General features: G+C 39.8%; 1 protein-coding gene across 4 annotated transcripts; it reads left to right on the forward strand.

Moving 5' to 3' along the window:
• Positions 1-1,724: 1,724 nt before the first annotated feature.
• LOC142401160 (vacuole membrane protein 1-like) lies at positions 1,725-56,601 on the forward strand. Of its 4 annotated transcripts, XM_075486447.1 has the most exons (13): positions 1,725-1,873; positions 2,396-2,422; positions 3,502-3,601; positions 3,912-4,050; positions 6,412-6,502; positions 7,602-7,712; positions 22,167-22,409; positions 26,045-26,176; positions 34,663-34,743; positions 35,126-35,242; positions 38,472-38,533; positions 52,415-52,517; positions 53,738-56,601. In XM_075486447.1, exons 3-13 carry the CDS (start codon positions 3,514-3,516, stop codon positions 53,879-53,881), a joined length of 1,311 nt encoding a protein of 436 aa, XP_075342562.1. In that variant the 5' UTR covers positions 1,725-1,873; positions 2,396-2,422; positions 3,502-3,513; the 3' UTR covers positions 53,882-56,601. The 4 variants fall into 4 exon arrangements, with proteins under 4 accessions (XP_075342562.1, XP_075342561.1, XP_075342564.1 ...); XM_075486446.1 differs by lacking the exon at positions 2,396-2,422; XM_075486449.1 differs by lacking the exons at positions 2,396-2,422; positions 3,502-3,601; positions 3,912-4,050; positions 6,412-6,502 and having other exon boundaries at positions 1,730-1,873.
• The last annotated feature ends 8,696 nt before the right edge of the window (positions 56,602-65,297 follow it).

The following is a 65,297-nucleotide window of genomic DNA, read 5'->3' on the forward strand; positions in this document are numbered from 1 at the left end:
ACCCTTTCACTCTTTTACAATCCATTCAACAGTGTTCAACATAAACAAAACATGTTTTCTCACAATTCCATTATAGATGAAATGCATCGTTTAGACGATGTGGTTGAGATGATGATTGAGTAAAAAAAAAAAAATTGCAACTATTCCCCCAGATAGGCAAAGTTTAAGATAATTTTGTGGTAAATTTTGAGTTTCGCACTGAAATAAAAATGTTTATGTAACATATAGTTTTTTTGATGCATCACAGTCACTAAAAGGACCTTTTTCATGAGTTGTGGGTTTCAGTTTTTCTTTGTTTGTTGAATTTACACATAAACAGAGACAAATCGGAGACACCTCTCTGCATGCCCTCTTCTCAAGCATCCAGGATGAATATGCTCAATGTTTAAATGACATAAATATCACCTGCCAAGAGGGAGCCTGCAGATACGGACACTGAATATGTGCAGACATGGTGCTGTAAACTGAGACAACTGCAAGATGTCAGCTGGTTGAGAACTAACAGAGCAAGGAGTTATTCTTGTTCTTGTACATGTGAAGTGTTATACATGATCATGTAACTAAGCTACTATTCCCAGCACCTCAGCCAGACCGTGATGGGTTTTCCAGCATAACCTCATGACTTAACTGCTGTACAGAAATCTGCTGTATTCAGTGAAATTTAATGGACACAGAGACTTATTTCTTCTGAAAGATTATTGCTTTCAAGACAAGGCTAACGCTCACTCGTAATTTTTTTAAAAGATGACTATTGGGTCTACATTAATTGTTCTTAAAACAAATTTATCTGTGGGAATGCATTAATTTCTGGTCTGTGGTCCCTCACCTTTTCTCTTTCAGAAAGAACTCTTCACCAGCCTGTTGCTTGTATAGTTTTTAAGAAAAATTGCACCATGACATTGAGAAACTGCTTCACCCACTAATTTCTAAGCACTGATTTGATGTTGTTACTGTCCATCTGTTTACGTTGTACACTCTTAAAGCTCATCATCTTTAGACCGACCGACTCGCTTTTAAATCTCATGCTTTTCTGACAGGAACATAACAGCCTCTCAGCAATTTCACTTCTCATCAATTTTACAGGTCAGCAGCCAGTGAGGCGTAACTGATCTGTCTTCAGTGATACAGCTTCAATGCAACCACCAGACGCTATGCTCGTAACAGATATCAGCTGCGTCATGTTTTTAAATGATTAAAAATATTTGGAACTACTTAAGTTAGTCATGCATGTTGTATAATAATTTGGCACAGGAGGTCTTGTCCTATCAATTTGCTCTTTCTGCAACAATTTTTTTACTGAAATCCCATGAAACTGTAATTCAGAAAATATTAATTTTGATCATGCTCAGTCAGACGCAGCAGCCACCACAGCGACCTGCTGGAGAACATTAAGTGCTCTGAAACACTTGCACGTGTCGATATAGATCTGAGATTCTCTGCAGTTCTGACCTGGAAAATGTGATGTGTTGTAGTGGTTTTGGGAATTAGCTGAGCTCTCTTTGCCCAAATGCCATTCACTTGCTGTCTGTGTGAAACCTACGGAGGACTGATGAGTGTTTGAAGTGCACTCCAGGAAAGTGATCCACTTATTTATAGACCTTTAATTAGACTGGCCCTCGTGGGGTTTTGCTGGGCAAATGACAAAAATCTCTCCTACTTTCTGTGTCTCTTTTCTGTAATACTCCCCTCCTTTCCCCCAGACACCCTGTATCAGTTCTCTATCCCTCACTGGCCCCCTTCATCCCCACATCCTGCACTCGAGTTATGATGCAGTTCATGGGTAGCGTACTATTGCCCTACATTGCCACTGGGGCTCCACCACAGGCTTTCACTTGAGTTCAGAGCTTCTTGTGGATAAAACGCCAACTGAACGGTGAGTTTGCTCTCTGCATGATGCATTGCTAAAACAAATAAAAACCCTGCTTTGTTTTACACTTTGTAAACTTAAACTCTCTCTTTATTGCTGTGTAATTACCTCTATTTGAAATGTGGGAACTGATTACAGCTTATTAAATTTCTCTGCCGTGTGTGGAGATTCACATTGTCCCTTGTGCTGGAGTTACTCAACAGGTCTGGGCTTTTTTGGAGGGGGAGATTGCGCAATCGAGTGCTGGAGCAGTACTGCGCTACTGTGTCTCACACAAGCAGAAGTGGTGTTATGAAACAGTTCAGGCATTTGTTGTATTGAAATGCACAGGAACTTAATTAATGATCAAATTAGCTGTCCTGTAATATAATTTAAATATTGTGCACTTGCAGCTGAGGTACTTATTTTGCACAAATTGTCCTGCTTGGCACCAGTTTCAATGAGTAAGGTTGCCAACAGGATATTTTACACAAACAAGCTTTACTGAATCCTTTTTTTTCTGTCTGTACAACGCTTTGTTCCCTGCAGGTTATATTAAGTACTTCTGTGGATGTGGTACGTGTGTGGCCTTGAGGTTCAAAATCTGGGTTGAAAAGCTTTTGTTTGCAGTTCATAGAGAAAGCCAAGAGTAGCTCCCCAAATGCCCTGCAATCTAGTTGTTTGTTTTCCTCTGCATGAGACTTGAATAAATATGACTGCAAAGTGCTTGTAGCCTCATTGTTTAGAGATCGTGTGTGTGTCCTCCAGGTTGGCTGTCGACACTTATACATGCTGGACCAACAGAGGAGTCTCAAATCTGCCTCAAATCTAAGATCGTGGAATAATCTCAGAATGCATCAATTTAAGTCCTGCAGCCAGAGGCCCGAACCTAGGGCACAGGAAGGAAGAATTAAGCTCAGTGTGTGCGCATTTCTGCACGAGGAACTGACAATTCCACCAGATGGTGAGCTGCATATCTCAGTGTCAGAATCCTCGTCTCACTGCACACTGTCAGATTCCCGAGAGACCAGAAGTTCCGTATTGAGACACTCACATGCCTAAGGGCACATCCTTTGAGTAAACGTAACAGGGAAACAAAGTGTTTCATCATGTCTTAACACTAAAATCCATTGTTTCGCTAAGGTGAAGTCACATGATTGGCTATGTTATTCTTTTTGTTGAGAAAATACCTCAGAAACCACCAAGCCATATTTCTTTAAACTTTATACAAAGGTGGAGCTTGGTTCCCTGCTAAATTTTGGTGCAAATCTGGTAATTGCAGTTCAGGGAATTGTTGTTGGTGGGTCTCTCCGACTATCCCACTAGTTGTATATTCCTTCAATATTCAGAGGATATCTACTTCTAAGACTAACCGACAAGATTACCGTGTTCTCACAGTCTCAATGCCATATACAACTTAAGGCTCTCATTAAGTCGTGCACAGGCCTGATCAGGTTCCCAGTCAAATGTAGGATGCAGGAGCAGGAAAACACAGGCTGCTCAGCTGGTGTGTGGGAGTGTATACACAGGAGTTTGAGAGTGTTTGGGGTTGCTGTGTGTTGTTAGATGTGAGTCTGTATTTGTTTTGGAGTCGTATCAGTTTGGCGAGCAGTGCGCGTGATGCTGTGCTGAAGGCCTGTTTCTTGTCTCAGCAGGACTCCCCACTGATGAAAAAAATGAGGACGTGTGAGGCCGAAAGTGAGCTACCTCAGAGGCGTCTCGGTGTCAAGGAGCAGAAAAATGGAGAGCTGACAGGTAGAACTAATGTACAGCTGAGTAATGAGTCAAACACATGTTGAAGACATCAAGAGTCGATACAACATTTGAGGGTGCAACGTTCACGATCATTTAGGGCAAGGGATCTCTGATCCAACTGATTCAGAGAAGGAAATATACAGGTTTTAGGTTTTAATATTCCTTTTAAAAGACAGCTCGGGTCTTAAAGAGTACATATTACTACTTGCCCATAAGTGCTAAAATGTCTTAAAATTATGAAAGCCTCTTGCTGTTTCTGTGAGACTTTTGTTTTAACATGTTAATCCTTCTACTTTGTGTGTGTGACAAGACTCAGAACATCTGGTGGATGACAGGAAGCAGAGAGACAGGGAAGAGCGTGAATCCTTGGTGTTATGGAAGAAACCTCTGCTAACACTCCACTACTTCTTATTGGAACTGCTCATTACCCTTAGAGGGTGGATTAGGAGGTGAGGATACAGCTGGGATGCAACTCCCCCACAAATGCTGCCCTGTTTCTGTAGAGCGGTACTCACACGCAGTTGTTTTCTTTATTGTCCTTTTAATTGGTGCTTAAAAAATCTTTTGCCGCAATTCAGATTTGACTAACACTCATTGGTAGTGATACACAAGCTGTTTGGAGAAATTTAGTATTGATGGATGTATTAAATCTCTAAAAAGATCATCAGAGATGAAGTGTATACACTCAGCACCTATATGCACTGATAAATGACTAGTGTCACAAATGAGCAGCTAAACAGGGTTTTTCAAATACCCATTCTGCATACATAGAAGGGTGTCAATGTGGCTGTTCTTTAAATGCAAACAGAGGAAATGAGGGCTGTGAAACCAAAAAAAAAAAAAATGTCATCATACACTCTTCACACTCTCCCTCACAGAGAAAGGCATAAACATGACCAGACAGGAGCTGACCTTGGTTGTCTCAGTGCTATCAAACCACCAGGCATTGACTCTGTTAGTTTAGTCTTCGGTCACATGCCTTTAATGCAGCACAGGAGACATAACAGAATTTCCTCATGATGTTTTTCTTCATGAACCCTCATCCTTACAGTACGCATAGATCATTAAAGGTCTCTCCACTTCATAAACAGATGTTCCCTCGGCTGCAAAGCAACAGCATCAGACCAGAGTACGTCAGAGTTCGCCTTGATAACACATTCCACGTGCAGTACAATATGTCTTCAACTCGCTAAATAATCTTTGTTGACACCAGGGCCCCAAAAGAAGGTCAGAGTGAACTCTCATGGGGGCCTTTGTGGTTACGTGTGTCAGGACAACGTGTTTACTCTTAAACTACAAGAGGATGTGGTGAGCCGCAAGCACCACGAGCAGTGTTCTTACTGAGAGAAGCTGCTATTCACCCAACACTCAAAACACATGGTATATCAACTGCTGCCCTGGCCTACATAGGAGCCCATTACGGCACACAAGCAAATAGACATTATTTTGAATGTCTTTAAAAGTGGTTTGTAATTTAGGGCATTCTGGAGAAATGCTGTGCATTGCTGTGGCTCTGCGTTTGTTATTCTTAAACAAGCTGTGAAACAAGTGACGGACTTGGATGGGAGGAATTGTCATTTTGTAAGAAATTCTTTTGGTCAAATCCATGCAAAGTCTGCACTTAAAAGCATCTAACATATGTGTGAAACTATTGCTGACCTTGTGACTCAAACTAGTGAACAGTGAAGATTCAAGTATGAGACATGCCTGTACTAGAATGATGTACAGTCAGTTTGATGAAGGTTTTGTCCACTAAAATTGTATTTTCTTTTGTAGACAAACAGCATGTAGCTTGTTGTTTTGCTCCATTGTACTAATTACATTACATTCTACTGGGTCCAGCCTGGACTGAACCTTCCTGTCCGACTGGTGACTTATTAACAGGGGGAAAAAAAGAAGTTGAACAAGATCCACTCTCTGGCCTGAAGCTATAATAGGTGCATGACACGAAATAAGCTAATTGAAACAGCCTCCTTCATATAAGCAACAGTTTCCACCTGAGCATCATGTTTTCATGTCATTCTTAAAATTTTAGCACCTCATCGAGTTAATTCCTGAAAGACCACAAACTTACTCAAACAAAAATTAATAACTAACAAATCATTGCTTTATAATTCTGCCCACACCTGAATACTGCGGACAAGAGAGACAACAGCTAAGTAAGGTTAGCTCAGGAAGCTAATGATAGTTAGCTTGTTAGTTTATGAAGTTCAAGTCCTCTCTTAATGTGTAATGTGTAAATATATTTATGTGTATTTCTGTTTTGATAACCCAGAATTATTTATCTCTAAAAATTAGGGGATGCAACATGACCTCAACTTAAGGAGTCAAGTAATTGCTCGTTTGTATGGTTTGTTAGCACCTATGGATCTGTTGACATTGTCTAAAAGAGGATAATCCAACTTTATGTTTGTAACTGATGCCGCTATGTGTAGTGGTGCTGTGTTACGGCGAATTATTTTGAAATGGTCCCCAACATTTGACCCCTCAATGTTTGTTGAATTGTGAATTTGTTGTATGAAATGTTGTATGGGATTGCATTAGATTGAGTGAGTGTTACCGTTAACCAACTAACAACTTGCTGTTCTTAAAAACTTGTTAGGACTTGTTGAGGCTTGATTTCTTCAGCAGATGTCTGTTTCTCCTAAAGATTAAATTCTTTTTATTCACTGATATTCAATCATACTCCAAGATTACTCATCTTTTTTTCTGCCTACACACTTCTCCAACCATCATTTTCTTTCTGTTCTTTTCTCATCTGCCCCTTTACATTATTGTCTATTTTAATAATTTTCCTCTCTTTTAACCAGACTCTGGCAGCAAAGACAGACTGTGTTTGGCTTGCTGATCCTCCTCATCCTCCTCTCTATTGCATATCATATTGAAGGAGCACACCAGAAGGTGACTGCACACTGTATGTAGTATATCAACCTACTTAAATACCACGACGGGTCCCATGACATAACTTGGTTTGCCCACCTTGTAAGGCTGACATTGCAGAGCTGATCTGTAGTTATAAATCAAAGAGTCTGGGTCTTTTAAAGGGGGGGGGGGGGGTACTTTGTTAGATTTTGTTTGTGTGGTGGTCATGATGTTACAACTGTATGTGAACTTAATGTGTTTTATGATGAAGTGGCATCTGTCCCTGAGTTATCCAATCCACAGATTGAGTTCAGCTGTAGCTCTGTTTTACCTGCTTACGTGTCATATCTTGAGGTTTAACTGCAATAGTTAATCCTATAAACTACAGCAGACTGTGGCATAGATCTGACTAGAACCCTGCCACTTTGTTTTTACCAACTTTCTGTGTTTTGGCTGTAGTATTTTGAAATCTGCTGCCAAAAAGCAAATAGAGACACTAAGGAGTTTTGTAATCACTTCTCAGTAACTACACGTAACAATTGCTTATGGCTGGCCCTGCACTTCCCAGCACTCTGCCAGCAAAGAGAGAAGGAGTGTGTGTTGTTTTTGTTTTACTGAGTTTCCTGGGAAATGGAGTCTTTCCACCATCACCCCTCACCCTTCCCAAATCCCCTCAATCCCCTCCCTTCTTCCCGTAATCTACACTCTAGATGCTTCCTCCAGAAAACAACCTGCCTTGGCTAGAGGGAGGTGTTAAAGGAGTGATGAAGTGATCGGAGCATAGCAACATAGAGAGAGATAGATAGATCTTGGCTTGCCTTACTCCACTAGTTGTGTAATAGCTGGTTGCCACCAATAAGAATAATGGAGCTGTTCTTCTCTGTGTGCTGAACACTCCTACCCTACAGCTCTGTCCTCAAAACTCAACAACAACCTCTGTCTCAAAAGGTTTCTCTTTCTCTCTTCCTCTTCCACCCTTTAAAGTGCCCTCTGTTTTGCACACTTTCACTCTCGTACCTTCTCTCACTCTGTATATGTCCCTCCCTTCCTCATACTGTTCCCCCCCCCATGCTTTCCTCACATTCGGTGCATGTGTCTCTGCCATGTGGTTGACCGTCCCTCTCTCTGGCCTCTGCAGTATGTACGCTACATGGAGAAGAAGACACTGTGGTGTGCCTATTGGGTTGGCCTGGGTATCCTCTCCTCTGTGGGTCTCGGCACCGGCCTGCACACCTTCCTCCTTTACCTGGTAAGACAGAATTTCTACAACTCTTCCGAACAGGTAGTCCACCACAGCCACACTCCAGTTATCCACTTGCCTGTGCATGTTTATGACCCAGCTCAAACTCATTACAGGGGAAGATGGTGGTGCAGTGACGCAGGTCTTTAAAGACTCTGTTGACGGTGTATTTAGGTTGTTGCTAAGGGTTTTAAAGAGATCAAAAGCTTGTTGGGGCTTCTTATGCAATTGAGCATACATATGTGAGTGTGTTCGTATGTGTTTGTGTGCACATGCATTTCAGAGTGGGGCGGAGATGAATAGGGACTGTGGTAGCCACACTGTTTTGACAGGCAGACCAGGAACAATCGCACTCAATGACCCCTCTGACTGAGTGCACATGAGGATAAAAACTTTCTCCCTCCCCCTGTCTGAGTTCTTTCTCTTTCCTTCCTCCCCACTCTCTTGCTCCCCACTGTTTCGCTCACTCTCCCTTTCTCTGACACTACCTCCCCTCTCTAGCTTCCTTTGAATGTTTTTCTGTTCTTATGTTCCCAGTTTTCCCCAGTTTTTCTTACGCCTTCCCTTCTTCCATCTTCTCTTTCTGTCCCCCCCCCCCTTTCTCTCTCTGTCTCTGAGTGTGTTTACTTCTTTTGGAGCACTGGGGGGATGTCGGATCTGTACTGCTGATTTGATCAGATCAGGGTCCCTAAACATCTGATTATCTTCATTGCTCAAACCCCATCTGTCATCAGGGAGTCCACTGCCACACTCGGATGGCCTTGCCCAGTGGAGCTGAACTGGAAACTTTGAAGTGCTTGCCCTCCATATTTTCTGTTTTTTTTCTAGTCTCCCTTAGTGATCCAGCTTACTTCTTCGGAAGCTTTTAAAGTGGGATGTCACCATCTAGTGAGAGTGGGTGCAACTGCAGGTTATGGTGTCAATGAGTTCATGACAGAACTTGGTGCTCCTTGCTGGTGCTGCGGCTGTGGATTTTCTGAAGAGATTTTGGGACAGATATTATAGGCTGTAATCTAACAATACATTGTGTTTTAACTGATTGCATTTCTTGGCAAGTATTTCAGCGTTGTGTCTTCTTCTACAAAAAGACAAACTGTAGGATGGAAGTTAATGGTTGAAGGATTGATTAGATGTTTAATCTGGTCAATTATGTGTATTTTTGTTGTAGTCAACATTGGTCACTTATTAGACTCACAAACTTCATAAACAAAATGTGGAGTGTGGTCACCCTTGTCAGTATGGCTGCTGTGAAACAGTGTTTGCATTCCCTCTTATTTTAGCCTCGCTTTTCTACAGGCAGTCATCAGTTAGTGTTGTGTAACATGACCTGAGTGGAAAACAGTGCAAATCAAGTTCTTAGCCATTCAAAGCTGAATGATTAAATCATCAATGGTAAGTACACTGTTTACTGTTTCTATAATTACATTATGGAGACAGTACATGATTAGTGATGTCCATTGAAAATCATAATTTAGTGAGCCTTCAACCAGCCACACGTGCTTACAGGACTCAAAAAACCTCTCTGGTTGGCGTCCCTCCTACTTCGAATCAGCCTGTGAAGTAAAACATTGGTCTGATTTGTCATTTGGGATGGTTGCAGAAAGCCTGAATGACTACAGTGTCTAACATGGCTCAAACATTTAGATGGATTTACCACCCCCTTAGCCCTACACATAAAAGCCTTAGATAACAGGGAAACTTCACTTAAGGATTTTGTTTCTTGCTAGTGTTACACCTAATAGCACAAGTTACTGCTGTTGCCACTGGAATTCCACTGATATGTAAACTGCCTCTTATCTGCTTATGGAGTCCTCAGTGAATTCTCTGTTATGATTAGAACAATCTTCAACTTATGCTGAAGTAGTTGAGGGGAGGCAGGGATTCAACTCTGAAAGGGCATAAATTGAGGTGCTTCTGGTGTTAAACTGTGCTAAATGAAACCCAAAAGCTGGTTCTGATCTTCAGCCTGAGCTCATTGATTGAGAAAGCATAAAAGCATGCTCAGTTACGCACAATACAGTCCAACAGCACCACAAACTGCACAAACACCCAGCTGAATAGAATAGACAGCTCTCCTTATTCAAGCAGAAACCCTATCTCGTAACCTTTGTGAATTCAAGATTAATGGAACACACATTATTTGTTGCTCAGTGCTCCTTGCAAACATTCAACTTGAGTGCATGTCTTAGGGTTAAGTTAGTCCTCATGGCCACAGTGTGTGTAAAAATATAACATCAAGAAATAAACAGTATGATAGTTTTATGTCTGTATACCTTTAATTGTTCATGAGCCTGTGGTCTTGTGTTGTTTAGCACATTATACAACATGTTTCATTTTGAAAGCCTGTTGGAATTTATCTTGTCGATTCAGTTTTTGATTTACTTAAGAAAAGAGAGACAGTGAAGATAAAATAATATTAACTAAGTTAAGGTTGATAAATGTTGTACCTTTTTATTTAGCTGTGTTGTATCAGATGCATAAAAAGTAGTATTGTATCCGTCAGCAATTGTCACCAATCATTAAATATATTTTATTAAATTTGATCAATTTAATAGAAATACCTCTGAAATGGCATTTCTGCAGGTTCATAAAACTTGAACCTCTTTATATATGTGTGTCATGCTTTTGGTTACACATCTTGATCAAATTAAACTGAACGTTAACAGTAAGGATTGTTCATTACTTCAATGATTAAAGGTTTTGGTTTTTGGTCATGCTGTATTTTTGTAAGAAACTACCTTCTCCTTGGGAACCTAAACCTAATTCTTATGGGATTTTGCACATTTCTGGGTCCTGTCAAGATATATTTTTTAATCACTGAAGGTAAAGTAGTTTGAGAATTTATGTGGTAAGTTAACACTGGAGAATGCCAGCAGGCGTGTTGCTCTGTTTTTAGTAACTGGGACTGGGTCAGTGCTTGCAATTAGGTCAAACAAGTTTGGATGTTTTCACAAACTTATTGGCTTAATACTTGCAGCTTGAGCTTTTTTGTCAATATTCTATCCATTAAACATAACACTGAGGGTAGAAATGAAAGACTGAATCATGCCTAGCTTCTCAGAATCTTGACTCTGATTTCCATGAAGAGTTCCAAGTGTAGATATACACCAACTAAGGGGAGCTATATTGAATTGTTATTGCACAGCATCTAATCAGTTCTAAAACTAATTTTAACTTCTTTTTTTTTTTTAGATACAGTACATACATTTATTTTTCTCAATGACCAAATATGTCTTTAACTGACCAGATTAATTTTTACCCAGTCAGTAGAGGGTGCCAGCGGTCTGAAGACCACAATAAACTTTAAGTATCTCTGCTTCATAACCAGCGTTTGATTGTTATATTGATACCAAATATCAATATTTTATTAGCACAAAGGCTTTAGCTGAAAAGTCATATTTTTCTGGAAAACATACGTTTGACCCTGCGCTGCATATTTCAGCTTTCTGCAGATAAACTGATATGAAAGCAGAAGACGCATAGTGACTTTTCAAACTTTTTAGGAGCCATTAAAAGGGACATATATTGAAACATTCACTTTTTTTCATCTGGGGTTTCTGAAGTCACCACCAACTGAAAAACACTAGAAAAACCCAAATTTGTCACTTTGTTTGGAGGACCCTAGGTTTGAAATGATATTATTCAGCATGCCGTTCAGATTTCTCCCAGATCAGAGTATTATTGTCCACCCTCCTTGTTTTTAACATCTCTCAATTTCAAGTTCACATCAAACTGGATTCACTGTACTTGGGATTTGGGAATTTCAAACTTTTTACTTTTGCTTCGTATTAACAACAAATTCTCATCAGAGGAAAATAGTTCACTCAACTAAGGAACGAAACTGGCTTATATTGCACAACCAATGGCTTGTTTCATTTTTTACATCTAGACTTGGAAATCTGAATTCTTAGTGAAATTGGAAATTCAGATTTATCATTTGTCATTGAATACACCACCTTCTGCCCTAATAAACTTCAGTTAAAAGCAGCCCATATGAGCAACGATTCTTGACAGTGGCTGCTAAAAACTTCAACAAAACACAGAGGAATGGACTGACACTGAAGCCCAGGGTTTATGGAGTTGATATGTGACGGAGGAATTTGTACATAAGCTTCAAAAGGAGTATTAACCAACCTGTCAGCCCATACCTTACTTTAGCTCTAACTCTATCAGTGGGCCTTTTTTTAAACGACCTGAACCATTTCACAACATTTGACATTGTGCCTAAAAGAGGAATAAGCACCAGCAAACTGAACTGCGGATGAGGGAAATATAAATATTTGAGAGTAAAACAGCCAGTCGAGTATTTTTCTATCATCATGGTGGTTTGAAGTGTGAGCTCAGTATGCTGTATAAGCTCTCAGGCTAGGTACCGTGTGCACTCTAAAATGATAATAGCGCGCTTCAATTTGTATCCAAATTGCGTTAGCATTGTTCGGTATGATAAAAACTGACAAAAAAGCAGTGTCAGCAGTCAACTATGTGAATGCTTAATTAATAAGCTGATCATTATCACTGCTACTGCTGCCGATTGTGTGTTTCATTAAATTAATGTATAATACAGACATATTCTTAAAGTTTTTGAGAAAGTTTCAGTCCTACTCTTTCAGGTTTAATACTGGCTGTTCTAAATGCTCTCTGCGCCAAATAGGACAAACATAAAAGCAATTCAAGGCAGTCAGTGGCCTATTTGTAAATGTTTTATTATATTCACAACAACAAGGTCTTTAGTTGTCAAGTGATTTTGATTAAATATCAAAACGCTTTGTAAAAATATATGGTCTATTGTAATATGATGGAATGCTCACTCATTTAATAAATACAGAAAACACAAGGAAATCTTTCATATTTCAGTGATGATTTTGATTAATAGAGTCATAAATATTAGTTTCAGACCTTCAGAAATCAGCAGAAACAAGCTTTAGGGTGATTCAATTCCTGTTTCAGGCTACATTAACTCATTGGCTGCCATTGACGTCTATAGACGTCAATTGCGTTTTTTAACGGAGCGGGCTGGGGAACAATCTAGTGGAGTTTGTCACTAAATCTTAGGCTTGTAAACACTAAACAGAGAATATACTGGCAAAATTACCCGCAAGGTGGCAGCAGTGCCACTTTGCACAAAAAAAAGCTTGTTTTCTCAATTTTTTGGTCAAAAACAGCTGTTTTTGGTGAAACCAACCTATGTTCTACTGTCTATTACTAAAGGACTGAAAATGGTAGAAACAAACTTTTTTTTCCTGATGAAAGAAGAGAGTCTACTCTTTCTTTTGGTAATTTCGGTGTGTACATAGTCATAAGACACACTTTTCTGTGGGTCTTGGAAAATCAGTCAAAATACTATAAAACACTTGGCAGTATGGGTCTCTCTGCACTGAAAATGGCTGGCAGCCAATGAGTTAATATTTACTTTGGCAGACAGATCAAAAAAAAGATGCTTCTGAGTCTTCATTTTGTCTGATTCCAGTAGGAATTGGACTGAGACACTCTCACTGTTAACAACACTGCTTTCATGTATATTGATCTCTGATCTGGAAACCCAACCTGCTCAGGGACAGGTAAGGTTTCCAGAGTAAATTACCATGGTGATACAACCTGATAAAAGGTGAACCAGTTTCGTGATACTGAAAATTCATAGCTGAATCTGAAGTTACCTCACTAAGCCACTAAATCCTGCTTCCTAGCACAGGCCCCAGATCTCAATTAGGACACACCCAGGGGATGAGAGGGGGGTAGTGGAGTCGAATTGCTTACCCAGCGATCTGTAAAATGAAAGCTGTGAAATAACAGTTTTAAAAGGAAGACTTTAATGTCTCACTCTGTGGTATTTTGACCAAAGCTTGTCACCGACAATTCATTGAGACCTCAAGAAAGTATTTTAACTTATGAAAAAGGGTGTAATGTGTCTTCTTTGTGTCATTTTGGTCACATGACTTTTCCTACCACACCAACTGTCATCTTGTCACCTTTTCTGTTTTTTAAAGGACTTAATTCCAAGGTTAAAACAATTCCTTTAAGTACAGCAAATATTTTGGTTGCTTTTTTTCGCAGATGTAGGGCTGACGTCATTTAACTTGGCTCACTTAAATACAATGTTTCTGTTGAACTTGTAGACTTAAGTAAATGAACACAAGTCACATGTTTATAAGGGTAGCCCACTGCAGAACCACCAGCAGAGGGGGGTACAGCGCTAGAAACATGCAAACCATCACAGTATGTGAAACCAGAATAAAAGTGGCAGCTCTCCTGTTCCCTGACATGAGCAATTGCTGCCCTGTGTCCTCTCTCTGTGTTTTCATCCTGCTGAGACTACGGGAGAGCATTGTACATGGTCAGGGCTGGTTAATGGAGAAAGATAAAACGCTGCTGCTCAGGCGTAGAGAAGAAAAAAGGCACACTTGGCATATAAAGAAGTGTGTTTTAACCAGCTGCTCTGAGAGAGGACTTGGCGCATAGATGCTCATAATACAGACCATGAAAACAATATAAATGCACTGGAAAATAGGAGAGATCTAGTTTCAGCGTGGATAGCGGAGGGAAGGATCATTACACGGATGCACATGCGGGCGCTTAAGGTCCTGCACCTGTGTCGGACTGTTAGAATCACAGTTCTGAGCGGCATCAGCTTTCATCCCCTCTTTGGTTTTGAAGTATTTGTTTCCGAGTGACAACTACTGTCAAGGCTTTCCATAAAACCTTTAACTCAGATGGAGTTAGCGATGTGTGTGACTCTTGAAAGTTTGCGAAATGCTGTAAATATTTTAGAAGAGAGCTCATCTGAGTCATCCACCGTTAAATTACTTCAGTAATGGCCGTTGCTATTAAGTCATTATGGGCAGCATAAAAATTGTTGTGCTCGACGTTAAATCAACAGAAACAAAGAATTAAAGTCATTATAATTGAAAGCGTGCATGGTGCTGTTTACGTAATAGCAACTCGGGTAGTCTTTTATTCCTCTGCTTGTGGGCTCTGAGTGACGTTATGAGTGAGAGGTGTGCATGTTGTCTTCACTTGAACATAAGTGTCAGCAGTCACTGGGAAATGTGGGAATAAAAAGTTTTAACCATATGTGCATACGACTTATGATTTACAGTCTTTTCCTTTAAAAACTAAACCACTGGCTTATCTAAATAAAGGAACATTCTGTAGTTTTCTGCATTTTGTTTCTTTTAGGATTGCTAAATTATAGGTTGCTGGGGAGGCTTGTGTAGAGTACACAGATTTTCCCCAGCAACCCCCCTAAAATTAAGTTTTGACTCTTGGCAATTACCAAAAGCACAGCCTTAATTACAGTTAACTATCACTGTAAGCAATGAGCAGGTCTGAAAATGTGGCTTCCACACATTATCCCTTCATTGTTGTTACTCTCACAGTGACACACCTCTGCCCGAGTCCTCACAGCTCTGTGGCTCAGGTGCTGATATTTAGTGAAGTGCAGTGAGCTCAAACATTCAGTGTCTGACAAGAACATGTGGGTGAAGGAAATTCACTCACGTCATTTCAGAGTATTGAACAAAGGATTGGTATGTGTGTGTGTGTGTGTGTGTGTGTGTGTGTGAGATGCCATATGCCTCACTCTTGATCACTGTGTGGCATTTGCAGTGACAAGCTTCACTTTTATTCCAGAGCAAATAGGTCACCGACATTCATATCGATAGAAACATGGTGTCTTTGTTTGAATTGTGACTCACACACTTTGCTGGTCTGTATGACCGGGGGGGGGGGGGGGGGCTTTACTTTGAAGCAGGGTTAGTGGCTTATTGAGGTATCTGCAGGTTGAAGCCTGGGTTTTGAGTGTTGCAAAGGTTGTTCATTTATTACTCACCTTATGCTGGAAACCTAACCTGTTCCAGGCAGGTTCGGGTTAAAAGCACCACCTACTGGCCAACTAGCTGTGATGGTGAATGAAGATATCGGTGTGTGGGTGGCTAGAGGGTCCGTTTCATCTTTCTAATAAAAATATTAATGATGATGAATTTGAACCAAGAATTTATTTCAGTGTTTTCAGTTTTTAGTTGGTTTTTGCCATTTTTATTTAGTCCTATACAATATGTCTGTATGTTCACTTCCAAAGACATCCGATGTATAAGATGAAATAAGATAGAATTAAATTAGTGTCAAATAAAATAAAATGTATTTATTTTGACATTAAATACAATACAATAAAATCCTGTGAAATAAAAAATCTTTTGACCCTGTCAAATAATTTCCATTTCTTTTTACCGGATGGCATAAAAATGAGCCTTTTGAGTTTTACAAGTAAGCCCACCCACCCAAGAGTTCAAGACAGTCAAAAGACAGAAACAAAAATACACTTGGAACACATTATCTTAACAGAATACACCAGTTTCACCGTAGTCCAATGACTTTGTATGTAAAAGGTGGGGCAGTAATACTGGTTGAGTGAATTAATTTACACAGGCAGTATGTTAACAGCTTTCCTTTCCGACTCTGGCTGCAGTTGCCATGCTGCTTTCAGCCTGGTTTGTTATCATATAATATCAAATATTTATCTATTGGTTATGTTTTTTTTTGTTTCTTTGTTTGTTGATCTTTTGTCACTTAACAAGTGTTCATAGGAGCGTTGTTTCTGAACATAGCCGCTACAGTTTCCGTGAATGGTGGAAACCTATTTATATGCTGTATAAACCTTTCCAAGACAGTAATTCAGAATTTCTTTTAGACTTTTCTTGCGCGTGCTGAGATAAACGTGACTCAGCATTGCACAATCCACCCTCTGTTCAGCAAAAACGAGAATTGATACTCATGCATACATGTTACCCAGAACATGAGTGACACATCGGGATCAAGTTCAGTTGTTCTCTGAAAAGCTGAAAAGCTGCTCTTGACTCACTACTGGCTAGTAGTAACGGATCTCTCACTTTAACTTCAACACCTCTTAAATTCCAATTGAAGCCATTCATTTTTAACTACATCTAGATAGTGTGTCAGAGCTTTATCACAGGGATTTGATCCTTTCACTGCTGAAAAGGCGGTATTACTTACATGCCATAAAGACACGTTGGTTGGGAGTTCTGCACTGATAAGTTGTAGAGCTGCAGTTATGAGGGGTGATGCCTAAATTAGCATTTACATGCAAAAAGAGCTTTTTCTCCTTCTGGCAAAGGAAAAAAAAAGAAAGAAAAGAAAGAAGCAGCACAATTGCATTCATTCATGATTATTAAGTAATTCATTCTCTTAAGATTGGAGGCATGGATATGCCCAAACGTCTTGTGACTGACTCATCTTCACCAAACCCCTTCAAAGATCAATGCCAGAGAGACGTGTAAATGAAAGGTTTGTGTGTGCATGTGTGGTATTTCTAATGGCTTCGAGTCTTAACTGTCACACCTCAGCCATCCAAGGCATGCGGGCGTCTGTGTATTGAAGGCCTCACGAGTCTTCTAAATACCAAATACAATTACCATTCGATATATAAAGCCACACACACACACACACACACACACACACACACACATACACTGACCACACGAAAAATATCCAGGACCAAATCGGGTTTAGTGTGCTGCCAGTCTGGAGTTATACCAACAACCCATCTCGAACAAGCCAACCCTGAGCAGACCAGGCCAGAGTGCCGTCGGCAGACTGCACATGTACATTTTTTAAAGTATAGTTGTGTCCCAACATATGTGTTGTTTTCGATTTTTAACATTTTTAATTTTTCTCTGAATCTAAATTTTCTGAATAGTGAAAAATCGCAAGAACAAAACATATAAGTCAAAGACCATGTCTTCATTTTTTCCAACTAACAATCAGAAATATTCATTTAAATTCTACATAAGTCAATGTAGCCAAAACTATCTGTAGAGATGCTTAAAGCACCTTGGGTGAGAGACCATTTTTCACTTTTCCTCTTCCTCAACTAATCGATCAATCAAAAATGTTCCTGCTCTTATTGAAATGATAAGCAACAAAAGGATAAATAAGTAAAGGTTTAATAGTAAAACTGAAAGTTTTAACAACAATGATGTCACTACAAAAATGAAACATGACATGTTGGTATTTCACTGTATTTTAAAGTATAGTAAAATTATCTTTGGCAAACAGAAATTATTTATTATTTTGGCCGCCGCATTTGAATGATTATTTTTCTTTCTTCATTTTTTTTCTTTATTCAAATAATTTGATTAAAGTAATTCATTCAATCAAACTGTAGAAAATAAGCTTTTCTTGAGTTATGTGATGATTTGAGAAGGATTTTTGCAAATGAACACAGAATATTAATTTAAATGATGACATTTCTTTTAAGCACATGCACAGTCAGCTTATTTAATTTGTTTCTGCATTTTCTGCTTATGTGCTTTGATCAGCTAGTTTAAGTGTCAAAGTATCATCCATTGTACTGTTAGGTGTAAGAATGACTGTTTGCTGTGTCTGTCTGCTGTGGAGAAGTTCCTGAACCTGAATCCCCCAAGCCTCCTCATAGTTTCTACTCACCACCCACTTGTATACACCCCTGCCCCTCCTCTCCATTTCAGCTCCAATGGCCTCAGTCCAGAGCTCTCTTACCTCCCTCTGAGATCCTGACCAGAGCTTCTTCATAAGCATCTAACCTCTAATGTTTGTCCTACTTTGCCTCCAGCAGTCTCCAACTGTAAGAAGTGGTTAGCAGGTTGTGCTAGCTGGACCGTGTCTAATGTGCCTAAATGGCCCTTGACAACCACAGCGACCTGTTAATAACTAGACCATCCTGTGGTCGTGGTCACAGAGAACTGGTCAGTTTATGGTCACCCCTTAATGTCTGGATTGGGCACCGAGAGCAACTACATTTGCCACTGTAAACAAAAACGAGGAGTCCTCTCTGTGGCTGTTCGCTGGGTTAATCATAAGCTGTGTCTGTTTAGGTCTCTCGGTTCAGAAGAAACAGTTCTGATCCGATCTTTTAATTTGAACGTTATCGTAGCGCAGAACATTTCAATCAGAAAAGAAGTGCGAGGCACAAAAACTGTCCTTTTAAAAGTTTCAGTATAAAATAGTAAACCTCAGGCTCTTATTGTGTTGTGCCACTCCATGTCCACGAGATTGTTTTTTCAGATTTCACGTGAAACTACGAGATTACATTTTATATTAAGTATATTAGGTTTTCTCTCCACAGTGTCTGTGACGTACAAGATTAACATAATAAGTACCCCATCCTTTGTAAACTTTGCTACATTTAGTCATCTTGGTTTTTATCTTGGTGTGTGTGTGTGTGTGTGTGTGTGTGTGTGTGTGTGTGTGTGTGTGTGTGTGTGTGAACTACATAAATGACACTGCTGCACTGACAATTATTACACTGATGCTTGATCATGTGGATCAGTTGAGGTGGGATAGTCAGAATTGAGACATTTGTCCAAATTTGAGAATATGGAACAATTTTCTACAATAAAACAAATAATTCCCGGTTTAAGGTATCAGTACCTATAAGATGCGCTCTTATTTTGCTGCTTTATAGGTTCCCAAATTAGTTTATTTTTCAACATGAACACATTTCTGTCCCTTTCATTTCCCCCAAAGTTTCAAATTGAGCAGGGAAAACTACTTGAAAGTGCAAAGGTGATATTTAAATTTGAGTACTCGCAAATTGTCTTGATAACTCTGCTAAATAATTACTCCACATACTTGCTCAGGGTGGAATTGTTTTCACTGTCTAGTTAGATCTCTGATTATTTTGAGGGATTTTTTCTCCTTTTAGATATCTTATACTTATTTCTAACATTTTTTTTGCGACAGTAGTTCTTTGCTTTGTCTGTAGTGATGTGACCACACACACTTGCTGCCGTAATTACACTCATTTTAGAGGTCCGTCGTTGTTTTCTTCCTGGCATTCCTGTTTTCTATAGGAATGTCAGCTATATTTCATTCAGCGTGAATCCCACTTAGACAAAGAAAGGAACTTTGCCACCTCTGATTTTTAAAAAAAAAATTTTTTTGTGTGTGGCTGCAAACGTCATCAGCATAAGGCACATATAGCAGAAGCAACTCAGAGGTGGAACATGTATAAGTTATTTCAATACACATAAACCCTCACCGTCACTTTGTGTACAGTAAACTGTGTTTTTTTTGTGTGTGTGTGTGTGTGTTATTGTTAATCATTTACAACACCTTCCTGGGAAAGGGGCTGGGTTTTGTGTGCCTGCCTGTCCGTGTCATCAAGTGAGAAACATAATGAGACGGAGGGCAGCTACCTGGTGGATGAGCCACCCAGACAACATGAGAGGGCTGGATTTTTGCGTAAGGTGAGAAGCAGTGACACAGCATTTAGACATTGAGGAACAGATAACGAACAGGTACTCTCGCACGTCACAAGTATGTCACGTAACATACTCTTTAGTCATGCTGTTTGTGTGTGTTTGGCCAACACTTCAGGCAGGGAAGGGGGGGGTTGTGAACAAAAGGAATATCGTTTTTCCTGCCCACACAACTGTCTCCTTGATGAGTTATAAGTGTGCATGAACTGTCTGTATGCGTGTAGACATGTGAAGGCAGAACAATCCCTCTGGAGAATCAGTTGGGAGGATGTGAGTTTGAGGATTAGCCACTCTGGCGGGTCAATGCTGGAATTTCTTGACTTTTCCCTCTGGGTCGCTGAGATTTTTCTATTCGTCTTCTTCTCTCGTAACACGTGTGCGCGCATCAGATCTTCTTTAATCTAAGTCCTGGGAGTGTTGTCTTCTTCAGTACAGAACCAGTGAAAGTGTTTATGTGGATGCTTACCGATGTTGCATATTTTGTAAGTAATCGGTGTCATCTAAAGGGAGCGCGCTTGTCCTTTCGAAGACATTGCCGTTTCCTGTTGCCTAATGCCCCACTGTCCTGCCTTCCCACATCCAATCATGTCCTGTCCTGCCTTGTCCCATGCCGATCTGGAAGTTCCAGCCCCACCCCAGGTTTGCCAAATTGCTTTGGTGCTTCATTGTGTAATGCCAAAATGCCTCTGTGCGTCACTGGGAGCACCCTTCCTACACGCACATACACTTGACTGTAAACACATGGAATAGATAGAATACAAAGTGCTTACTTGTACGACCCACACCGTTGACTTGCCTTTATTTACACGGATCATACAGACTTGTTTGATCATCTCTGTGTTTTCATATCTGTTTTGATATTTGTCAAGTGTGCAATGTGTATTCAATGAAAATGGAAAGTTACATGACACTCCCTTCAGTAAACTTATTGACACATTGTGCTCTCAGACGATGTCATCATCCTAACTTTTTGTAGTGAGTCACCTTTCCTAGTTCCTTTTCTGAAACGAGCTGTGATCACCTAAGGAACTACACAGTTTACAAAAGAACTGATCTGCTTTTGTGCCCTACAAAGCTAGCAGGTACAGCATTCACAAGCTGACCTCTTTCTTTTCATCTAAGACGGAAACTGAATAACTTAAATAGTGGTGACCCACAAGAACTTACTTTTTAAAGCAGTGATTAGGTAACCGTCAGCCATTGAAACCCTTTTTGGAAGATAATGCAGTTACAGAAAGGACACTTTAAATGATGGTGGCTAATTTAAACATTCATTAAATGTGTTGAAATTCATATTTAGTTTAATTGCCATTGTATGTGGCCCTAAAGTACCGTACACCACAACATTATGAATATTGTGAATGATTTGCTTCAGGATTTCTAGACCGAGGAAGAAAAAGTTGGCAACCTAACAAAGTTTAACCAAGCAGCAGACTTTAAACCGGCACCACTCTTCCTTCCCTTGCTCTGTTTTCTTACTGGAAGACTAATTGAAACAATAAATAAACAAGAGGCAGGCATGTAAACCCTACCGGGCCATTTCAAACACAGCAGGTCCTGAAATGTGCTCATGCCTCATTTGTACAATAGAAACAGTCAAACTTTAGTGCATTTAATCTGTAGAGAAATTAAATTTAAAACTTTGTTGCATGAAACATTGGGCACCTGGAAATAGTGGTGGGAATCATTCTTAATTCCTTGTTTTAAATTAAAACACCTTTTATTTTTGTGAGCATTTCTCATTACTGTTAAAAATAGGATAATGGGTGTGCATGCATCAATGATTTCCATTTTAATTGTTTCCATTTGGGGCTTTCCCCTCTTTCTCTTTTTTCTCTGCTGACTGGGTTTCAAAAGGTGTAATACTCCAATTTAACCTCATAGCAGGGACATTTTTCTCATGATCTGTTTAGCTTTTACTGGGAAATCAGAAGGAACAATAGCTTTTTATGTTAATTTATGGTAAAAATAAGATAAAGAGTTAAACTGCTTTGAAATACAGATGACACAGTCCAGATACTGGCCCACATATAACTGCCTTTATGTTATCAGTCAGTTTGACTCACTGCTGCTATTCTCCTCCTTTGCTTATCATACACAGGGTCTTTGTCTGACTCAAAACACTTCCAACAGGTAGATTTACTCCCACTTTTACCCCATCTTTTGCCTATTTCTCAATCTTTCTCAATGTCTGTCTTTCTCTGTTTTGCAGGGACCACACATAGCATCAGTGACCCTGGCAGCCTATGAATGTGGCTCTGTGGATTTCCCTGAGCCTCCCTATCCGGACCAAATAGTCTGTCCCCAACAGGAAGCACCAGCATCAGGCTCTGAAGCTGAGCAGGTGGGCGTGGAGGATGTGGGTGCAGACAGGATGGTGGGGACAGCGGCTCTCCAGGGAAGCATCTCTCTCTGGACCATCATCTCAAAAGTTCGCCTGGAAGCTTGTATGTGGGTGAGTCCCTTTAGCAGACTGACTGTGGATCTTGTGGTGAGAAAAAGCTAGAAACATGACAATTCTGCATTCTGAAGAAGCAGAAACACAGCACAAAGTTTTTATAAATATTTTTACAATCAGTTGAACACCAACTTTCCCAACAGCAAAGATCGCAACCACTGTAAATTTTTTCTTATTTTACCTTGTGCATTTTTCAAATTAATCACCAGACAGAGGATGATAGAAACATGAATGTGACCAAAACTGAGAGCTTTTACAGACCAAGAGAAGGATCCAAATCAGGGACACATTAGTTAACACACAATTTAAACTTTTACAAAGCAGTTAAAGCAATGTGAATTCACTTTATGTTAACAACATCTTATGTGAACCCCTCTTACCATTTAAGAGACTATACAGAATGTGTTTTTCACTAATCACATCTCTCATAGTTAACTTGCTTTTTCTTTTATCATTTCTCATTCAATTATTTAATCTTGGATGTTCCCCACCCGTGAGAAAAATAAAATCAAGTTAGAAATGCCACAAATTTCCATAGGGTACAAAATGTGCCCACTGATAACTCAATTACTTGGAAAACCCCTGGTCGTTACTCTGAATTTCCGCCAAACAGCGTCAGTGGTTTCACACATCTAACCATTCTTGTGGCTGCCAAAAAAGATTAAATATTTTCTGTCTGTGATATTTGTACAGGGCCTGAACAGAAACAATTTTTACCACTTAATTCTAAGAATATGCATAAATAGCTTGTTAAACTTTACAGTGTGTGTATTGCTTTTTTAACCTTGTACTTGAAAGAACAGCTTTCTATACTTGGGTGTCTAGTTACTTTTAGACTGGGCCTCTGGTGGTTTATCAATGACTCACATGTGTCTCACAGTTACCGTGACACCACCAACAATGGCCTATGCTGCTGTCACACAAAGACAGGATGCATGAAAACACAAGAACAGATACTTGCCACACTGATCTAAAATTCACGCTTCATTGCAGACTTTGTTACAGACACAGTATCTTTTTAAGTCAACTTTTATCATCAGTTCACTTACTTTTCTCATCATATAAAGGCAGGACTGCTGAGCATTGAGAAAAGAGAACTTGCTAGATGATACATTATGCGATTTTTATCATTTGTTGTTATCTGTTTCCCTGTTCCTCATAATGTGGAAGGTGCTGAGTTCAGGGGGAAATAGAGATCTTCTGTTACTTCCTCTCAACTGGTTCCTTTACAGGAACAAAGCAGCTTACTCTCTACTGTAACCAACCCTCAGGCTTCCTCAGAATTGTAATGAGTAAACTTTTCACTCATTCATACATGCAACAGCATTGTGATCTGAGGAGTGCTATCAAAGTCTGTTTGTTGAATATGTCTCTGCCAGCCGGTCCCATTGGATTCAAAACCACCCACGAGGCTTGTCATCTCTACAGTTGGAGACACCTGTTGCACACACGTTTTCAAAGCACCCACGCCAACATTTCCCCTCCTTCTGCCAGCTTTCTGAACACTTGGGATGAGACTTGAGACATTCCCCTCCTTCTCACAATCACCACGTGCCTCTTCTTCTCCCCCTCCCCACTTTCTCTTTCCTCCTCTCTCCTTGTCTTTCTGTGTTCCCTCTTGAAGTCCACTACTTAAGTCCCTTAAGTGCTCCACTTCAAGCGTCACCACGGTGCAGGTGGACGTGTTTCATTGCCCGTTGCACAAACACCAACAGCCGCACGCTCACAAACAGAGGCAGAGCTTTTGAATGGAGCAGCTGCCAGGGAGATTAAAACACGTCTCCATTATGAGAAAAAACTGGCAGATTTCATCAAAGACTTCTGTGTTAACAGGAGAACAGGATGTCCAGATTAAAGATGGGGTCTGCCAGATTTGGGGATAGCATCGCCTCTTGAGAATGATTGTTTGGTATTGTTGTCGCTGCCATGGTTTCTAACTACCCGCTAATCATCTTTTGGCTCTGCCATTCAGTAACGTACCAATACTGTGCCTGTGATTAGTTAGTTACGATCTTCTGTGAGCGAGACTGATGCTGTGATTTGTGTGTTCCGCCTTTACAACTGAAGCTCAGATTTTCTTTTCATTGCTGTCTCTGTTATGCATGCTGTTAGGGACTAGTTCAGGCTTGAAATTGTACATTTGTGATCTGTAATTGTAACTTAGTGTAACTATATCTTCTCATCTCCCCTGAACTCATACTCGCCCCTTTGTGTGTGGAAACATTAAAGTAATGAGCTGTGAGCAACTCCAAAAACACTGCATTTCTTGGCGGTTGTTTTCATCGTGTTAATTAAGTCTGTAACCTTCTCATGTTTTGGCGGATGAACCTAGTGAACCGACCAAAGTGCTGAGGATTTATTTCCCGCAAATCACTTCCGCTCGCTTTCTGTTAAGCCGTCTTCAATCATACAGGCTCCAGCGCTTTATGGCTACAAGCTCCTTTTGGCTGTTGTACTGTTCATGAGGTAGCTTTTCACCTACACGGCCTGTGCGTCTTGTATCCACAATCATTTAAAGATCTTTGGTGTTTTCACTCTTGTTAGTCATTTCCATTTTATTACAATTACGAGCTCCAATCACACAATCCCAAGCATAAAGCAGTGCAAGCTTCTTTTAACTGTGGATATTGATATTTTTTCCCTCCTAACTACCTAGTTACCATGGTAACGTGTTTGTCATAATGATAACCAAAATTATAGTAAAAATCAAACAGCTGTATTTGCTCACAGACATACAGTACTGTGCAAAACTAATGGATTTACTTTCTTGTAATCTTTTAAAATGGTCTAGACTAGAGCAATAGTTCTCTGGGTTTTCTGAAGGTCTTTTAAAGTTTTTGTTTGAACTTTGAATTGCTTTTCCATGGAAATGCAGTCCTGTCCTTGTACCTGACCACATTTATTCATTTATTTATTCAGACAGTGAACACTGACCTATGAATCATTCAAGCATTAAAAAAGACATCTAGCTCAATAGACGAACCAGTGTTGTGTCGACACATAACCAATTTTATACTGTGTTTTTATGAACTCTGTTACTAGTGGCCTGTCACATCATTTGTTTCCATTTCTTTAGATGCATCCACAAAATATGCCAAATATAACAAAGTTTGACAGATGCGAAAAAATAATTCTTTCACCAAGAAGGTGATTCCCAAAGAGCTATTAGCTGATAACTTGGCACGACTAAGCATGGAAATTGTGAAAACTGGAACAGTGGAGGACAAAAGAAATATCAGGCCTAAAAACACAAGAAATGAACAGTATCTGAAAGCGATGTCCTTAAGAAATAGAGATACGCATCTGGCTCTTAAGTTGAATCCTCCCCAGAGCCCAGACCTCAACATTACTGGAGCGGTGTGGGATCATCTTGACAGAGAACAGAAAACAAAAGGCAGCCAACATCCAAAGAAGAGCTTTGGGATGTCCTTCAAGAAGCCTGGAGAACTATTCCTGAAGAAATTACAAGAAAGATTGTCTAAGAGAGTTCAGACTGTTGAAGAATAAAGATGGTGGTGGCTCAGGACTTGACTCTGTCTTTCTTAAAGTTATTTTGAATTCAGCAGTAATTCATATTTCACCGTGTGTGTGTGTGTGTGTGTGTGTGTGTGTGTGTGTGTGTGTATAAACAGGGTGCTGGCACAGCTATAGGAGAGCTTCCTCCCTACTTCATGGCACGGGCTGCACGACTGTCTGGCGCTGAACCTGATGATGAAGATTACCAGAATTTTGAAGAGATGCTGGACCAGACTGAGTCCGCACAGGTGACACACTCTCCTTGCAACATCTGTAACCGCCATCATTCTCTCCGTTATCCAAAACGCTCTCACTTTTTCCACATCCATCCTTTACTCCCCACTATCCTCAACTATTAAAGTTCTTAGTCTTAGTCTTCAGTGATTACCATTTCTTTGCCGCAAAGTTCTGTAGATCTTCTAATCTATTTGTAAATCGTCCATTTTTAGTTTCTCTATGCTGAAATCTGGTGTGCCGGAATTTCAAACATTGCTTCTTTGCGTGGGTTCATAACTCATACAGCCCCACCTCAATTTCTCAATGGTACAACCAGAATTGAGTGTTTCACAACATTATGACTAAGAGAACAGCACTGATGATCTTGAGTAAAATGCTCTTGCCATTTCCGGCCTTCATTTAGAAATCTCCTGTGAAAAAAAATGCTCTCATATCAAACATCCCGCAAACGTTTCAACAATGCCTCGCAGCTCACTGTAAATATTTATTTTCTTACCCCTGGTGATTATGAATGGGGAGGGAGGAATGAAGGGAAACATGCGTGTGGTTTTGAAAAGGCTTTTCATCAGACCTGTCTGTTCAGTGTTCATTTTCAGGAATGCTTTTCTTTCTCTTGTAGTTTAGGTCAAACAGTCACACAGGCCAAGTGCGGTAAAACAACTGCATCCATAAATGGTTTGTTTGGAACTTTACGTCAGACTCTCTCTTGCATTTGCAGACGAGACCAAACTTTTAACTAATAAATCCAATGTTTTTATGAGGGTATCCCAGATAACAAGGCATTACAACATGGAGAAATACTTTTTACAATATGTAATTTAGTTTTCAGCACAATTAATAACAATTAAGCCGTAGTTTATATATGAATACTTTAGATTCCAAAGGGAAAAAAATGTCTTAATTGCATATTTGTCTCTGGCCAAAACATGCTCAATACAATATACATACAGGCTCTATTTGATAAATGAAAAATGAGAAATGTAGTGTATTTTCCACATGGCGACCTTAAAAAAAATCCTCATATCTATTGTTTCTTTGTTATTATTTCCCAAAGATTTCCATTCTATTTTTACACTCATAATACTACCATAATGGCATTCTGTTAGGTGTTAAACAATTAAACAATTTCGTTTATTTAGCTAATTGAGAAGTTTAAAAAGCACTGTAAGAACATTTCATTTATAGTATGTAAACCCATTGTTTTGGACCACTGTAAAACTCTGCCAACATCCATTCATCCATCCACATCAATAATGTCACTTATCAGTAAAGTTACTTGTTTCTACTGTCCAAGTGAAAGAATGGACTCAAACAGTTTTTGCCCTCTTGTCATCCTGTGGAGATATGCACACAAGCTGTTACTAAGGGAGTCACTTTATTCTCTTCGTCTCTTCCCAAGCGAGAGCGCCTGAACCTGGAATTACAGCACCAATTACTGGAGCCAAACAGTTCTTTCTGTGCTGCCTCTTTGAGTCAAAAACTTTCAAGCATGAGAATTTCTGCTACATGTCTGTTACTGATCTGATAGTCACAGAAGTAAGTGGCAACAGGTGATGAAACACACATCCCTCCTTTTCCTGTCATCTGCTTATATGAAACTGGGTAGAAATAAGCTTTTACGGCACATTATTCTCTCCCGTTTCTTTTGCATAGGGGTTAGTTTTCATAACTGGTCCTGTAAACTAGCAGAAACAGATTCAAGCGAATCACGTGACAAAGTGGAAAAAAGAACGAGAGCAGGGATGAGGCACCTGCTTTAAGATCTGCTGCTTTTAATACTGTGGACAGCTGTGTAGGCTGGCAACAACATCCGTCCCAGAGTTCAGACCACATGCCTGAGAGTGCAGCTCTGACATCACGTACTGATACAGGGGCGCTCCCCACCAAGACAAAAAGAAGAAGAAAAAAAAGCGCAGTGAAGGTGGAAGATACGGTGTTGAGACAAACGGGCGGTGATCAGAGGAAGAGATTTTGTTGAAATGAGCATCTCTGCCTCGAAATGTCTACGTGATGCGGGTCTTTTTCCAAGAAAACCAACAATGTGACGCAGGAGGAGCATCGTCTGTTTGTTGCGCTTCCGTGGAAAGGCAGATTAGAAGTGACGCAGCCACTGCAGGATTTGTCTTACTGTCTCTTTAACACTTTCTTTTTCTGTCCCTCTGTTCCTGTCCTTGTATCTTTTCTCACAAACCTCTCATCTTCCGTAGTGCATTGCTCACCTTGTCTTTATCTCTCTTTCTCTTTGCAGCTGTGTGTGTATGAATGTATGTGATGTGCGCTTGTTAGTTAGAACAGCATCTGGACATAGGTTGCACCACCAAGGACCTGTGACGTGGAAACTTTTTTTTCTTCCTCTCCAGGGCTTTTGCTATTAATCGGATCTTCTCAGGGTTCCCTTTTTTCCCTCAAGGAGATCCCGCAGCACATCTCCAATTTTCCACTTGTTCTCCTTTCACCCTTTTTCTTTTTTTTACACCTTCCACAGTGGAGCGAGGCTTTCATCAGCTGTGAATTTATGTTGGATTTTTTTTTCCTTGTTTTTTTCCTTTAAAAGCCGAACAGCATCACTTGTAGAACAAAGTGAAAACAGACTTCCCTGGATCTGGAATGGAGAAAATGTGTTATCGTTGGATCATTGTTTATTAGACAGGAAGAAGTTAAATTCTGCCATCAAGGATGCGACCCCTGTTGAACCTAACATGGTTCCACATCCACCCCCCCCCATTGCAACATCACACACACTCTCCATCCTGAGGCTGCAGAGCTTAATTAAGATGCTGACTTTGTCCCTGTCGCTCAAGTCACAGAGGTTGGTTTGAAGGTGCCAACGGTTTGACTTAAACCCAATGGTATTTCTCCCAGCCTACAGAGCCAACTTCCTGCCACAAGTGCACGTGATGCACAGCAGCAAAGCTGTCTGGGTTTTTTTCTTCTTCATTCAACAGAGCTATTCAAGAATAATGAAGTCATACTTTTTCTAACGGCTCCAGACGCTGATGTCATGAACATCAGTTTCTCCCCTCCCCTCTTAAATCTTTCGTTCAGTTCAAGAGCTCTCATCGTGCCGGAGAGGAGTCCTCAGTAATAAGACAGACCGTCTCCGAGGATCCTACATGGACCGTGTGCGTGATAGCTTGCAGCTTGATTATTTCCTGGCTTGTTTTTTTTTTTTTTTTTGCTTGTTTTTTTTTTTTTTCAATCTGGAACGGAAAGGGTTAACAGGCTGTGAATTCTTGATTGCCAACTCCCAGGATCGTATCTCCTGTAACTCAAATCAGGGCCATCTGCGCTGGGCGTATGCTTGCCTTCCCCCCTGGCCTACTGCACTCAAAGGCTCTCTGTGCTGTGGTTTGCCCAGCCCCGTCACATGACTTCTCTGAAAGTACCCCCTCCCTCCTCCTCCCTCTTTATTTCCAGTAAACTGTTTGAAAGGAGGGGGGTGAGTCAGAGTAAAACCAGCTTCCCTTTAACCGCAGCTTGTTAAAGAATTTGTCAACGTGGACTCAGGGGTGTATTTGTGTACGTGTGTCTGTGTGTGCGCTCCTGTGGACAGATTTGAATGTGTACCTCTTCTCATTTCTTTATTCTTAAATGGGGACTGTAGCTTGTAGTTGCGTCCGTAGTTCTTAATCAGTCCACTTCCTGTGCCAGACAGAGCGGGTGCGGGCTTGTCAGGAGTTAATGAGATGAACTTTAGCCGTCTTCGTGTCGGGGGCTTGCGACTCTGCCGGTGATGTGTGTCATCTGTGTGAAAGATTTTCATTGAGAAAAAAAAAAGAAAGCAAAGACAGATGAAGAGAGGGGGGGGGGGGGGTCGTGCGTGGGTGTTGACTTGTGTATAGGCTGTGCATAGATTTTTCCTTGTATGACACTTTAATTTTCCAAATAGGACAGAGTGCCTGTTGCTTGCTTTTTGTCTATGTTTGAACTATGTATCTCAAAACCTGACCCCAAAAAAAGGGGGGTTCAACAGCTCTTTCATAATGACAAGTGGGCAACGAGTTGTTTGCGTATCCAAAATAAACAGATATTATGTTGTATTGTATGCTACAATAAAGAAAAAAAAAAGGAACTTCACTATCAAAGGTTGTTCCCAAAAACTCACACTTTCTGTTTGTTTTAAAACTGATTCTGTTGACAAGTACATCTTTTAATTATAACTATATTCTATGATAAAGTCATGGCACTGTTCAAGCTAAAGAAACTGAATGTTTCTTGGTTACTGTAACTGAAAATAATGTTTCCTTCCTTTTTCTTTACCCTGTGAACTTTCCATCTATCTGTAACCACAGATATTCAGAGGATCATTTTAAATGTATAGGTAATTGTTCCATCCTCACAGATTTCAGACAGACGTAACCTCATTTCCAATAATTATACTAGTGGCATTCTTGAATCAGCGCTGGTCTTGTGACCAGCACTCTGCTACTCCTCATGTATAACAATAATTCATCTACAGTGTATTTACTGTAATCAAATCAAACAGATGTGGTACATTTTTTACTTTTGTTATGCTCAGCACAGATGCTATACTCAGCAGTCACAGATGCTTTATTTTCCACAGTTATAGAAAATTCCTTTTGACACCATAATAGCACACGTTCATTAAACATAGAAAACACAAATCTGGAAAAACTAAGACATAGTTGCACTTATTACTGTATGTATTTATTTATCCCAATAAAGAATGGACTCAACTGATGATATGATGTATATAGGCGGAAAATCCAGACCCATAACAGATCAAATAGCACAGCAGGCAGTTTTTGGCAAGCTGCCAGGTAAATATGGTGATTTTCCATAAGCCGCAAACAACAGTCTGGAATCTGAATCCCAGCTATCCCAGATAGATGCTTCCATGGTCCAGAAATGCAGTATGGAGAGAGAATCCAAGCACATAGTTCAACTGTTGTAAATCTCAGTGTCACAAGTTGACACATACACATACTAACACTCCTTTGCGCCCTTCCCTTTGCATCTCTTCAGGGACCCTTTGTTCACGCAGCAATGATACTTTCATGCTCTCTAACTTCGTGAGCCAAAAGTTCAACTACGGCACCCAATGTAACAATGCAAGTGTCATGATGTCTTGACAGCAAATGGGATTCACACACTATCTGGATGGCACTGATTGTTTCTGCAGGACTCTGTCCGCACTGTAACAGTCGTGGTTGTCAGGTGTCCCTGGTTCAGAAACGGTCCTCAGCGGTTCGGCTGTAAACCAACCATGCACATTCTTTCCCTCCCTGTCTCCCACCAGCTGAGCAGCTCGCACGCACGCACGCACACACATGCAAGCATAAACACACGTGCACACATGGGGACAGGCTAGAATTAAAACTACAGGGTTGTCCAAGGAGAAACTTTCATGATTGGACATCGGCGGAGGCAGAAATTCAAATCAAGAACCAATCAGATTCTGTGTCCCTTCGCTCCCCCCACCACCACCTTATTAGGCGACCTCCCATGTCTCTCAAATTTCCTGTCCACTGGGTTGCACCCTGTAAAGAATGTCATCAGCACTGTACTGGTTTTGTTGACCATATTAGGTATGATCATGGATTGCAAGCTTCCCCACCACACCTCATTTAAAAAAATAGATAACTGCCCCCCCCCCCCCAAGAAAGTGAGGCCTAAGTTCTTCTTATTCGATATAACAAAAATTGGTTTTCTCTATTTTATCTTTCAGCTGAGTTCATACTGTTTAAGGTGAGGAAAATGTGCCATTCAGCAAGCATCCATCAGTGCTATTATTTATTTATTGTTATATTATGAGATGAATGCTAACTGTGAAACCAACATAATTATGTGTCTGTATCAGCAGTTAATTAAAAAAGGTTATTTTGGCCTTTTGGAACATGAAAAACTCCCAATTATTACCAGTACAAAATGTAATTTGCACTCTCAAAGTCATTTGTAAATTATATAGGCCTAAAATCTTCTTCAAAGTGCCTTCAAAATTAAACTTCAATTAAGTTGAAATTCAATTTCATAGATATAAATCAAATGATTTCATATGATTCATCTTCATGTGTTTAATTCAAACTATATTATATGTGTTTATTACTGCAGAAAAGTAAGATTGAAATTAATTTAATGAACATTTTTATTCGCTTGTTTGTAAGTTTTCTTTTAAAACATATTCTTGGAAAAATTAGACTTACATTTTAGGATTAATTCTGCTAAATATTAGCTGCCCAGAGTTTTACTTAATAAAGGCTTGAGTAAAACTAATACTGATCTTATTTCTTCCAATGTCCCTAAAATAATTACTTAAAAATATTGAAAACCTCTATGGGAATAGAAGAGAGGCACTAGTGCCATAATAGATCTAGTAGCTTTACAAAAAAATATGAATCTTACTGTTTTTCTATCATTAAAGTGCCACAATTCTTCAGAGAAGTTCAGACAAATGTAGAAATAAAAATAATAAAGACTGAAAGGCATACAGTTTTCTGCAGGGAAGCCTGTAATTTTCACCAGCACTTGATCAGTTCATCGACATATTAAGGCCTGTAGATGAAATAAATTTGTGTAGAAGATTTTGGAAAATCAGGATGGTTGCTACCTTCTTCTGTTATTAGTAAAAAAGCATTTTTGACACCTACAAGAATAATTATCACAAGAACAGAAACATGCAAATGTTTACCAGTTGAAAATTCATAATAGTATTGAAGCAATGATTTTATTTTTTACCTAGATTTTGAAGGCATCCTCCAAGAATGTGTGATATCCTTTAAGGATTGCTTTTGCATTAGCAGTGTTCCCAAAAGTAGATGAGCAAATCAACAGGTTGAAGCTTCTCTTCCCAGAAAGTGCATTTCGAGGAAAAAAAATCTGCCATTGCAGTCTAAAGAGGCTTTTGTTGAGCCGTCAGGGTGATAGGGCAATACCAGCGGAAAACCTCTTACTTTGTGAGTCACTGGAATGACCAAAGTGTGTTGCCTTTTTCTAACAACCCCAGTACCAAAGGAATTAATAAAGCCCCAGATATAAGATGCATATATGCTGAAACCAGTTCAGTATTGTTCCAGAATTAAGAAGCATATTGACAAACAAGCCTTGTAATTCTTTTAGAATATGTGACAAGTGAATGAGATTATTTTACAGTGAACTTTTAAGATATTTGTGGGGGCAATCATTAAATTATTGCACAAACAAATTTGACTTTGAAATCTACCTTTCAGTCAAGCACTTATTGTAAATCTCCCCCCATCTGACATGTTAACGTGTAAAGATTTCATGTTTTGCTTTGCTATCTGCTCACAGTAATAAATTTTCCCTGTCCAAAGTTTCTTTTCACATCTACTTTTCACGTTTATTTCTGGACATGTGAATGAATCAGAATAACAGCCATGCAAATATTTTAAAGAGGTAAATTCTGAAGTGCTCTTTTAGATTTTTCATGTTCAAAGCAAAGCACCGGGACCTGAGAGGGTTTAGAAGTACAACCTCTCAGATTTAGTATCTGAAAGTTATTCGGATGTTGAAAGTGAAATCTTTGTGCTTTCAAATTCTAAACACTCTCTGCACAAGTGTATCTAACTTTTGAGGATTTATCTTTTTTGCTGAACAGTTGCTATGAAGCTCAATAATTGTTTTAAGCTTCTTCTTTTTTTTTTTAAAGGCACATTTCACATTTACAGGAATTAGAAGATTCTCCTGTCGCAGCTGCCACTCTTGCACTCATTTGGAAACAAGTAGATTTTAAAAAACAGATCATTCACTCATTTTTCGTTTCACTTGGATATTAAGGTGTTTTTGGATGAAAGAAAAAAGTTGAAATGGAGATTGAATGTCAGTACTCAGACTCTTCATTATAAATAAGAGGAAACAATAACATTGAGGGCTCAAAGAAGAATTCCAAAAGCACATATTTGATCTAAAATATCATCCACATTTGCCAATATCAAGTTATTCTAAAATGACATGTTGTCATTCGAATGGGTTTCAATGTATTCTGTATAAATTCACTGAAAAAAGCAACATTACAGCTTACTGCAAACATTCATTTCACACAACTCTGTGAAATTCCCTCTTCTGCATAAATGCTTAAAAAACAGTAAACCTAGTTACTTTAATTCTCCTTCAACAAATCTTTCAGCAGCCCAATTATTTATAGAAAAGATTTCAGCTCAAACTAATCTACTAATCATTTAGAAATATTCCTAAAGTTAATAGTATATTAGTCACATTAAATGTATGATTGTACTTGGTTTTAGACTGTTTGAAATTGTAATTAAGGGAAAAAAAACTTGGTGTTCATCAATTTAGTGTAATATGTGTCTTATTGAAACTCTACAGCAATGATTAGAACAATTTTAGTTATTTCTTAAATTTACAGTTAAGAAAAAGAGGCTATGAAGCAGGTTTGAAATGAGTCTCGTAGATATGTCGTCTATGACAAGCACTTAGTATACAGACACTATATGATCAGTAAACATTATCAGGTTTGAAGGATATTTATCACATATTTCCCTCTTTTCCTGTTTTTCAGGACTTTGCCTCCCGGGCTCAAGTAGCAGTGCAGAAACTCATCCAGAGAGTTGGATTCTTTGGGATTTTAGCTTGTGCCTCCGTAAGTCAAATCGTACATCTATAAAACATATTTACTCACTCACACCTTAAGGTTGATCATTTTAGATAATTTTATCAAACCCACATTCTCCACACTATTCATAGGAAGTGAAAAAAAGCAAGAATGAGCATTACGAAATGTATATTTGACAAGTAACAGATGGCACAATCAGTCATCCTCTCGTGGTTTCTCACTAGGATACAAATCTAAGGAAAAATTGGCTACAGAAAATAATACTATATGGACATTAATTTTCTCTCATAAGTTTGTCTCATCTTGTCCCCTCAGTTTTTTATGTTTTTGTGGAGAATTTACAAAATATGTTATCCAATCTAGTCTAATATCTAATCTAAGTGTAATTACATAATCTATTTCCCCCCAGATTCCAAATCCCCTTTTTGACCTGGCAGGAATAACATGTGGACATTTTCTGGTCCCCTTCTGGACTTTTTTTGGTGCAACACTCATTGGGAAGGCGGTTATCAAGATGCACATTCAGGTAAGCTGCAACTATCTGTACATTAAAGTAACTAAAGCGATGACTAGTCGTCCTCTTCCCCAAACCTCCTAAAAAAAAAAAAAAAATGTTCATGAGAATACAGCTTATGTTTAGCCTGTGTGGTTTCATAACAATTGATATTAAGTCTTTATCTTTTGTGTTTCACGTCACAGAGACACATTTAAACAAAGTCTGAGATATGAATACACCTTAAATGTGATTCAAAGGGAGAACTGTGTTTAAGTAATGACTCACACTCACGCACAGCATCTCTGCACTGTAGCAGCTGGTCGTGAGGAGGCCATTTTGTGGAGGCAAAATAGGGAGAGTCGACCATTTTGTAACTGCAGCTGAGGCAGCTCTTGTGCTTTGTGCAGTAGACTAGTCAGACTACGACAGACTGAGAAGTTACAGTAAAATAAAAGCTACATTCTAAACCTCGACTGAGAAACAGCAGTTCGAAGACTTGGCATCACTAATGTTTTTTTCTAATCCTGGAAAATCCTCAATTTGCGTCCAGGAATTTGCAGTATGTCTGTGATTACTGTCAGGGGCTTAACTTTTTGTTTTCTAAGCAGATGCAGGAATTTGCTCATTGTGACACACAGCTGGGGGTTAAGAGCAAAGCATTTTTTTCCTTTCTCTACCTAATTTCTTATTATACACAGAAAGCATTGTCCTACACCAAACTGAGGGAAAAAGATGTGTTAACTTAGTGAGTACAAGTTAAAGCAGATCGGCATTGTCTGTGGGAGGTGATGGAGGAGAGAGGGACAGATGGGGGGTGAGGAAAGGGAGGGTGGTTGTATGCACAGGAGGCACAATCACACACACAGGACCAGATTACACCCAGGGGTCCCAGGGGCCCCCCACTGACAGAGGTGTGTCCTTCTGTGCCTCACAGAAAGGGAGACCTTACCCGGCTCGCCGACATGCCTGGGGGCCCAGTTTCTCCTGTACCTGTTTAGTTTAATTTCCTTCAAACTTGAGTTTTGCTTCCGATGAAAATTGTTCCGAATTTTGCAGTGTGTGAGCAGAAAACAAGAAGTATTAGAAAAAAGATCCGTGGAGCAGGTGACATTCTCCCTCATTGGCCAAGACGGAACAAAAGGGGATTTTGAGGCTTGTGTTTCTGTGTGTAGGCATATATGTGTGTGTGTGTGTGTGTGTGTGTGTGTGTGTGTGTGTGTGTGTGTGTGTGTGTGTGTGTGTGTGTGTGTGTGTGTGTAAAAATATGAGCAGCCTCAGTGCTTCAAAGCATGTTTTTGATCTTTGTACCTGTGCTTCAGGTGTGTTCTCACCTGTCTCCAAGGAGAGGCTTTTTTATTCTTTGCTGCTTCCGCCCTTTATTGCTCACTAAGCTTCACCTCTGCACCGTTGAATAGTTAACGTCAGCGGCTTTTGTGACGCAGCAGGTCACTTGAGGATCACGAGTGATGTCACTGAAGTGCTCACTTTGGGACCTTGGGACAGGCGTTCATCCTGAGAACTGAAGCATTGTGAGGTGTGGCGGAAAAACATAGACCTCAGTACAGCAGAAGCGGGGTGAGGGATGTTGCTGTTTCCGGTTATTACTTTTAAATCTGAATATTTGCATTGTCAGAGCCGCACAAACATGTTGAGAATTGTTTAAAAACTGGTGTGATGTCTTGCACTGCTTAGTTTGTGTAAAGGGATCATGACTAGGATGTGCGTGTCTCTTGTCGACATTATCAGTGAACAGAAATTAGCGAGTCGAGACAATGTCATCAGTTTCCGAGCAGACCCATCTGAGGCATCTTAGTCAGCTTTCCTGTTTCTTGCTTTGTTTAGGATGACAGATCATATGTCGGTGTTAGAGTAGAGATGCGGGCGCACAAAAGCATAACCCTGTTCAATTACTGCAAAACGTCTTAAGTTTAAGTAAAAAAAGTTGCAACTAACAGTCTTTTTCTTTTTAAATCTTGTAAATGCCTGTTTTAAGTTTTAAATTCTATTTATCAAGTCTCTCATTCATTCTGTTAAATTTACAGTGGCACACTGAGGCTTAACTCCCACGCAAAGTAAAGGACAATAAATGACAATACATGGATGACCTGGATTAAATGTTACATAAGCTCGCAGGAACACTGTAACAAAGAAATGATCAAAGCACCCTGTCGCATGAAATTAAAATAGTTGCTGGGGCGATTAGGGCTGAGCGATCTGTAGCTTGATCATTGGTGTTGTGGATGCTTTACTGATTATATTTATGTTTGTCCACCTGCAGTGCACTTCATCTTGTATCAAAACTCTGTTTTAGATTGTTGCTCAAGTTAGAAATGAATGAATTAAGTCTTCTTGTGACTGACTTTACATTTAAATCTTTGTATCTTAGATGTCGCTTTCATGGCTTCAGCATTAAATGAAAATTCAGAAGATTCTTTCATGTATTATCCGTCTTTGTTTCTTCAGAAATTCTGGACAATGATTTAGAGTACGGCTTAATAGGTTTTAACAATTGCTTTTTCTGCACATTATCAGTTTTTTTTCCATGCTTGACCTGATCAGAGCTCTAAAGGCTGAACACTTGATGTTAACATGTTTGTCCAAAAAAAATGTGTGTACATATATATGTATACGTGTGTACATATATATGTATATGTGTGTGTGTGTATAGTTAAGAGCAACAGCTAAAAGAACAAGAAATAGATCTTAAAAAATCAGGTCATTTTAGAGTATGAGTACTTTTGCCCCCCTTTCAGGAGGACAAAGAACTAATATGAACCACAAAGGCTGCCAGTCGACTGTTTTTTCCTGCTGTCTCAGTGACTAACAGCAATCAGACCGGACAGGAGCCAAATCCAGACCCCCTCTGAAGTAATGACACATCATCCTTGATTCCGCTGCTCCTCTTTTCATGTGTTTTCTTAGAATACTCACTCGCCTTTCTGATGATAGCCTCTTTGATAGTAGTGTGCTGTGTTGGTTTATGTGTCATAAAGCCCAGGCCTTTTATTTCTTGCCCTCCATGGCAAAAGTTCTCACCCGTCATGGCTGCTTTCAGCCCAAACCACCTTAGACCTATAAGACATGGGTTTGAGTATAATGAGTAGTGTCTGTATGAGTGTGTGTCTGTGTGATGGGAAATTAAAGAATTGCGGGTCAAACTGCGGTGCACACGTTGCCATGTTCAACACCCCAGCAGTGACCTTATGGTTCAGTAACTGACTCTTTTCTCTCGATGTGTGTGTGCTTCTTTGTCATACAGAAACTGTTTGTGATCATCACCTTCAGCAGGCACATTGTGGAGCAGATGGTCTCCGTCATTGGGTGAGTACGCCTCGTCTTGTGTGTGTGCGTGTATACTCCTATCACACATCAAAGCGTTAATGCAGAACGTGGCAGTTAAGGTACGCTTTTGGGTGGCCATGGGGCATTCGGGTAACTTGGGAGATGTGTGAACTCTGCCTCCTCCTCTTATTCTTCTCCATGACCCTGATAAAGGTCATGCACTGTCAGAAGGGCTTTTGAGTTAAACATTGTGTTTTGGAAGATGAGGCACGACTTTATTCTGCTTGAAACACTTTCTGCATACCTTGAAACCGGAGTTTTGTCACATTTTTCCCCGTTTTGGGTTTTCTCTCTGCTTAGTTACATGATTAATGACTTGGATTTTTCCACTGGATGACTATGGGCACTAACGTGTTCTGGTTGCTTCACAGGACAAGAAAGACTCTTGTCTATTATAAGAACCTCTTCTCTGGTTTATCACTCTCTTTTTGTATATACTGTACCTGGTCTCATTGGGTATACAAGTAAAAAATGAGACAGCTATTGGTAAGATGCTGGAAACATCAATGCACTGAAGGTGTTCTGAATATTCTGAGATATTTAAACATTGAGAAAATGAACTTCGTGAAGAAAAATTGTTTAACTAAAAATCTGGTGCATTTGAAATGATGGCTCGATGTAAGAGAAGTTGAAAGAGCCCCTGTGTTTGGTGTGGGTGCTGATGGGTGCCATGATGGGTGTCCTTGTAGAGATGCCAGAGGCTGCAGCTGGAAACTACCCTCGACACACCTGCTGGTGGGAGTGCCTTTTATTGCACACGCATATACACTCACAGTCATGCACATACTCCCAAAACTCTCACTCTTATCCTTGCACATGCACACACACACACACACACGTGCACCATTTATACTTTAGCACTGTGGGTCTCACACACATATTTGCTGTGCTGAAATCAGGCGATGAGATTGCATCAGCTTTCCTTCTTGCCGTCTTGTCTTTTTGTACTTTTTCTGCTTCTAAAATGAGTTTTGGAAAGCCTCAGTCAAGATCAGATATTAAGAAGACTTTTGTTGCACTTTTCTCTGTGTGTATTTGTTTCGGTGTTTATTTTATTTTGGAGACAGCACTTTTAACGCCATGATATGTGGCTGAAATGACATATGATCAGAGGAGATTAGTTCACTGTAGCTTAACAAGGAAAAAATACTAGATATGTCGTATTTGTGTGTGTGTTGGCATACACAGCTTTATATGTGTATGCATTGGTTGTAAATGATCTATACCCTGTGGCAGTCATTGTTCATTGAGCTGCAGACTGTGTGACAGATGACTGGTTAGTGACAGGTTTCAGTCTGACTCACTGCTCGCTTCTTCTCTGTCGGAAGTTTCCCTTATTACAACTTGTCAACCGTTAGCTTCCTTCCACCTTTAGCTCTAATTCTGTGTCACTCTCACTCTCAGTCACCTATCACCTTATGAATGGGTGACAGGCTTACCGCCTTAACCATTTCTGTGCCGACAGACCGCAGTGTCAACTGTAAAGCTGCTTGAAGAAAAAATTGTCACCTTTACATATTCAATATTGCAGATGCCTGTAGTTGGCCCTCATCTCTGTGTGTATTTGCACACACACACACACACACACAACCACCTTTCCTCTTAATGTTCTGGAGGTCTGGTTCTCTTCTCACCTCAGCCACAGAATTTTTTTTTACCTCAAATCCTCGTGTTTGAAATAAATCCGGAAATGTTAGAAGAGCTTTTCAAACACAGCCTTTGCTAGAATAGCAGTGAAAGCTTATTCAGCTTTATTTATCTTTTGATTCATTAACTCTATGAAAATATTTCCAGTTTAATTTGATTTCTCAGTATTGTGTAAGCAGGTCCCTGGAATTGGGATTTAAGATCTCTTGTAAATTATCTTGAAAATTCCCAAACTAGTTTTTAATTGGATGTTTAGTCTGTTTGATGTATTACAATTGATAACATCTGGTCTTTGTTTTTTGTTTTTTCAGCATTTGAAATAAATTTTGTTTTGATTACTTGGAATGAAATCTTTTTATATGACACGTTATGTGTCTTTATTGTGGAATTGGAATATTTTTGGCTTCCATTCTTTCTTTTTGCTTGGCTCTGGATTAAGTTCCTTTTTAAATGGAGAGAATTGCATTTGTTTTTGTGAGCGACTGAGGTGGCCTTCGGACTTTGGCTTTGGTGATCTCACTCTGGCATGACATAATGCAATACTACACTTCAAAACTTCTTTTTTTTTACCTCTTCTGTTTGCTTAATAGATGAGCTAGTTGGCACAGATTTCCGTGGCTTTAACCGTGGGTCTGAGGGGTTATAACTTTTTTGTAATAATTTAAGATAATCACATAAATCCTGCACAGTTGCTTTGATGAAATTGTTTATTTATAATTATGCTATTATTTATTTATTTATCTTGAGTGTGTAAAAGTTTATTTTCAGTCAGTCAATTGATCAACTGTCTGACGAAAAAAAAGGTTTTTAGCTGTGAGTTCATGAGAATTTGGCTTTTATTGCAAATCTTAACAGGTGAATTCCCTCAAACATAAAACCTTGAGTTTCAGTGATAATGAAATGAGTAACCCTAACCCTTTGGGTGGCAATTACCTAAATTTGGGGCGCATGTAGGGAGTGCCTCATTTACAAGTGCTCTATATTTGAGTGATCACTGAACGTTGATGAGATCAGATGTTGAATTACTGAATTAAAAATCAGCAGCACAGTACAACATTATGGTTTTATCAATGTTTTATTTGTTTTATACACTCGTGATTGGCACATAGTGTCCAGAAAACACTCGTAAAGTTTAATTTAAAAAAAGTTCTGTTTTGCAGCACTTGCAGAAGTTGAAATATATTTATGAGCTGTTTTTCATGACAGTAAATTTAAATGCAAAAGTCGGTCAGTTTTATAAGGGAACTTATTTCCAAATGTTCCACATTTTGAGGATGTTTTAGCTTTCTGTCATTCATGAGTAGCTTTAAGTACGGGAGGGGATTCCTCTTTGGATGACAAATGGAAAACACTGTCTTCACAAATTTAAGTTTCAGAGGAAAAGTTTGCATCTGAACTTTTAATTGTCATAAGACTGTAAAACTGTCAACAGCCATTCTCATCACTCATCTAAACTATCAACAAAATTGACCAACTCCAGGGTTTTTTTTTTTTTTTTTTTACCAGTTAAAAATGTTCAGTATGCAAATTACATTTTTGATCATGTAGAACATAAGTGACTCCAAATTTCCACGATACATTTATGACTGTATGATGTTCTTTTTGAGAATTAGACCGTAAAAAGGTACAGCGGAGAAAAGACATTTACTGTACCTTGAAAACGACTCAATCAAAAAAGGGTTTTCTCCCTTTTTCAACAGTTTGTTCAGAACAAAATAAATAAAAAGATAAAAGTCAGTCAGAAATGTGTATACTTTTTTTAAGTATATCATGGGAACAGATCTGTGTCTGTTTCAGCCCTTTTCCATCATGCAAAGCATTTAAAGCTAAATCTGTAACAATTTGTTTGCAGTAATTTGATGATGTTAAAAATAGTTTTACTTTGAACTCTCACAGAGTCACAATCAAGTCTTCTTTAAATGCTTTTAGGGCTGATGACAAACTGATAACTTGGCTGTATGGAGCTGTGTGTCGGATTAGACTTGTTAAGTTTTTTTGCACCCTGTGACTAACATAGAGATGTCTCCTCTTTAAGATCAGGCGTGTGTGTCCAGTCATTTTTTCACTGAAGAGAAAATCCTGCAAACTTGGATTGAACGAGGCTCTGATCAAGATCTGAGGCTGTTTCTATATGAAGAGGTCTTTCTGTAATTATTTCAACGTTATTTCTCATTTTTCACATGCAGCCACGAAAAAAAAAAATCAACACAGATTTCCCCATTTTTATCTTTTACTGCTGAGTGATTTATAATTTCTGAATATTTGGGTCTTTTATACACAAAAAAAAGAGAGAAATTTGTTTTGTTTTATGAAAAATATCTTACCTTTTTCACAACATGCAGCTCTTCTTGTCTTGATTGTTTTTTAGCTGAACAGTGAGGAATTTTTTGAAAATGCAAGTGAGGTTGATAACCCTAGAAACACTCCAGAGAATGGGTGATGCCCTGCTGCTTTTGCTCCACAGAACAACAGGGCAACAGATTTATCTCTTTTGTGCCCAATCCTCCCAGTCTTCCTTTCTCTTATCTCAGCTTGGGGCTTTGTCAGCCAGCAAGGTGGTGATATAAAGCAGGAAGGGCTCAAAATCACCCTCTGCATGCTGTAATGAGATGCTGTGTTTAGGCTGTGATTTATGCTAACTCTTCAATGATTTTGAGAAAACCTGTTGAGGCCCATCCGAAGATTTGGTGTTCAAGTGCTCATGATTCATTGTCTGCAGGATTCCAGTATGCCGACTCCCTGTCACTGGTGACTATGGTGGAACTGGCTTTAGTTTTGATGGAAATGTGGGAGAGGACAAAATTTGAGATGGAATATTTTTATGAGAAGATGGAAAAGACATCAACAGTTAAGTTTAACTTTATAGTATCTCATCTTCTGGATTCACACCTGTATTTAAGATAAGGCATCTTAATCCATCTTCTTAATTGAGTCGCCCCTCTCCACGTCTTGTCTGGAGCTTGATAAATCTCTCAGTCATGCGCCATGGGATGGGGTATCACTGTCGGACTCTTGGGGAGAAAGCTATTGACATGCAGACAGGAAGAGTGAACACTTGAAAAGCTTATCCAGTAGAAGCCGGTGTGTTGGGTCCATGGGGGCAACCCAGCCCGTCTTAATAAGAATACACCTATTTCCATGTGAGTCCATCTCCAAGGCAGGAGTCCATTACCAGCACAATGGGCTTCCAGATGGCTGTTGCTGCTACACAAGGCTGTCAGCATTAGGAGCTCACAGCAGGCTGGCCAGCTCAGGGGAGGCCTGGGGAGAATCATGGGTCAGGGCGAGACAGCCGGTGGTTGTTTGAGCCTCTCACCCAAATACACTAAAACTTTCCAGATCACAATCAGCATGTGAATGTAATAATGATTAGAATGAAACTGTTGCACTACACCTGAACCTGGCTCTCCGGTTGTTTTTGGAGTAAAAAATAAATTAGTTAACAGAATTAAGTCATGTGTCAAGCTGGCAAATTTACAGCGATATAGTTTCTTTCCCTTTTTTTTGTTTGTTTTGACAAAAAAGAGAAGAGAATAAATTTGATGCAAAGTCGTTGAAACAAATCTGTTTTGGTTGGAGGAGCAGCATATCGTTTATGTCACAAAGAACACTTTAAGTGATAAAAAGGATGTTAGGACACTCTTTAAATCAACACATGAGAGACGGTTTAATCTTTTTGCCATTAATTTTTCTGTTTTCTACTAGTCTCAATTGGTCATAGGTTATTGGAGAAGTGAAATTGCTGTAAGTCCTACAAATCAAACTATTTGATGTATTCACAGTAGTGCAATTACTTGTATGCATGTAAATGTACTGAACTGCTGTTATCTGAGAGCAGAAAGGTCTGTTACAGCTTGTTTCCAACGCATACCCTTAGCTCATATAGAAACAAGGGTTTTGTAGTTTCATAGTTATAAATACCTGTGAAATATAAGATCTAAAAGTCACCTAGCAGGAAGGGATTTTTTTTTATGTTCTTAATATCACTACATAAATCTTGCATCCAGGTGGGGCAGTCATTTTTCTTGTTCTATCGGCACATGTTTCCAATAATCATTTAATCCCAAAAGTAACCTGCAGTCTTAGCTAAAGCTCGTTGATTTTAGAGTGAATGCTGATGCGTTGGATCTCAGCAGACTGAGCACAAATTGATGGTATTTTTTGTGTTGAAAATCAGTAAACTGTAACCGTTCGCCAACATTATTGCTCCTAAAAATAGTCCGCTTTGAGCCATATGAGCAAAGTCTTCCTGTTAACTCAATCTGCAGGAGGGAAGTATTTTCGATTCTATTAGTCACTGGGTGCTCAGGTCACCTGAGAAGCAACCTGACAAAGATGGCATTGATCAGTCCTTCCACTGCCTCTCATACTCACCAAATAACAGCGAGGCGCCTTATACAGGATGACGGGATCAGAGGCAAACAGGGCAAGACTGTGGGAGTGTGGGACAGCGTATTGGGCAGCAACTGACTCTCTTTTTATATGGCATCATTAAGTTTAATGCGAGGCTCAGCAGGGCGTCTGTTTTCTCATCTCATCCACTTCAGTTCTGATTACCTTGGCCCCGAGCTCTGACAGAAGCACAGAAGCAGTAACAGCTTTGACTCTGGGCCAGCAGGTCTTACTCCAGCCATATAGAATCATATTTAATCACTCAGGAAGACTGATTGTTCAGATTGTGTACTTAAGGCCTGTTTCTGCAGTTAATAGCACTTAGGGACTCTGATGGGGTACACAAAGATTTTAACTTTATTGTAGCTTTTCTAAAGTTTAGTGTGTGTGAAAAATAGAAAGGCAAATAAAGACACAAAACAAGGAAGAGGTCAAATGTGAGTTCCAGGTCTGGTATCATATTATGTGCCTCCCTGGCACAGTTTTTACCCCAGGACTTCCGGCTTTATTTATCCCAGATTCATTTGTTTTGTATCACACACTGTGCCACACCACACATGCTGCTCGCTCATCAGATCATTCCTGCACATGCTCAGGCAAAACCTCTGAAATTGCTAGTGGATGGCAAATGGCCTTCATGTTGTTTTAGCAAACAGTTTGCCATTGATTCATTTTTAGAGTAGATCATTTATCTGCGGAGCTCAGCACGACCTCAAGCTCTTAATCATCTTCATCCACTGAAGTGTATTGTTTCGTAAATCCCATGAACATCGTAATGTGTGCTGTATCTTTCACCAGTTGTCATGAGAATGTGTGACTGCGTCTGTTTTCTGAGAGAGGAGTCATCCCAGACATGCCTTGACTCAGAGGCCAGCTGGGCAGACGTCCGGCATCAATCATGCCTCAGTCAAAACAGAATTATTGTCACCAATCGGCTCTATTCTCTGCAGCAGCAAGTAATAAAAGGGAGGAAAGATAGTAAAGAGACTTGTTTGGAATCAGTCTGAAAGTAAATATGCACTGTGTTCTCCAGTTGGAAAAATAACAGATTGTTGTGTTAAGCCTCAGCATGAAAACCAGAACAACCAACAATTTATCACAATTTTATAGTCGATAAAATATAAGTATTATGACAGGGTTTATGACTCTTCAAATCAAGAACTAAACTGCTATCTTAGGTCACATCCATATAATATAACTGTTATATGGGAAAATAAAATATTTGATTTACAAACTTGTATATTTTGTGTGTTTTTTCAAGACATGGAAAGGACAGGACAGACAGGACATGGTATTGCATACCGACACGAAAACATCAGGCACTTTCACTTTGGTTTTGCTGACTTCTAACCACAACTCGTACAATGTAAGCTCAAACATTCAGCTGCAGCTATACTTTATGTATTCCTGATCAGAAAGTAAATCAGATCATCTTATTTGGATATCTGATCTATAATTTGCCTTTAACTTGCATCAAGCTCACAAAACATGTGCCACGGATCCTGTTTCCTTTCTCAGACCTTCATTTTTGTAGTTTAGTAAAGCAGTCGCTTATACAGCAGCTCCAGTAGCTTCGAAAGCAGAAAATAAAGAGCACATTGTGGCTTTGCCATCGACGGAGTACTGTAACCTTTGTGGTTCTTTAAGCAGCACGTCACAGTGTATATGATGTACATCACTAACTCGATACAGTCCCACAGTGTACTGTACAGTGAAAAATGTACCACAGAAACAGTTTTGTGTCTGTGTTGGATTAAAGATAAACGTACATTGCATTCAGAGGGCACCTGTCATCTATTCCATTTTCCATTCATTTCCACTGTCTGTCCTTGATCTGTGTTGCATTTTGTCTTTCACATTTAACAAGTCATAATGTGTTCATTTAAATCCTCCCTATGTTCCTGTGTTTTACGTTTTTCTGGCTGTCTCTGCCAAAATGTCTCATTTGGGATGAACAAAGTGTAAATTCATGTTGAAATATTGTGGGTGTGGTGATTAGGTGTTCCTCTCAAACAAGGACTGGATTAAACAAGGTCACCACAGATCCCATACAGTGGCGAATCCATCCAAACATAACATTATGTAGAACCAGTGGTGCCCCACATCTCCTCATCCTTTGCAATTCATCTGCCTCCTCTTCTATTTCTGGCCTGCCTGTTGCTGCCATTCAGTCTTACTTGTCTGGATGTGTCTCCAGTCACATCTGACTCACTGAATAACCCTTTTTCACCAACGGAAGGGTCCAGGTGTGGTTACCCAGTGACCTAGCAACTGCACACACCTCCACACCCAGACCAAGAGGGTCTGTGTGGGCATGCTGGCCTAAACACGGGAGGATCATTGGGGTTGTTTTTTTGTGGCTGTTGGGGAACTCAGAGGAATAGTGGACTTGTATAATTGGGGCCCTTGTTTTTCTGTCAGCTATGTGCATACCCAAGAAGATAGCATTTGTTCCAGCTTGTGTATATAATATCTATTTCTTTGTGTGTGTGTGTGTGCTGGATGACACAGATGGCTGTGGAGCAAGGAAGTGATAAACATCCAGGGCAGGGGGATCTCCATCCAGGAGTGGGCTCCATGTTTTAGTGGTGAAGTCATTGGGAAAAAGCTTGGTTGAACTGGAGGAGGAACAGACACTCACCCACAGGCAAACACAGGCAGATATTACCTTACCACATTTGCACGTGTAATACAATTTTCCTTACTATAAAGAGAAACCCACTTCCCCTCTCCTAATTCCATTATTCAATTATTCCAACACTTAATCAACTCGAGCTATAATAATTTATTCAACCTTGAGCTGATGAATAGAAATTCAGAGCAACAGTGTTTTGCACAGAGATGGTGAAGAGGTCAGAGCTTCAGCACTGCAGGTCAGAACACCAAATTTACCACACTGTGCGTATCCGTCTTGCAGTGTGGGTGCTGTTATGCTAGGTGTGAACTATGGCCCTGTGGAGCATTGGGTAACACTAGCAATTGCCTAAGCCAGTTGTTGTGATGATGTCGTAACCCTGGACCTGGCCAGGGTTTGGCTGTCATGTGAGCCCTTGTTCTCTATCTTCTCTTGCCCAGGACGTCAGGGCATGTGTGTGTGAGAGAGAGAGAGTGCGTGTGCGTGCATGCCTGCGGGATATCATTAACATAAAGAACAAGAAATCATGAATTTTATGAATGTTTCTCATGTGCTACTGAAGGTGGCAGCCCTCAGAAGGGGCAGACATGTCAAGGGTTACCTCTGACTCAGGGCCTGTGGAATTTAGTTGCCACAAAACCAACACAGAAGGCCTAAACACGCTCCATGCTCCATGAACAACAGCAGGAAATGATGGTTAGTTAAAAAATAAGAGCCTAAGATGTTGCTCACAAATGAACCCTTCGGAGCAATAATCATGCTGCAGGAAGCTAAAAGACGTGGGGGTTTCCCACTTTATTTCCTTGTTTCGACATTCTCCTAATCTTTCTTACTTTGTTAATGAAGTTTCAAACGCTGGTTGCTCCAGACATATATTAAAGTAAAGTGGAGCACAAATAAAAAGTTGTTGTTTTTTTAAATGCATTTAAAAATACAAATTTTTGATGCACAGAATGCTGTTTTGTACCTACAACATACAAATGTTTTTGTTTGTTTGTTTTTATAAGAAACACTAAGCATAGTAGATGATTGTGAGTATTTATTCTGTGCAATAGTTAGATCTCACAGGAAATAGGTTTTTCTCTCATTTAAATCTTACCCAATCTTTGCATTTCATGCCTGTAAGATTAGGCACTACTTTGATATTTGATAACATTTTATTTTCGTATGAAGACATGAAACATTCAAATACATTGTGTGTGTGTGTGTGTGTGTGTGTGTGTGTGGGGATCAGCTCTCTTTACCATCCCAGGATATTTAGGCACATTATGTGCCCAAACTTGTTGGTTTGATGAGGTCATTTATAATTAACTTTGACTGTAAAGTCCACTGATGGGCAGCACTGTTGAATTTCACAAAACATACCACTACAAATTGTCAAACAGTTTTCCCTTTTGTTCACATGGTTATGTTGCACAGATTAACTGTGAGACCGCACTGAGGAGAAAAATGGAAAAAGTGACAACTTTACTGGTTTTATTGGAGGGTGGCAGGGCTGTTGGATTCTCCTGTATCTCTGGACATGAAAAACATTTCATGTTTAGAAATACTGATTACATTGTGTTGGGCTAATCATACTGTCTGCCTGTGTGATGTGGCATTCCCATATTCAGACTGAAGTTATTTTGCAAACTTAAATTTAACAGGTGCTAACAAAGAAAGTGTGAATGGATGGTAAATGTGAATTTTTTTTTTTTTTATCTCAACTCAGAAGTCCAGACAAATCCTCAGTGTTTTCTGCCAACATCAGAAAAAAAGGCGGTTAGCAGGTTTCGTCATGTTTAAGGAGTTGCACATTTTTTACTTTCGTCACAATGTAGCATTTTAAATAAATAAAAAAAACTCCTTTGCTTCTGTTGTTCATTCCATCTGACAAATTAATAAATAAAGTACCCCTGCTGTTACTTTTTTATATTTACTATTGACTGCTACAGAGTGATTTGTAATAGTGTTTCACAGAATTGATTTATTGATAAGATGAAAATCACATGACTGTAATTTGTTTTTTTTATGTCAAGAAGCCTACCTGCCTCCCTGTGCAATATTAATTAATTCAATAATTACCATCCACACAGCTTATTCGTAGAATTATGTGTTGCTATATAAAACATTATTATGCGGATGTATATAAGCAAAAGCTTTTCTGCTTTATACACAACTTCTGGAAGTAATTTAATCAATTACAGCACGACTATTAAAGCTTGATTGGATCCACACATGCAGGGTTTTACTGTTGTAACACATTTGAAGACTTTTCCTTGTCGTTATCATGATCCTTTTTCACCATCCTATCTTTTTTCCCTATGACAATAAAGTGAGCAGTGTCTCAAACGTGAAGCTGAAGTGGATTTTTTATATATTTGATAGTAAAGGCATCATTTCCATTTTTATTTTTGGATGCAAACACTCAAAGAATCATCATATGGAACACACAATACGTTATGTTATAGCTTTGAATAATGCAATGTAATAATTATGGGGAAATCCATTGTTAATATCTCTCAATAAAAGCCACGTGAAAGGATTAGGTGAACTAATGGACAAAAAAGTAGATCATAGCTCTAACTGTATGGTATATGTTGGGAAGATTTTTCATTTCATTTAATAAGATTAAAGTTTTGATGTGACTGTTATTTAAAAGTTGGAATTTAACACATTTAAGTACCAAACTAGAAGTAGTGTGCAGCTTTATTACTTTTTAACAATTTGTACCCGCCACAGAAATTCAATTTGATGAGTTTTTTGCTTTAAATGAAATTCAAACTGGAGCTAAAAAATTTACGAGAGATTTTTAGAGTTGAAACATTTTGGCTCTCTGCTTTTTGGAAAGTCCTGTACATTTTTCTGTTAAAACTGATTTATTTCCCTGATTTTCAAGTCTCACAGAGGGAAAAAGATAAAATAGAAAACATTGGTTTTACTCTGCTTAAAGTAAGGGATTTTAACAGACCGGTTGTTTGGTTGAAATAAGTTCCATCTTACTGATATTGCCAATTTTAAATAAATGTTTCCCATCTCTTTCGCCAGCTCAACTAAAGAAAACTTGAAAAATGAGCTTTAAATTTCCAAGCCTTTTACTGACAATGAAAAACAAAGCAGTAACTGTACAGCATTTAGTCTTGATTACATGTATTTAATGCATGCATAGATAACAAAAGAAATTCACCCCTAATTTCACCTAAGAAAGCCATCCTAATCTCAGACTAAGAAAGAGGTAATCTTCTGAACTCCTTTCACACACATTTCACAAAGACATTCAGCACAGGTACTCACGGGTAAATTATGAACACAACTACAGTAGAAATTCCTAAATCCAACCATTTCTCAATACTTTCTGTAGAAAGCGAAAATATTGTCCCCCGACGAAAAATACAAAATCACCAGATATGTAAAGAAGAGACTAAGAGGCACTCCTGACCGTGTGGCAATAATTTCTGTTTTAGGCTGCTGGCTTTGAGCTTCTTTGTGGATTTGCAGAGACTCATGACTCAGTATTGCTCATCGTGTAGGAGATGATTCGCCCGCCATTTCTGAAAGCTGTTCCCCTCGTTCTTTGTTCTTTTCTTGTGTTCTGAACTCGTGTATTTGTCCTGAATTTTCTGATTTTCTCCCCTTGTGCAAACTCTTGTTCGGCTTGTCATCCAATTTCGATAGTTTAGATTTACTTTACTAAGTTTCTTTGTGTTGTGATGTAAGGAATTTACTGACGTGGGGGATGGGAATATGATAGCGTTTGTTTCCCTCCAAAAAAAAGAAAAGAAAGAAAACTAGTTTTATAATTTGATAACTTGTCTACTATTTGTCACTCATCAAAATCGAGGGTGAAATGTAAAGAGTTAGACTTCCTGTTTGCTTTGTGCTCATTCACTGTTGTAAAGTTAATCATTACTTAAAGACTTCCTTGTTGTAAATGCAATCATTTAACAAGATCTGGGTCTTTTTTTCTTGCCAGAACATAGGTGCCTGTAGATGTATCTCTGTGTGCAGAGGTGGAGGGAGGACGGAAATGAGTTGCCTCCTTCAGAGAAAGTTATCAGCCATAAACTCAACCGTATGTGACACGGCTGCCCACGCAAACCTGCCCTAAAATCTTTTATGTGCCTTTGAGCTTTGATGATGCCTCCCCAATATGAACAAAAGATGCAAAGGTGGAACAAAAGGAACGTGTTGAAATGTAACCTCAGGGGAGTAGTACAGGTACAAAAGAAAATTAGTGAAGGTCTTTAGTATGTATTTGTTTAGTGATTAATCACTAACTCCAGCCTAGAGATGGGCCACTAATTCGCGATTCTAGGACATTCTCTGCAATCTCTCACGTCTTTTTTTTTCTTACACTCTGTATGTGTGTGCGTGTTAGAGGGCTGGGAAGGGGGGGCTCAGTAGTATGCTTGTAGTTGGTGGCTAAATCTTGTAAAGGGTTTCCTAATATGGGCCGTCTTAAAGCAGTACCCTCCCTCTGTAGGCCATCCCCTCAGGTCTCAGCCAGTGATGACACGGCTTGGGTACGACTCACTTCCTCATTAATTGGCTGAAACCAGTTCTTACAGGAACCGCCAGTGATAAATGTGAGAGTTCTGAGAAGTCATTCATTTCTCCTCGCTGCAGCGGCAGAGGAGGCACTGCAGGGGAGTTGAACGGGTTCACCGACGTGTGTGTGTGAGTGAGCGAGCGGGAGAGGAAGCCGAGTATGTGTGTATGAGCAGAGAGGGGAGAGCGGAGCAGAATATGAGCGACTACTGCTGCCGCAGCTGCCGTATGAGGACCAGCCAACTTTATTTTTGCTCTTTTTAATTTAGTTCCTTTTTGAGTGTCACTATTTTCTGTCGCTGTGTTACAATCAGTCCTTTTTTTTTCCTTTTCTTTTTTTTGTCTGCGTGTGTGTATGTATGTATGCGTGCGTGTGTGTGTGTGTTTACATGTGTGTTTTTGTGGGGATGAGCAATGAAGGGATCGCACGCGCTGCTCTCGCCGTCTTTCTCTCTTCTCGGAGAGAGGAAGCAGGCCGACACTGTACAGGAGATAGGACAGCATGCCTCCCTTTGTTGCTGCCCTTGGGCTGGTGAGTAACAATGATGTGACGTGATTTGTGCCCCACCACCCCACCCCCTTCTCCCCCCTTCCCCTCCTCTCTTTCTGTGTCCCCCCCCCACCCCACCCACCCTACCCTCCTCGGTTGGTGGAAACAGAGCTGTTCCACTGCTGGGTGCGGCACTGCAGAAGCCCTTCAGGGAGTACTTGGAGGCCCAGAAGGCCAAGCTGCACCATCTCACCGGAGAGGGGATCCCAACTGTAAGTACAGGGGTCTCAGCCCCCAGCTCACAGTTTCTATTCATTCACGTGTGCGCGCCAAGAAAAGAATGTGGCCCCCTTACTTTTGCCTCTTTTACACCTTTTCCCTCCACTTTTTTAAAAAGATATTTGTCTCTTCTTCTTTTCTTTTTTTTTATTCTTTATATCTCTGAACTATTTTCTGTCATCTACATCATTTGTTTGCTTTCTTTTCATACCTGCTGTACCTGTGCAACTTGCTTTCACTTATATTCTACAACTCATATATATATATATATATATATATATATATATGTTATTTTTTTATATTTAACTCCCTGTGAGACCAATAGGATGTTTTTGTAGATTTGACCAAAAACCTGAAGTGATACGGTAAATTACAAGAGGCTTGTTTAGGCCCAGAAAGACAGAGTAGGTTAGCACTGCCTTGGACGGGCTTGAAGGGAGGGAGGAGTAAGGGGGGAGGAGGAGAGGGGCCAGTGTGGGGTATGGCTTGTATTGAACTGTACTACTGTAGCGCGGGGCGTGCTGACTCATGCTCCATTTTACCAATTGGAAGAGTGTGTGTGAGTGTGGTCACTCCCCTATGTGTCACACACACACTTGCACTCACTGCCCCGCCTGAACCCAGCTCTAACTGTAGACCGGGGTGCCCCCCCCCCCCCCCCCCCCCCCGCCAGTGACAATCCATCAAAAACCCCCTGTCTAGAACAAAAAGAGCCAGTTGTAGCTGAAGCCTATTTCTTTTTCAAAGCTTTTTTCCCCTCGTCTGATACTCACTCCCTCTTTTTTCCCTCTTGTGCTGAGTGATTCATTGAAAAGTATTTTTCTTTTTTATGTGCTTACAAGGAAAAGAGAAAAAAAAAGGGATAGACTTTGTGTTGCACAAGGACAGATTAAGGCATTTTCTAGAACAATGTTCCTTTTTTCTTGTAACTTGAGCCTCTAGCAGTTACTGGAGAGAAGCAAGGCAATTTAACTTGGAGGAGGCAGGCTGCAGGCTGGGGTCAGTGGGGGCGTTAGGAGGGAGGACGGTGGGGGCTGCCGCGTGTTTTATTACCCCTGATCTCTATCTGTCCTGCACATGGAGCTGGATCCCCACCTAGCCTACAGCATCAGGAGTAGAGGGGAGAGCAGGGTGTGGGGGTGAAGGGGGTGGCCCTCAGCTTTACTGACTGAGCTCCTCTCTTTCTCTGTGTTCTCTCTCTGGTTTCTGGCAGGAGGAGAGCTGGCTGTCCTGGCTCTTCGAGAAGGTTGTGGTCATCATGGTATGCTTCTTTGTCTGTTCCATTGTCAACTCCATGGCGCAGAGCTACGCCAAGCGCAAGCAGCAAGAGAAGTACTCGGAGAGCAAGACAGAGTGAAGGCCAGCAGGAGATCACCATCAACTTCAGGAGCTTTCTCCGAGCTTCCACCACTCCTTTGCTCGTATCTGCTCTCGCTCCTGGCTGATACTCCACCATTATCTGAAGCAAATTATCCTCTTCTCTCTTGCTACTGTAGCGGCATGCTTATTTTTGAAATTGGACCTCCATTTACTTGTTGGTGAAGGCTTTGCATTTGATAGTGATTTCTTCTATCTTTTTCCTGTAAGGTAGGTGCTTACTGCGATGAGTGTGTGCAAGCTGTTCCCTTGTGAAAGTGTCCCTGTTGGTGCTTTTAACTGTTCCCGAGCATGTGAGAAGAAGCGGTTGGCATTAAGTCTCCCCAGTACAGCCTTAAGTTGTACAGTTTATTCCAAAAGAAGAACTTAAAATTATTTTGCGTCCATCAGGAAACTTGAATTCACTTTATCTGACTAAGCTAGGGTTGTTTTAATTGTGTTGTGGTTTGAAAAACGGTGCAAAATCATTTAATTATCTCTTTTTTTATTATCTGTATTTGCTAGGTTATTGATAAGATAGTCTGTATCTATTACTGTATGTTAAGTTGTTGCTCAGTAATAATTCTGGTTGGATAAGACATGTAGCATTGTCTTCTTCAAAACCATCCCATGTCTACTTGTTGTGCTGTTGTAAGTCAGTTGTAGAAGGGATGTTAATGATTGTTTCAGGCTGTACATGGCACTTTGAGATGACCACTTTAAGATTCTTTTGTGTAAGCGGTAAAGCTCATCGTAATACTTTTGAATGAAAAAAGATAAATCAACCATGAATCGTCCTGCTGGTCCCCTTTGTCTGCCTTTATTGTTCTGCTTCCAGGAAGAGAGCGCATGAGTCAGCCCGAGGCTACTTTACCAGATGCAGTCATATATATTGGATCAGATCTACAACTGTGTGTGAGACGGAGAGGGAGACAGCGATAGTGTGGCTGTCACATTTGTTGCTCTCCCTTTTATCTTTTATGGATTAAAGCGGATACTCCACTAATAGACTACTGCCTGGCAGTCTTAGTGAGCGAGATAGTAGCTGTTGTCTTTAACTTAGAAGCTGTCTCAGTTTCACGATAAGTGTTCTTTGTCTTCACTCGTCTGGGGGCATTTTAAAAAAGCCCCTTTTCCCCAGATGAGGACAGGAAGATCATTTCTGACACCACATGAGCAGTTTTAAAAGGCAAGCTACATTTAATCTAATTAATATTCTTTTTAGCTGTTTTTTTTTTTTGTTCTCATTTGATAACATCAGCTGGCTCTCCGTATGTTCGGTACCCTCCTTTTTTCCCTGTAATTGCAGGCGAAATGTGCTATTTTCTTCCCCCTCTCTGTACCGCTGCTGTGCTGTGCTACGCTGGACTGAGAGCAGTGGGCGCTAGAGCAGGCACATGCAGCAGGGGGAAAAAAAACTCTCAAGCGCACGTCTGTGCCGTTACCTCAGCTGAACCTTCAAATGAACTCGTTGCACTGCCCCAGTCACGGAGCCAGGAGACGAATCACTCGAGTAGATTCAAAACAGAGGGGTACTGTTGAGCGAAGTGAACCCTGTGCTCTGCACCAGCTCTCGTCTAGAACATTCGCATCTCCTCTTTTTCTCCTTCCACGGTAAGTAGGATTAGGATTGTCTTTATTTGTTGTTTGTTTTTTTGTTTTTTTCCATTGTTGTTGTATCTGTTCATGTATATGTCTCAGGCATGTCCTTCACTCTCTCGGCCTGTCAGATAGCTTATCAGACTGGTGTTGGCTGTTAAGATTGCAAGGCGACAACAGTCTGTAGGCTGTCTGACATTTCGGGCTCTTTCATCTGACCAGCATCCTGTTGTGTCCTCCTTCTGTTAGTGTCATTGTTTCAGTTAGCATCAGTTCCCATTCAGAGGTGTGTGAAACGATGTCACTTCCCTTTATCCCAACCGCTTGTGAAACGTCGGAGACGTGGGTCTATTGTTTATTTCCTCTGTGCTGACGCCTGTGAGGGTTTTTATGTGGCTTAATGTGAGGAACTGTATTTTCGCGTATTTGCAAATGCAGATGTAGTGATGTCAGTGGTGTACTTCTGTGTTTGCGAGAGTTGGCTCAATCCTCTTAAATTGCCAGAGAAGCCAAATAGTACACACCTTATTGCAACACACCACATTGTGACACCCAGTCCTAGGTATAGTACACGAAGTGCTTACCCAGCTCCCACCTTCCCTTTTACACTTCCCTCTTCTGTTGTTCTGAAAACTTTCTTCTGTTGCTCAATACCCACTCTTTTGGAGGAGGCTGCATTTTATTGGAACAACTCTTTTCAGAGAGTGCTTTTTAAGGGCAGCAAATAGGTAATTATACAAAGCTGAAAATCATCACTTGACCTGTGGCCACAAAGCCTCAGTTTTATTTTAAATTCTTCTTTTTCTAGACTGCAGCAAAAAAGGGTCAAACTTTTTCTTGATCATTAAAGCAAAATCACTGGAATAACACTGGAATGGCCTGCTGGCATAAGGAATGTTTTTCTTGGCAGTTTCAGGATGTCCTGTTCCATAAGGGAGCCCCCTTTTGGCACGACTATCTGAATGTGTGTGTGCATGTTTGTCTAGAAATGTCGTTTATATTTCCCTGTGTGAGGGCCTGTATTTCTTCTTTGACAGACGTCTGTACCTTGGATCTTTTAAAGGTGTATGCTTTGTAATATTTTCCTCTGATTTTAATATCAATAAAGTTTGTTGAAAAGAGCATTTGGTGTTCTGTTCATTATGTGATGAGTCTTCACAACACTGGGTCCATGCTGACCCTTGAGCCTCCAAAGAATCTCACATGTCAGCCAAGAAAGAGGGAAAAGGAGGAGAACGAGTCCATCACAACTCCTATTTCAACGTCTAATGTTTCACATGCAAACAGTTATCGAATTACTGATTTGCCCTCTCCAGAGTGACATCATCTCCATTTCAGATTCCAAGTTAAGACTGAACTGTGAGTTCTGAAATATAGCTGCGCTTATGTTCTTGTCACAAATCAAAACTGTATTTGAACTCACTATTCTTAAAATTAGAGTTTGTATTAATTTCTGTTATTCAACCAGTTCAAGATAACTTGTTGGGGTGATTCTTGTACTGATTTGTTTATATTGATGTGACATAACTCTAAAATGAGGTATTACGTATTTGTACATTTTATATTTGTCTATATAGATTTTTACATAATTCAATCCAGACCTGAGTTCAGTTTCATTTGAAATGAAAACAAAAGAGGAACCTATCTTTCGGTGCACGTGAACACAGCGTGATCTTGTGTCCTGAGGTTCGATGTGTGACCTGTGCTGAGTCCTTCCCTGTTCCCAGTGCAGCCACACCCACAGCACTGAGAAGACTACTATTTCCACCCACCCCATCTCGCCTTGCCCTGGGGCTCTGGCTGCAAAGCCAACATGCAAATCCTGCCTGTCTAAACAGGCCGATGAGTGGATATTTAAATAATGACTCTGCTATTGTCCTTCCTCCTATACCCTCTGTGATCGCTCTATAAGCTACACATATACTACAGTTAAAACCAGTGACGCTGGTTTCATTTCTGGCACAGCGATCGTCCCACCCACCCACCCCCTACACTCACCACCTCCCTCAATGTCTCTCACTCCAGTTTTTTTCCCCTCCTTGTCAGCAGGCTAACCACCGGGGGATGCTGAAATATTACCGACTTCATCCACCACCCACCCACAAGCCTACTCTGCATTTGGTTATCCACTTGGTTCCTTTCACACTCTGTCTCATTAAATTATGCTGACCATGTGGGTTTCTTTTCCCTCTTTGAAAAAAAAAATCAAAAATCAAAATCATATTGAGGTCCCTTTTTTTTATTTGAGAAAGAAGCAGCCAGGGGGTCTATCTGACCACGGTGGAGTGAGCAGGCAGATCAAATGGTACAAAAATGCTCACCAAAGGCTAGCTTTTTCAAAGAGTTAAGTATTCACTCAGTTGAAACAAATACAAATGATCAATGTTCTGATTTATTCATTCAGAGCTCAAGAAGCGAAGTTATCATGGGTCCAGGTCCAGTTTGCAGCTTACATGTGTAAAGCCAAGCTTTAATCCTTCAGAGCATGTACGCTGAGATAGGATTTTCATAGATTCAATTATGTTTCGATAAGATTATCAGGAAGCTGAACTTATTTTATGAGGAAAAAGACACAAATGATTGTTTAAAGCAAAGTATTTTTCATAGGTTGTAAAAGCTATTTGGACTCAGACTCCAGGCCTAATGTTGGTAAGTCCACAAAGCGAAGAGAAACATGTAGATGAAGAAAAAAAATTAAATGTGTCTTCGCTGAAAATGTAAAATGTAAGTTTCAGCTCAAGCATAAACCTATCTATCGTCTACAGTACAGATGTACTTTTTGTATTCAGAAGTGACCAACACAACGGTTTGTGAATATATCCGCGTCTCTGTTATACGCACATGTTTGTGTGCAGTCGTATGTCTTAACTGCGGTTAGTGCAAAGCCCTGATTCCTAAAGCCTTTGTTTCCTTTATTGTGGCTTTGGCATGCTGAGATCAAACAGGCTTATCAGCAGCTTCGTACTCTACATGATTCACTCCATCTGAGGGGAGGTTATTGGGCTGATTTAAATTAGATCACAGGGTCTCTTCGGAGTGATCAAGTGTCTACTAAACTTATCAACAGGCACTTAGATGGCCTCTCGTGTTGATGATTTACAATTATTGAAATGTAGCTATTCAAACCATTACTGTGTTCAGATAAACTGTTTCTCAGATTTAATTTGACACAGTAAAACACATCTTCCTGTGTTGAGCTGAACTAAGTTATGATGTGTGGGCATTTCAACAGAGCATAGTTTTCAGAAGCCTCTGCTCTTCCTGCCCACACAGTGCCAACACGGCAAACATGACAGTCTAATGGCTGATGCCAGGTGGCGATACTGGTGAAGAAACACGGGCATACTTTGCTCTTTCGGCTGAGTTTTACCACAGACGTTCGACGAGCCAGAATTTGTGTATTTGTTGTCATTTTGAAGACCATTAAGGACTATGTCAGCTGTCAGATTATATAAGGTTTAAAAAAACGATTCTATCTTTTTTTTATGTCGCATAGTTCCTTTTTTTTCCAACCATAAATCATGTTTAAGATTATTATTATTATCATTTATTCTGTTATTCTGGGAGGATAAATCAGATCTACTTTTTGTCCACCAATATCTAAAAGAAAAAAATCTTAACATGGTTCCATGCTTTGGATAAAAGCGTCTGCAAAATGACCGTAATGTAATGAAATGTAATGGATTCACAAATTAAGGGTGATTTACTCAATTAATAAAACACACAAAAAGATCCTTCTCTCTTTGTGTCTACGTGTCATAACAAGACAGAGTGGCGTTGTAATAATAATATGCATAGTTGCTTGGCATACTCCCTCATTTCTCCTACCTTCCGTTTCCCAGGAGATGTGTCAATGTCATTCAGGTGTGTCGTCCTTTTTACAGGACGTGACCACTTATAGGAAAGACAATAAGTCCAAGCATGCCTGAGAGAAGAGAGAATAGCATAAATGTACCTCATACTCCAACACATCACTTGATATGAGAATCACTGAGTCAACCTTTGGAATAATTGAAATTTGACAGCACGGACTCACCTCAACACCAGAGTTTACCCTCAGGTGCTGAGTGGTGCTTATGTGCAGCTTTACACGTCAGTGCAGGGTTGTGTGTCATTACATTACGCCCTCTCAGAAATATTGCTTAGGAATGTCTCACACTGCCTTTCACAAATGCCAATGCTGGTAATGTGTGTTCTCATCTTTCCATTGCAAATTAAGCAACACCAGAATTAAATGGATAAATTGCCAATAGTCACACTGAGAGTGTGTGTAAAAACACCTGGAAGCACTGTGGGTTATGCAACGCTATTGAAATTTTTGTTTATTGGCTTCAGTGTAATAGGCCCACAAATGTCAAGTTGCTGGAACTTAAGGAAGTGAGGAAAACATTTAAAATAAGCAGGAACTTTGATATCTTAATCGTCTCCTTTGGCAGCCCAGTCAGTAGCAGTTGAGAAAGTCCCTTACAAAACCAAAAAAAATCGGCCTGATTACAGCACTATTAATATCTCTGCTAACAGATGTACAAGCTGTAGACTTTCTGAATAGAGCAACGACTTTGCTTTTCTTACACCACATCATTCTACAGCTCATCCAAGACCAGGTTGAGGGACAACAGAGAAAACCTCCCTCTCCCAAGCCAAACCCTACAGCTCTTCTCTGAGGACACTGAGGTGTTCCCAAGCCAGCCAAGAGGCACAATGTCTCCAGCGAGTCCCGAGTCTCACCTGAGGCCTCCCTCTGGTGGGTCATTTCCAGAACAGATAGCATCCTAATCAGATGCCCGTAACGCCTCAACTTGCTCCTTTCAGTGCAGAGGAGCAGCGGCTCTGCTTTGACCCCCTTGCCTGATGACTGAGCTCCTCACACTATTCCAAGGAGTGAGCTCAGCCACCCTTCAAAGGAAGCTCATTTCGGTCACCTGTTTTTATGATTTCATTCTTTTGATTAAAACTAGCTTGATTGAACGTAGCCTGACTGGTAAATTAAGAACTTTGCTTTTCGGCTCAGCTCTCTCAACACCACAAAAGATAGGTACAGCTCCACATCACTGCAGACATGGCTACAATTACCCTATCAACCTAATGTTCTGTTCTCGCTCCTCTAATGAGCTAGACCTCAAGATACCTAATTTCCTTCCTCTTAGGCAGCGACAATGCGGTGAGAGCAATACAACCTTTCCGATGGGGGACCATAACCTCGACTTGGTGGTGCTAATTTTCACCCCAGCTGCCCCCAGTCCAAGCTGGAGGTCTCAGCTCAATGTGGCCAATAGTACCACATCATCTGCAAAAAGCAAAGGCACAATCATAGTCCTAGTCCAAGTATGCAATATATAAGTATTCAGTATTGCATGTATGTGTGTTACATTAACGCACTCTTCTGCCCTCAGCTTACTAATACTTTGTACATATATTTTTATTATTTTACATTTTATTATTTTATTTTATTATTATTTTATATATATATATATTATTTTTATTTTTTATTTTTTATTGCACCAAACAGACCAGGCCAAATTCCTTGTGATGTGAAAATTACTTGGCAATAAAATCTTTTCTGATTTTATTTTATTTTATTCAGATTCTGTTAATGTTAGCAGTGAATGTCTGTATTGTGGGATGGATGGATTTGACTTCCCCTCCCGATGTCTACAGCTTATGTGAAATCATTTTTCTTCTCATTCTGGGCAGCCGTCAGAGCGTGCCTCTTACTGTCAAGGTTTTAACATAAAGTCCAGGGAGGCCAGTGATTACTGTGGCACGTAAGACTGAGAGAGCAATCCAGTTACCTCAGTGAGTAGAGGACGTGATGGTGGAAACAAACAATTGTGGTACAAACAATGACAAAGAAACGTAAAATGCTCAGCATAATTACTTTGCATGACCAGATAGACATATTTCTGGTTGTCATTCCTTCAGAACCAAAAGAAAGATAATTTTCTGGACTCCAGATAGAAATTTGTCAAACATGCTAGTGTGCCTGTGTACCGTCATCAAAACCATATGACATTACTGTTAGAAACAGCGTTTATGACAGTGCTAATTTTAGTTTTCTCGTCCACATACTATGCAGGAGTCCTGTTTATCACATGTGGTGTGGTTATACACAGCATGCCCATCAACATGCTGCAGATGACCACAAAGAGCAAACAAAACCAGACACATTTATGCCAGACTATGCAGCAAACATGCTGTGCTCCCAGCTAGCTCATCTGGAATTACTTTTCTGCAAGGGTACTCCACCAAAGGACTTTTACTGCTTTAACAACCTCACCTGACCCTCCTAATGCTTTGTACCCCCTCTTTTTAAGTTACAGCTTTGATCTTGAGCAGCATCTACTATTATCCCCATACATAACCTTTACTTCTCCAGCCAGTGAAACATTCTTTCAAGACCAAAAATGCGGACCCATAAGGGTCAAAACAGTCCCACAAAACTAAATAATTTTTCTTTCATTTAAATAAATCTACCAGGAAGCTTTCAAATATCAAGTCATCTATATCCCAATTGATACCGTGGAAATGTAAATATCCTGTCGAAATTTCTGACCTCAGTTTTTGTGCTCAACCATATACGCAGTGTTTCAGAGAATAAACTGAAAATTTGAAGAAGTAATTGATCATAGACATGAAGAAATGTATCTATTGAGGGTTTGAGAAATTATTTTCAACAGAGACTTGTTCAAATTTACAATCAGAAATCATTAAAAACATTTCAGTTTTAACTGACAGTTAATCACTATTCACCCATTTTGTATGATATAATTAATTTACATAACACCTATCAGTCACGAAACAATTCAAAGTTTTCACACGTCCTCACATGAATTAAATAAAAGACAAACAAATGGGGGGAAAGCATGTTAGACAAGAGATCGACCAAATTAAAGGGTATTTTACAGGCGTTTTTGTTCATTTTTATCCAAATCTTTGGTGTCTTTTCTTCCATTCTCTGGCGGAGAGTGATTTCAGTATCAGTGCAAATTTGCAGGAACATACAGAGAATGATTTTTTTTTATTGCAGTCCCTTTGGTTTCTAGTAGAACTTTGCTTCTATAAAAAGATGGAAATACATCGTTTGGAGACACCAAACATTTCACCAGATCCTGTCGCTAAAATCATTTGGGATTTTTTTTTTTTTTAATGAAATCATTTCCACAAAGGCCTCTTTGACTCTTTGACCAGCGACAGCATTAGTGTGATTATTGTTGCGCAATTCATTCACCTCCCCCTGTCCACCGCTCATCCACTCAGCACATCTGACCTGACATGTATATTACATCATGTTCGAGGGTTACAGGGATTATTTAGCAGATGCAGAGATATGTGGGTCTCAAAGCTCATTTTGCAGCCCGTACTCACCTGTCTGTGACTTGTAAATATTGCTGTCACCTTTTTACTTAATGCTGCTGTTGTAACTGAGCCCTGATCGGATATCTTAGTCACGCTGTAAAGAAATTGTCTCAATTGCAGGCTGCCGTAACACCTGCCACATGAACTATTGGGGCAACTGAGAATCATAAAGCAGTTCCTTATGAAATCGGTATTTATGGTTCACATGAAAACCTCTAGGTTGTGACAGAATACAAGTTGTAAACAACATGCATTCAACAAACAATGTAAAATGACGACGCTGACAGCTTTGAGCCCGGGGTCTTAAATTTATGGCTCTCAGCACTGACAAAGCCCAAACATACGTACGCAAAACAGCTATGCAAAGTGATTTTGAATGAACACAACGCCTAACCTCAAATCCTCACACGGACCCACAAAAAAGCATTGCAACTTTCTACCAGTGTCCACTCTGTTCTTTTGTAAACATAAACAAAACCAAACAAAACCGAGAACACACAGAGACAACAGATTTTGTTACCCAGTGAAGCTGTTTTTGATCATTGTCGACTGAAGTCAAACAAACTATCAGGTGGAACTGAGGCAGCATTTAGGGTAGTGCCACCCCACAGGGGGGCTTTCCTCAGCCCCCAGACAGCATCAACCCTCCACAATAGAAGAAGCTGAGGTCAAAACTGATTTTCTAGCTTCTAAACTGAGACTGAAGTGGGGCTTTCTGTAATTACTGCTCCTTTTACGTCAATACGGTAAAGGTCAACTGTAGTTTAGTTTGTCTGGGGTTTTTTTTTTTTGTAAACAGAAACCTCATATTTTGCTGCAGCAGGACCTCTGCTGACTGCTTTCACACAGGCTGCACTGAAGGAAGGAAGGGGATTGCAAAGGATTAAATTTATTCAATATGCACTGAACAGGCTTTCCTGTTCACCTCGTGGTTATAAGTAACCGAGCTGCAGCCTTCGATTATGAAAACAATCTTTTTATTTGTCCAAATAAAGAACATTTCCCTCCCTAAATAATTCAAAATACATTACAGGTACTGTAAAGTTTGATGATATTTGGGTTTTGCACCATCACAGCTAATCATCTGTTGTTTGATTTGAGTTCATCTTATCTGTGCTGAGTTAACTTGAAAACCTGTTTGCACCAAAAATATGTTTCAGTCCTTATTTCACTTGATTGTTTCGCGACATGGAAACGATATCTTCTAATTCATCAACTTAAAACTTGACACCATATAATTGAAACCCAACCACGGCACAGTATTCTTTAAAAAAACGTAGAATGCCCAAACACTGCAGACTCTACTGCATGTACAGGCAGCAGACTTTTAGACGATGGCTTAACCGCAACATAGGGGTAATAGATATGCTTTTCACTGGTTAATTTAACTTAATTTAACTTTTTCTGTTTTTGTCACACCCCACATCATCCATAAATCATTATTGAAAGCAGGATGGAATTGCTCTTTATGGGTGTTGCTGATTAAATCAGTTTTAATTGGAAGAGGCTTTCTAAAAATCAAGATGAAATTCAACTGAGATTCTCTGAAATGGATAAACATTTCATTTTAAAAGTGCTGTGGAAATGTGTTCAAATCATACTGAGCAGTTTTCCTCTACACTAAAGAATATTACGAGTCATTCTCGACCTGAAACAGAACAAAGCCAAGATGATGATGTCAATGCAACACGAAGACATGGTCAAACTTACTCACTGACTTACTCACAATGCGAGGATACAACGAGCTCTTACTCTGCTTCGTTCTACAGCATCAAGCATCAGTTGGAGGCATGAAAACATATGTATGTACTCTCAATACAGTGTGAAAAGGGAGGCAAAAATGCAGTCTCAGTGACTGATGCATCTAAGCTGTGCTAACAACGATGATCTTCAAATGAAAGCTTTCGCTCTACATTGTATGGTGAGATCTTTTCCTCCGTATCCCCTCTGCTGATGTCTTGTCATTTGTCAATTTCAACTTCTTGGTCAAATTCTACACCACGAGGGGGAGCAACAAACCTTGGTTGTCCACAACAAATTGCAAACAGCTGAATCACCATATGTAGGATTTAGGATTAGACTAAAAGACCCCCAGTAAAGTGTAGCTATGCTGTCAGGCTTCAGGGCAAGTGAAAAATGACCTTCACACCCAGAAAAAGGATTACCTTTTTCTTGCTGCCACCTAGTGGTGGGGAGAATTAGGTTGAGGATTGACTATGTGGGAAATTACAGGAATAAAATCTGATTATAAAAGGGTGGAGCTCAATATCGTGTAGTGTAAAGTCTTTTTTTGCTTTCTTTTCTTTTATACAGCAGACATTTTAAACGTGTGTAAAAAGCACAGAATTATCGTTAAAACGGCTTTTTCCAACTTTGATCAAGTGTCCTACAGTAACACACACACGTACATATAGAAATTGAAATATAATTGTACACATATATATATATATATATATATATGT

This window comes from Odontesthes bonariensis, chromosome 16, assembly GCF_027942865.1.
Source record: "Odontesthes bonariensis isolate fOdoBon6 chromosome 16, fOdoBon6.hap1, whole genome shotgun sequence".
Taxonomy (NCBI): Eukaryota; Metazoa; Chordata; class Actinopteri; order Atheriniformes; family Atherinopsidae; genus Odontesthes; species Odontesthes bonariensis.

What these genes read in the sequence shown, in the direction of transcription:
- LOC142401160 (XM_075486447.1), top strand. Translation starts at nt 3,514, where the DNA reads ATGAAAAAAATGAGGACGTGTGAGGCCGAAAGTGAGCTACCTCAGAGG. An exon ending in ACCAGACTGAGTCCGCACAG is followed by an intron (nt 26,177 to 34,662) that starts GTGACACACTCT and finishes CCTGTTTTTCAG; the next exon opens with GACTTTGCCTCCCGGGCTCA. An exon ending in CCGGAGAGGGGATCCCAACT is followed by an intron (nt 52,518 to 53,737) that starts GTAAGTACAGGG and finishes GGTTTCTGGCAG; the next exon opens with GAGGAGAGCTGGCTGTCCTG.